This window comes from Bos javanicus, chromosome 16 (genome assembly GCF_032452875.1).
Source record: "Bos javanicus breed banteng chromosome 16, ARS-OSU_banteng_1.0, whole genome shotgun sequence".
Classification (NCBI taxonomy): domain Eukaryota; kingdom Metazoa; phylum Chordata; class Mammalia; order Artiodactyla; family Bovidae; genus Bos; species Bos javanicus.
Window position 1 is genome coordinate 29,834,038 of NC_083883.1, and position 72,089 is coordinate 29,906,126.

Here is a 72,089-nt window from a genome sequence, read left to right on the forward strand (position 1 = left end):
CGTACTTTCTCTGTGTGATCCAGCAGTGTGGCAGGAAATGGGGGAGGCCAAGGTCCTCTGAGTGTCAGCCAGGAGGAACCCACATCCTCCTGGCAGGGTGGCCAGGCGCTATGGAAACAAGGCTACGCCCAGAAGTGCCCAGCCTCCTTGGCACCTGCTTCCCAGAGGGAACCTCAGCCCCTGGGGAGGAGCGAAGTGAACAAACAAATGTAGAGATCAGCCCTTGGCCAGGGAGGGTGAGTGCAGGTCCCCACCCTTCAGGAAGCAACCCAGAGAGAGCAACCTGAAGGCAGCCAAGCCTCTGCAAAGGAAACCACCCACCTCCCAGAGTCGTGAGTTTTAGAGCTAGAAGGGGTCTCTGCAATCATTGGGTCAACCTCTTCTTTTTAACGGGGCGGAGGTGGGGGACATGGGCTTAGGGGGAGCCGGGAAGACAGGCTGTGAGTTGACATGTCAAGACCATCCATCAAGAACAAGGTGCAGTCAGAAGCCTCTCCCAGCCACCTTCCGGGATAGCTCTCTCTCCTCTCAGATTCTGGCTGCAGCTCAGCCTGGACGTCCACAGGTCCTCACCCTACTTGGTCCCACTCTGTGAGCCCACACCCCCCTCGTGGGCCCTCCACACCGTGAGCATCCCCATCTATGTCAGCACCTGGGGAGCCGCAGGCCGGAACAGAGGAAAAGTAGAAAACAGCCGCTGCCTTGTACCGGCCAGGCCCCAGGCTGCAGCGTGAAGACTGTGGGTTCCCGGACCCTTCCCCGAGTCTGCAGTGGGGTCCAGGGCCCCGACATTTTCAATAGGAGCCCTACACGATTTGGATGTAGGTAGCATTGGCCAGACTCTGAGAAGCCACCCCGCAGCATCTTCCACAGCAGGCCACCGACAAAGAGGTGATGAAGAGACAGAAACTCGACTCAAATACACTTGGGAGGAAGTAGGAGTTTATTACTGATTCTAAACCCCAGACAATGCACAAAGCAGAGCAAGGATGTCATTTGGCCTCATGGACGGTGGGAGCTGAGGGAGGCCTGGAATGAGTTCTCTCGATTCTCATGGCTGATGTTTCCATCCAGCTGGAAATAATCACCCACGGGCCACACCTGCCACCACGGGGACTGATTCCCAAATTAAACTCTGTGGGAGGGGTGATTGGGTCAGGTGCTTCTCCCATCAACTGCGATCAGGTGAGTGGGGCCTATGTGGGCCCCGGTAGCCCAGTCTGGTCAGCACCACTCAGGGTGTAACGGAGGGAAATAAGGAAAGAAGGGAAAACTTGGTTCCAGCCTGTGGAGGCTTCCCTCAACTCCTGGCAGGAAACTGGTATGGCAGCTAGCCTCCAGGATGGCCCTGTGATTTTCGTATCCTGGTATTCCTGGGCCTGTGCTGTCCTTCCCATACTGAACAGGGCTGACCTGTGTGACAAACAGGACGTGGCAGAAGTGATGGAGTGTCTCCCAAGGTTATGCCTTAACAGGCTTTGAAGCTTCTTCTTTGATCGCTGGTCCTGGGGAGCCCTCTGCCATACTGTAAGGACATCAGTCGGCCTATGGAGCAGGGCTGGGATCAGGTGAGTGAGGCACTTGCCTCAGGCTAAACCCCCCCCTTTTTTTTTTCTTGGCCACACTGTGCAGCACATGGGATCTTAGTTCCCTGGCCCGGAATTGAACCTGTGCCCTCTGCCATGGAAGTGCAGAGTCTTAATCACTAGACTGCCAAGAAATTTCCAGGCTCAAAATTTAAGGGTGCGAGGGCTTCCCTGGTGGTTTAGTGGTTAAGACTCTGTGCTTCCATGGCAGGGGCACAGGTTCAATTCCTAGTTGGGGAACTAAGATCCCATGTGCTGGTCTGGGAAGATTCCAAATGCCATGGGCCAGCAAGGCCCGTGTACCACAACTACTGAGCCTATGAGCCACAACTCCTGAAGACCACACACCCTGGAGTCCACGAGCTGTGACAAGAGAAGCCACCACATGAGAAGCTCGTGGACTGCAACTAGAAAGTAGCCCTCACTTGTCACAACTACGGAGAGTCTGTTTACAGTGATGAAGACCCAGCAGAGTCACACACACAACTACAGAAAGTCTGTTCACAGTGATGAAGACCCAGCAGAATCACACACATATCCAAAAAATAAAACTTAAGGGGGTGCCAACAAAGTCAGTAAACAAGATAAATATTTTAATGTAATATAAAAAGTGAAAACTCATGGGGGACTTCTCTGGTGGTCCAGCGGTCAGGACTCCATGCTTCCACCCCAGGGGGCTTGGGTTCAATCCCTAGTCGGGAAACAAAGATGTGGCAGCCAAAAAAAAAAAGAAAAAGAAAGAAAATTCCTCAAGCAAAAAATCCATGATGAACAAAGTATCAAATTTCTACATAAAGACAGGCTCAGTACTGTCTGAACCATATTGGAACTCCAAGTAAAAGGGAAAATCAGTAATACTAGTCCAAATAGCAATTCTGGAGCCCGCCAGGAGAGTGGGGAGTCTTAGTCCCAGAGCTGAGGAGCTAGTGACATCCAGTCACGCCCCCAGCAGGTGACTGGATAAGAAGAAGGCATGTGTATCATCTTCCAGCTCCAGGAAGATGGCAGATCTAGCAGGGCCTTCTTCTGTGTTTGGACTAGGGCAACTGAACCAGAGGTCCGTTTGGCCCGGCAGAACCGTAGCTGGCCAATTCCTGGTCTGCAGCCTGGTAATGACAGTGAATAGTACTAGCCGCGTTTGTGGATTGCTGATCGTGCACCAGGCCCCCTGCCAAGCCCTTTTCAGGTGTTAACTTCTCTCCTCAGTGGGGACCCGAGGTATGAACAGTCCTAATTACCATTTTACAAATGAGGGAATGGAAATACAGAGACTTAAGTAGCTCCCCCAAGTTTACACAGACAGTGGTTGGCATCAGGGTTTGACCTCAGGTAGTCTACTCTAGAAGCCACAGTCTTCATTACATTTGGCTGAATCTGAATCTCAGCCCTGGCAAGTATTTGGTCTCTATATTGGGAAAACTACTTCACTTCTTTAGGCTCAGTGTTCACCTCTGTACAATGGGGAGAGCAGGTGAGAGCAGGCTTACGGCACTTAGCACCACGGTTAGGGCGAAACCATGAACATCAGCATTAGCCATTATTATTCTTCCGTCAGGTGGACGTGAACTTCAGATGGTAGCCTCTATTCGTGGACAGGCTCCCCCTAGTCTTTCCCTCCATTTTTTTTTTTTTTTTGGCCACACTGATTTGCTTGTGGGATCTTAGTTGCCCGACCAGGGACTGATTGAACCTGGGCCCTTGGCAATGTAAGCGCTGAATCCTCACCGCTGGACCACCAGGGACGTCCTCTTCCACTTCTTTTACTGGCTTGAGTAACTATCCTACTTCACTCAGCAGGGACCCCTTGCCTCTGGTGGGATTGTATGTACTCCTCACCTACCCCTCATGCAGTGAAGCTCAGAAAATCCAACAAGATCTATGGGAAGCTGGGGAGAGAATGGTGGAGGGGGAGAGAGGGACGGGAGGTGAGTCAGGCAGGGAGAATGGGGCCCTGGGGGCAGGAAGCACCCCTAGCTAGGGGAGCCCCCAGGGCCTCGAGTGAGCCAGCTTGCCCAGGGTGCCCTGGCCCCGCCCTGACCCAGAAGGAGACCTTTCTGAGCAGATACACGTGAGCACAGACTAACCCATCTTCTCCCCGCCCTGCGGCCACCGGGGCAGACTCCAGAGATCTCGCAGCTGCGAGAGCTGCAGGGAGATGGTGCAACCACCCCTACCCTTCCTTCCCTGTCACCCCCCTCCCCAATTCATGCTCATAAAGTGGCTGTGGACACGGGCTGAGGGCCAGAGACTGTGTGGGCACTGGAGTGCTGCTGGCAGTGAGCCGTGCCCGGTGGCGCCTGCTGGTGCCAGTCCCCCAGCCAGGCCACCCAGGATTCCCATTGTAACTTCCGAAGTCTGTCAGGTCTTCCGAAAAGACTTGCTCCCTTCTCTCCTTAGCGTCCTGCCTCCTCCCCTCCTGGGAGGGGATGGCATTCATCCCGTGACAGAGGCCTGGTTCTGGGAGGAACCCTGAGACATCGGGATGAAGGGTGCTCATGGGATTCTGGGTTCCGGTCTGCAGAGGAGGGGCAAGGAAGGGCCGATGTGGTACCCGTGCCTGGGCTGTGGTAGCCGGCCACGTGAGGACAGGGGCAACAGAGGGTTCTGGAGTCCCGAAGCTCACGAGGGAGTAGACGCGTCCCCAGAGGAAAGCCCTGGCAGAATAACCTGGAGTTCTAGGGGAGTGTCCTGGAGGCGAATGGGGAGGTGGAGGCGGCGACGGTGTGAGCGTTGTAATTAGCCTGCCTTCATAATTTGGCTTTTACCTAGAATCCTCTGGGACATGATTAGATCTGCTTTTTGGAAAGCTCTCTGGCTGCTCTGCAGAGAATGGACGAGTGGGTGGGGAGGCGAATGGAGAATGGGGGCTGGCCCTGGGGAGAGCCTGCTGGCCGAGAGTGCTTGGGAGGTGGGAACTCCCTGATGGTCCAGGGGTGAGGGCTGCTCACTGCCGAGGGGCCAGGTTCACTCCCTGGTCAGGGAACTAAGAGCCCATAAGGCACAAGGCCAAAAGGAAACAAAGTTCGCTGACATGGGGGATTGAGGCAGAGGGCAGATCTGGGGAAAGTTTCCAACATCCACGGGAGAATCCAGAAGGTACCTGGAGAGCACTGTGTAACTGGGGCGTCTCTCCTTAGGAGCAGGAGCAGCCGCCCCATTGTAAGGATGTCATCCAACCCTCCTCCCCCAACCCCGATAAGGCAAGCCAGACTTACCTTACCCTCCCCTCCTCCCATGTGACTAAGACCCGCAAACCTACTCAGTTTAAGGGGCGGATACTCTGTGGCTTCCCAGATGGCTCAGCGGAAAACAATCTGCCTGCCAATCCAGATCTGATCCCTGGGTCGGAAAGCTCCCCTGGAGGAGGAAATGGCAACCCACTCCAGTACTCTTGCCTGGGAAATCCCATGGACAGAGGAGCCTGGTCGGTTATAAGTCCATGGGGTTGCAAAGAGTCAGACACGACTGAGTGACTGGGTAACAGGGAACTAAATCCCACATGCAGCAACTAAATATCCTTTGTGTCACGAGAAAGAAGGAAGATCTTGTGTGCCGTGGTTAAGACCCAGTGCAGCCAAACACATATATAAAGCAGGCCATGTCACACTTTAGTTTAACCTGACTGCACAGGCTGTCTTCCCATTCAGGCCTCAGACAAAACAACCCCCTAGAGAAACCTTCTTGATCACCTCTGTCCAAGCCAGATTAGTGGCCCCCTGCTCAATATCCCATCGCGTCCCCCCCGGCCCCAATATCTTCTTTACTTTCTTCATCATGCTTTCATTATCTGACATTCTTTTTTCTTGCTTCCTTGGTCTGTCTGTCCAGCGTCCAGCAGGATGTCGGCTGTCTGACAGCAGGGTCCTTGTTAGGCTTGATGCCCCAGTATCACCAGCATCTGGCAAGGGGAGATGAGGGGCAGGGGTAGGTGCTCAAGGAGGGTCTGTGCTGTTGGGGCGCTGGTCCAAGCTGCTTCCAAGCCCTGGCATTTGAGCATCCTGGGTCAGGGGCAGATTGAGGGAGATGTTGCCACCCTGCTCTCTGCCCGTTTCCTCCGGCAGGGCCCTCCCTCCCCAGGCCCTCCAGCACCTCTCTCCTTTCCTGTGGACCAAGTCTGATTCGAGTCCTGCTTGGTGATGATACCCCTTTTACGGAGCTGTCCATCCCTACTCTACTTAGGCAGTGAAGCCAGGAGCTGGCAGAAGCTAGGGGAGGGGCATGGGCCAGGCAGAGCAGAGCAGAGCAGCAGCACTAACTTTGCCCAGAGTCCTGTGAGATCGGAGAAAGCTGAGAGCAAAGCCATGAGTCCACATCTCCCATGCAGGTTTCCAGGGCCCCTGTGCCCTCATAGCCTCTCCATGGGGTCTGAAGACCAACCAGGAGGCTTCCTTCCTCTGATTCTCTAAACCACTGTTTACTACAGAGGAGCTCCTGTTTCCTGGACGACAGAAGAGGCGGCCCCTAAATCGTGTAGGTGCCTCCTGGTGCAGAAAGGTGCAGCCAGAACCCCGGGAACACTGGCCTTTAGGTGACAAATGGGAAGAAGCGGAGCTTAAGGAGAAGATCAAAGTCCCTAAAGGCTCAGAAGGAACTCGGGAGAGGGTGCTGGAGGCCAGTGCAGCAGAGGATTTCAAGAAGGAAGTTGCAAACAGGATCAGTATGGCAAAGCAGTCCAGGATGGAAATGTGTCAATGGTTAACCACAGAGACTGTTGGTAACCTCTGGCGAGGGCATAAGCCAGCCTAGCACTGTAGCGGCAAGAAGTTGGGGGCTTCCTGAGTAGCTCATGCGTGAGATGGAAAGGAAATGGGGCCAAAGTTAACAGGACTCAGGAGATGTGAGCCTTTTTTAAGATGGAAAGTGAGTGGGACTTCCGTGGTGGCCCAGTGCTCCCAAAGCAGGGGGCCCAGGTTGATCCCTGGTCAGGGAACTAGATCCCACATGCCACAACTAGATCCCACATGCCGCAACTGATGATGCTGAACTGAAGAGCGAAGATCCTGCACTGCAGCCAAATAAATAAAAAACATACATATATACACACAGGATGGAACGTGAACATGCTTACATGGGAAGGGAAGGGCGGCCAGGGAGGAAAGAGAACCTAAACGATGCAGGGAGGATCTGGGGGATGGGGATGGAATGGGACAGGTGGAAGCAAGGCAGAGAGGTGAGGTGATGTAGAGCAGAGATGAAGGACTTTCTCTCCAGAAGCATCTGCCAGCCCAAGTGTAGAAACAGAATCAAGGGTTTTTTCTCCTCCTCTTCCAAACCCTCATTTTATGGAGGTAGCAGTCTTGTCTGTATTTTGGTATCACTGTGGTTCCACGAGAGCGAGTGTTAACAATAAAACCAGCTGGAAGGAAGAAAATTCTCCATAAAAGCCAAAAGCAGCAAAACTAGCCAAGAAAAAACAAAACCAAAAAACTCCTCTGGTGGCTCAGCGGTAGAGTCTGCCTATCAATGCAGGAGACAAAGGAGACTTGGATTTGATCCCTGGGTAAGGAAGACCCCCCCACCCCCCAGAGTAGAGCATGGCATTCCACTCTAGTATTCTTGCTAGAAAAGTCCCCACGGATGGAAGAGCCTGGCAGGCTACAGTCCACAGGGTCCCAAAGAGACACGCCTGAAGCAACTGGAGCACAAGCCAAAAAGAGGCGGGGGTGGTGGTGTCAACAGGTCTACATTTATGGTGAAATAATAGGAAGGCCTCTTGCAAAATGACTGGAGAAAACCAGGGTATCAAAACAGGGCTCCGTGTGAATGAATGGTTAGCTCCAAATCTAATTTTGGCTCTACTGCAAACGATTTATGCTTTTAGGTAGGTAAACAGTTTCCTTTTGTTTTTAACGTATTGTTAAAAGGCAGTGACTAGATAGCTGCAGGCTCCCTGGGCTCGGAGGCTTCCAGCCTGAGAAATTTCCATGAGTCAGCAACCCTGGGAACAGCCTCAGGGGCTCAGTCTGGTGGCTCTGCCCTCAACTGGCAGCAGATCACCAGCAGTGTGGCCACCTCCTCCCTGAGGTTGCTTTGAGTCTGGAGCTTGCCTTAGCCACTCACTTTCCCTTTTAATTTGTCTCCAGAATTTGGGGCCTTTTCTGGCCAGGATAGAGATCTTCGTATTACGGACACCAGAAGGAACTATGTCCCCTCCCAGAATGAAAGAACTGCCCAAGGGGGAAGAGGTTCTGTCATAAAACATCTCCGAGATCAGTTCATCTGGTCCAAGCTTCCCATTTCACAGGTTGAGATACACAAGTCAACCCCCAAAAGCTGTATTTTGTGAACCTCACAGATGGTGTTAGCACGTGTGCGCCCTACACTCGGGACAGGATAGGTGGGTGGGCGGGGCTGTCTTGGAAAGACCGGGAAACTGAGTAAAGAGGGAGGCAGCCTGTTCAGACACTAGCAATTAGTACACGGAGCCAGAATGTATTACAGAGATCTGCGGCACACCCATTTTGGGGCCAGAAGAAACAAAATCTTCCCTTTAATTTTCTGTGATCTCCACGGGTAGCCGGTCTATAGGTGTACTCAGTGCTTTGTTGTATAATACGAAGATTTCCTAAAGATGCTATAAAGGCATATAATCTCTCAGGCAGAAACAGTATTCACAGGATACTAATAAATGAAACATAAAGACAGTGTTTGCCACAGGATTTTTAATTCTTTAAGGGATTTAATTATATTAAAGAGCTAAGTGAATCTGTTTCGAGAAAGATTCCATTCCCCTTTCACAGCCAGTTTCACAGGGAAATGTTTCTGGGGACAGGTAGCTGTCCTCAGAGACAATTAACTGAGGCTTCAGGCTACTGTTGTGGTTGCCTTATTCAAAAAGGCTGAACTCTGAGGAGTCCCTGACAATCACTGTGGGGGACAACACAGGCAGAAACCTCACAGACTGTTGAGAAAAGGACCTTAAAAAAAAAAAAAAAAGGCAGACAGAAGATGCTGGGAAGGTAGGTAGTCAAACAAAGGTCTTTGAGACTACAGATGAGAGGCTTTACGGAATGCACGGCTCAAAGTATAATCACCGACTGGCTGTGACAAATTTTTGTCCTCACGAGACCTTGGACTCTGAAGCTAGTTCTCATTATAATCCGGAAGCCCAGTGGATGGATGTGGGAACATCATTGCTCCCTATTCCCTCTGTACTGTTTAAAAGGTTCAGCAATTTTGCTTATGCTGCAAGTAAGAAAGCAAAAGCCTTCAGAAAATCAATCTGGGGACTTCCCTGGTGGTCTAGTGGTTAACAATCTGCCTTGCAATACAGAGGATGTGGGTTCCATCCCTGGTTGGGGAACTAACATCCCACATGCCTCAGAGCAGCTAAGCCCACACGCCACAACCACGAGCTCGCGCACCCTGGAGCCTGTGTCACAACTAGAGTCCCTGGTGCTGCAACGAAAGCCACGTGACGCCAAGGCAGGCCCTACGGAGCCCAATTAATTATTAAACAGAGCAACACAAAAAACCCGAGGAGGCGCTGCGTTTCCAAGTGACTCCTTCAACTGAGGGAAAAAAAAAAAAAAAATCAACCTGTCCAACCCAAAGAACTGGAAAAAATATTTGCATATCATTTTATCTGTGAAAGAACTGATACCCAGAATATATATTATAAAGAACGTCTACATCACAGCAACAAAAAAATCAAACAACCCATTTAAAAAGTGGGCAAGAGACATGAACAGACGTTTATCCAAAGAAGACATGCGTGGGTAAACCTTGAAGACATTATGCTAACTGAAGTAAACCATAAACAAAAAGAACAAATATTGCATGATTCTACCTATATGAAGTACACAGAGAAGTCAAATTCACAGAGAATGTAAAACAGTGATTACCAGGGGCTGGGGTAGAGAAGAAATGGGAGTTACTGTTTGATGGGGATGGAGTTTCAGTTTGGGATCAAGAAAAATTTCGAGATGGACACTGGTGATGGTTTCACAACCCATGAATATACTCAATGCCGCTGAAATGTACACTTAAGAATGGGTAATATGGAACTTCCCTGGTGCTGCAGTTGATATGAATCAATGCAGGAGACACAGCTCAACCCCTGGTCTGGGGAGACTCGATGTATTTTCTAGGTTTCAGTTCAGTTCAGTCGCTCAGTCCTGTCCAACTCTTTGCGACCCCATGAACTGCAGCACGCCAGGCCTCCCTGTCCATCACCAATTCCCGGAGTTCACTCAGATTCACGTCCATCGAGTCAGTGATGCCATCCAGCCATCTCATCCTCTGTCGTCCCCTTCTCCTCCTGCCCCCAATCCCTCCCAGCATCAGAGTCTTTTCCAATGAGTCAACTCTTCGCATGAGGTGGCCAAAGTACTGGAGTTTCAGCTTTAGCAGCATTCCTTCCCAAGAAATCCCAGGGCTGATCTCCTTCAGAATGGACTGGTTGGTTACCATTCCTTTTTTTTTTGGCCATTAGCAAACACGTGGGATCTTAGTTCCTTGACCTCATGCACTGTCAGTGCGGAGCCTTAACCCACTGGACCACCAAGCAAGTCCCAATTCACCATTCTTAAGATGTAGAAATGCATTAAAATTGAGAAAAATAGTAACTTTCCTTGAGCCCATCTCAGAGCTATTACAAAGCATCTGAATAAACTGAATTCGAGGGGTTAAGAAACCCATCCAGGCAGATAAGGGCTGTACTGAGCATGCCAGTTATGCTGAGCATGGAAGAAAAAGGTGGGTGCCACCGGAGAAAAGAAAGAAAAACTAAAACTTAACAAGATTTTAAAAGCCAAGTGTGGGTGAGTGTATCAATTATGACAGCAGGGAGGACCAGAAAAGAACTCACACTCACGTGCAAACTCTTTTCTAGGCTGGGTCTCCAAAGGTACAGAGCAAGAGAGCCACCCCTGGCGGCACAGGCATGCCATTAAGGACCGACAGCTCTGTGGGGAACAGATATGGAAACCCGCCTCCTTCGAAGGAAACCTTTCCTCCACAGCCCAGGCAAAAAGCTGTTCCAAAGCCACTAGGGAGGACGTGAAGTATACTGCTGTGATGTTTTTACACTGTACATAAAGGGTATAATACAGATGAAAGTAGACTGTGATATACTAAAGACATATGTTATGAACCCTAGCACAAATACTAAATAAACCAAAAAAGCTAAATATGAATGACTGAGTCAACATGAGAATTCCCAAAAAGGCAGTAAAAGAGAGGGAAAATCATCCAAAGAATAGACCCAACAAAGACAAAATAGCAAGATTATAGATGTAAATGTAACTCTACCATCAAGAATTAAATGTAAATTGCCTGAACACTACCATTAAGAGCAAATGATCAGACTGGATTAAAAAAAATCCATCTATACGCTATCAACAAGAAACCCACTTTAAATATAAAGACATAGGTTAAAAGTAAAAACATGGAGTAAGATATATTCTGTACACATTAGAAGAAAGCGTAAGTGGTAGTACCAATACCAGATGAAATAGACTTTAGGACAAGGAATGTAACTTAGGCATGAAGACATGCATAATTAAAAAAGAGGTCAATCAATCTAAATTTATCCAGACATAACAATCATAAATGTGGATACCCAAAAATAGAGCTTCAAAATACATAATCTAAAAATTGATTAAAAAAAAAAAAAAAAGGGATTCAAAATAGACAAACTCAGAATTTAGTTAAAGGCTTCAACACTCCTTTGCTGGTAACTGATAGATCAAGTGTACATAAAATCAGTGAGGATAGAGAAGACCTTAACACCACTATCATGGAGAAGGAAATGTCAACCCACTCCAGTATTCTTGCCTGGGAAATCAATCCCATGGACGGAGGAGCCTGGAGGGCTACAGTCCATGGGGTCGTGAAAGAGTCGGATACGACTTAGCGACTAAACTTTACCACCACTACCAAGCTACTAGACCTGCTTGACATTTACAAAACATTCTACCCGACAACAGTAGAAGACACATTCTATTTAAGTGAACATGGAATATCTACCAAGAGAGATTATTCTGGGATCTAAAACAAGTCTCAATAAAAAGGTTTGAAATATACAAAATATGTTCTTTGGCTACACAGAATTAATTAGAAATCAGCAATAGAAAACATCTGGGAAATTCCCAAGTATCAGGAAATGAAACAAAGCACTTTAAAATAACTTATGTATCAAAGAAGACATCACAAAGGAAATGAGAAAATATTTTAAATAAATGCAAAAAATTCTCTCAATATATCAAATTTATAGAATGTAGATAAAGCAACATTTAGAGGAAAACTCATAGCTTCAAATGATTAGATAAAGATCTCCAACTGAAAAACCTAGGCTTTAAAAAAACAAAACTAAGCTACCTTATGAAATTGAGGGGTTATGTGCGGAAACAAACTAAACCCAAAACAAGCCAAAGGAAAGAAGTAATAGTAAGAGGTAAAATCAATTACATTAAAAAAAAAAATCAATGAAACCAATAGCTGATTCTTTAAAAAGACAGATCCTGAGACATTAAGTGAACACCAGGAAATATTACTAATAAATTTATGCCAAGCAATGACAGTTTGGTAAAATGGGGCAAATTCCTTCGAAGTATCAAACTACTAAAACTCATTGTTGGTTGTTTAGTTGCTGTCGTGTCAGACTCTTTTGAGATCCCATGGACTGTCCTGCCACGCTCCTCTGCCCATGGGATTTAATAGGCAAGAATACTGGAGTGGGTTGTCATTTTCTTCTCTAGAGGATCTTCTTGAACCAGGGATCAAACCCACATCTCCTGCTTGGAAGGAGCCACCAGGGAAGCCTGAAAGCTAAAGCTCACTCCATTAAAAAGAATACATTTGAATCAGTTCTAATGAGGTGGATGAAACTGGAGCCTATTATACAGAGTGAAGTAAGCCAGAAGGAAAAACACCAATACAGTATACTAACGCATATATATGGAATTTAGAAAGATGGTAACAATAACCCTGTGTACGAGACAGCAAAAGAGACACTGATGTATAGAACAGTCTTATGGACTCTGTGGGAGAGGGAGAGGGTGGGAAGATTTGGGAGAATGGCTTTGAAACATGTAAAATATCATGTATGAAACGAGATGCCAGTCCAGGTTCGATGCATGATACTGGATGCTTGGGGCTAGTGCACTGGGACGACCCAGAGGGATGGTATGGGGAGGGAGGAGGGAGGAGGGTTCAGGATGGGGAACACATGTATACCTGTGGTGGATTCATTTTGATATTTGGCAAAACTAATACAATTATGTAAAGTTTAAAAATAAAATAAAATTTTAAAAATATATTAAAAAAAATAAATAAAAGTTTAAGGCTGTAATTAAAATATGACAGTATGGAGAAAGAGCAAATATGAGCCCGGGATTTACTCCTCTTCCAGATAAAGTGTCTCAGACCTGAATTGTAACATTTGAGGATTTGGTGTACAACATCCCCAGAACTAATCTGATTAGTAAAAGGAAAATAAACTCTCAAAAAAAAAAAAAAAAAAAAAAAGAAAGAAAGAGAACCTGAATTAGCTCTCATAATCAAAGAAATTAAGTTCACAGTTATAAAAAAGAAGAAAGAAAATTCAAGGCCAAGATAGCTTCTCTGGAGAATTCCACTAACATTTAAGGAAGAAATAACAACAACCCTCACACACTCTTCCAGAAAACAGACGAGCGTATACTTCCCAACTCATTTTAGGAGACCTGTATTACTCTTGATACCAAAACCAGACAACAGTATCATCAGAAAACAAAGCTACTTTTCAATATTCCTCATAAACATAGAAATAATTTTAGCAAATTGAATCCAGCAATATATTAAAAAGATCATTACCAAGTAGAGTTTTTCCTGAAAATGCAGCAGAGTTGGTTCAATATTCAAAAAGCAATCAATATAATTCACTGTATCAACAGGCCAATAAAGAAAATTCATGTACAGCTCATCTCCATAGATGAAGAAACACATTTGGCAATATTCAACATAAGTTCTCAGCAAACCAACAGAAGAGGACTTTCTCAACTTGATAAAGAAAAACCTATGGCTATCATAATCTTAAATGGTTAAAGACTAAATCTCTTCTCTTTAAGATGGAGTCAAGAAAGATGTCTCACTCTTACCGCTCCTTTTAAAAGGCATGTTCTGCAGGGTGTTGAGTGTTTAGTGTGCACCCCGAGCAGTCAGAGTGGAACTGCCGACCTCCTTCCTTGGGAACTGCACTCAGCATCTCACTTCAAGTTATCATAGCTGAGCATCTCAGCTTTATCTTGATTTATTTTGTACAGCTGTTGGCAAGGTATGTCCTAATGTAACTGCTTTACTTTTATACACTTCAGCTTATGAAATGTCTCGGGAGGAATGCTCTACCTTCAGTGGAGAAACCTGGATGTGGTCAACTAATTTTTTTGGGGGTCAACTGATTTTTGACAAAGATGCCAAAACAATTCAAAAGAGGAAACAATAAGTGGACATTTATGTGCAAAAACAAAACAAAAACTATAACCTCACATTATGTACAAAAACCAACTTGAAATTGATCATAAAGTTAAAATGTAAAACCTAAACTATAAAACTTCCAAAGAAAATATAGCAGGAAAATCTTGAGTTGGGCCAGAAACCATAAATCATGAAAGAAAAAAGTTGATAACTGAACTTCATTATATTAAAATGCCAGCTCATCAAAAGGCACTGTTAAGAAAATGAAAAGACAAGTCAAACACTTGGAGAAAATATGTGCAAAACCCATTCCTGTAAAAGGGCTGCATCCTGAAATATAAGGAACTCTTACAAGTAAACATTAAGAAAAAAGCCAGAAAAGGGGCAAAAAGTGTGAACTAATATTTCATCAAATGATAGCCATGGATGGCAAATAAGCACATGAACAGATGCTCAACATATACTGAACTGCAAATGAAAACCACAATGAGGGACTACCTATTAAATGGCCAAACTGACAAAGTGCTGGTGAGGATATGAAGCTACTAGAAATCTTAGTGTTGGTGGGAACGCAAAATGGTAAAGCTACTTTGAAAAGCAGTCTGGTAGTTTTGTTAAAACTGACAAATTCTAATGGCAAAGACTAGAAAACTAAATATCTTATACTAGTGAAATTATACAACCCATTCACTGAGAGGCCAAAAATAAACTGAAACATCTATGACTTCAACAAGGATTTTCAACAAGGATTCCAAAGCTATTCAATGGAGAAAGAGCAGTCTCTTCAAGAAATGGTGCTGGGACAACCACATACTAAAGAACAAAGCTGGACCCCCCCTTATCTAACTTTATATGTAAAAATTAACTCGAGGGGCTTCCCTGGTGGTCTGTCCAGTAGTTCCACTGCAGGGGACAGAGGTTCAATCCCTGGTCAGGGAACTAAGTCTACTAAGCCTGCAACTAGCCAGCACACTGCAACGAAGATAGCGTGTGTCGCAACCGAGACTCGATACAGCCAAATAACTTTAAAAAACAGGTCTTAAATATAAAACTATCAAATTATTAAAAGCAAGGGCTTCCCTGTTGGCTCAGATGGTAAAAAACCCACCTGCAATGTGGGAGACCTGGGTTTGATTCCTGGGTTGGGAAGATCCGCTGAGGAGGGCATGGTAACCCACTCCAGTATTCCTACCTGGAAAACCCCATGGACAGAGGAGCCTGGTGGGCTACAGTCTATGGGGTCACAAAGAGTCAGACACGACTGAGTGACTAAGCACAGCACATTAGAAGCAAACATACAGATATATTTCATGACCCTGGATTTGGAAGTAGATCCCTGTATTTGATACCAAAAGCACAAGCAACAAAAGAATCAGATAAACCAGACTTCATAAAAAGTGACAAAAGTCTGTGTGTCCAAGGGACATTAACAAGAATGTGAAAAGACAACTTCGAGAACAGGGGAGAATATTTAAAAATCGAATAAGGGTTTAATATCCAGGATTCAGAACAAACTCTTCAAACTCAGACACAAAAGACAACTCAATTTAAAAACGGGCAATGGAGGGACTTCCCTGGTGGTCCAGTGGTTAAGATTTCGCCTTCCAATGCAGGGGCTGTGGGTTCCATCCCCAGTCAGGGAGCTAAGATCGCACATGCCTCATGGCCAAAAACCAAAACCAGAAAGTAGAAGCAATACTGTAACAAATTCAATAAAGACTTTAAAAAAGAAAAAAAAAAAAAGGGCGATGGACCTGAAACAACCTTTCTCCAAAGAAGATACAGAAACGGCTAATAAGTACTTGAAAAAGATAACCAACATCACTGGTCATTAATAGAATACAAATTTCAAAACCACAATGAGATACCACTTCACATCCACTACGATGGCCTTAAAGAAAAAAGAAAAGAGGGGTTGTGGAGAAACAGAACCCTCACGTGTTGTTGACGGAATGTAAAATGGTACTGCCACTGCAGGAAACAAATGTGGCAGTGCCTTAAGAAGCTAAACATAACATTCGCATGTGATGCAGCCATTCTACTCCTACATACCCAAAAGAACCAAAAATAAATATTCAAATAAATACCTGTTCACAAATGTTCGTAACAACACTATTCACAACAGCCAGAAGGTCCATCAGCAAGTGAAGAGATAAACTGTGGTATATCCATACAATGGATTAGCATTCAGCCACAAAAAACATACGAAGTACTGATACATCCCATAAATGTAACTCAGATGAACCTTGAAAACACGCTTTGTGAAAGACACAAAGAATCACATATTGTATGATTCCTTATATATGAAATATCTACCAGGCAAATCCATAGAGACAGAATGGATTAGTGGTTGTCAAGCCAAGGGATGGGAGGAGCAGAGAATAGGCTCATTTTTAACAGCTATGGGTGTTCTTCTGGGCAGATGGAAAACTTTTAGAGGCACTGGTTGCACACTCTAAGCATCACTGAATCACACACTTAAAAATGCATTGGTCTATCCAATGACTTATATATTTATAAAAAAGAGTAAAGCTATTATGTATTTTTTGTTGTTGACAACCAGTGCTTTTAATTACACTTTAAAACAGCATTCTGACCTCTGCCTATGGCTCAGTGGAGACTGAGAACCGTGAAGCAGCCAGGCTATTAGGTATTGACAGAAGATTACGAAAGTAAAATTTTAAGTTGAAAAGCTGTCGAGTATATACAGTAGGGGAGAATTTATAAATATGTACTTATTTACTTGGTTTTACATAACACAAATGAAATCTGTAATATTGCTTGCCGTCAGAGAGCAAGGTGAGTGGCTGGCGACAGGGTAGAAGCTGTTTTTTATATAAGCTTGTACCTATGTATTGCTGTACCCTTTGTATTTTGAACCATGTAAATGCATTAATATTAAAAAAAAACTAAGAGAAAAAGAAAGTTAACATGGAAAAGCAAAGTACAAAGCTAATCAAAACAATTTTGAAGATTAAGGGGAGATGGGACCTTCACTCTCCCAGATATTTAGACTTGTATAAGAGTAGACCAAAAACCAAAGAATAGAGAAAAGTCCCCAAACACACTTACAGTATGAATACATACTATGTTTCATCTCTATGTACAAGACTGATATAAATAAATAAATATAAAAATTCACACAGGGTAACTAGTCTGTGAAAGATAGTGGAATAATCTTAGTTATCCCTATAGAAAAATAAAGTAGTAACTCCTACCTCACCCCAAAAATAAATTTCATGTGTACTTGAGACACAAAACACATTTTAAAGAAGAGCATCTTTATATCCTCTGGGCTGAGGAAAACTTCTTAAAGTGGATATGGAAAACACAAACTGTGAAAGTTTAATAAATTTAAAGTAAAAATTTCTAAATAGTAAAAGACATTATAGAGTAAAAAGACAATCTGAGGTCTGGCATCAGTTATTTGGTTGCAAATGACCAAAAATAAACGGTAGGATCCAGAATATTTAAAGTACTCTTACAAATCAAGAAAAAAGCACAAGATAAGGGATATAAATATGCACTTCATAAATGGCCAGTAACATAAAGAGATGCTTATCCTCACTGGTTATTAAGGACATGCAGTTAAACCACACATAAGGTTTTAGTTTTACCTCCATCCAATTGGTAAAATACCAAAATCTGACAATTGTCACTACAGATGTGGAACAAAGGCACCTTTGTATATTGCTTTTGGGAATGTAAATCGACACAATCATTTGAAGAATGATTCCACACCATCTAGAATAGTTGCAGATCCATACAGCTTAAGACTTAATTCTATTTCTTGATATATACACATGAAACTGTTGCATATGAGTACAGACAGACACATACAAGAACATTTACAGTAGTGGAAACCTGAGAACAACCCTAAAAATCCAAAAGCAGGAGAATGACTCCATGGTGTTATACAGTACCCACATGATTAATTACTCTCAGCATAGAGCTGTATGAAGCTGATCACTAAAAAAAATGCAAATCAGAAAAAACTATTAAATGATATCATTTTATATAAAATCAAAAGCATTCTGCAAAAGCAAACTATTTTGGCAACCAAACTTTTTTGGCAACACACAATTATTATAAAAGTCATATGGAATGATAAACACCAAAATTAGAATAACGATTATCTTTGGGAGCAAGAAAGAGGAATGGTAATCAGGGAAGGTACACAGGGCTCAACTCTTTCATTCATGTTTTATTACTTTGGCAAGATCTGAAGCAAATACGGTAAAAGGGCACATGTCACCAAAGGGGGTTGTGGGTACATGAGTGCTCATATTATGTTCTATACTTTAATGTACACTAGAATTGTATCATAATTGAAAATGAGAAAAAAAGATCGGAAGGAAAATTCCCAAATGATAACTATCATTTCCTAGTTGTAGGTTTAAAGTTTTACTCTTTTCCTCTATGCATACTGTCTAAATCTTCTATAATAAATGGGTATGGCTTTTATAATGGGGGGAAAAAATCAATGAAAGTTATTTTAAAACTCACCTGATAAATTCAAGTCTGCTAACTGTCCACTAGAATCCATTTCCTTTTCCTAATAGCCACAGACAAGAGTGCCCAGCAAGAGACACTGTAGCTAGAGGAGGCCATGTAACTAACGGAAAATGATCCATGAAATAAGGGTTTTCCCCTTCAAATTAGACATGAGTCCCACCCCCCTGCCCTGATTGAATCAGGAATGTGATCCCTGCAAGCATGAGTCAACCATGCACACAAAAACAAGACTCAAGACCCTCACTCAGGATAATGGAGCAGTAACATTGTAAGAATCTGGGGCTCTGGGAATGCTGGAGCCCACTTGCCCTGCAACATTTGCCTTCTCTGGCCTGTTTGAGATCGCAAACTATCTTTCTTGAACTACTTTATTTTTGAGTCTCTGTTGTCCCAGATTAGCCAGTATTCTAATTAATAATGGCAGGAAAGACAACTTAAGGGTTGCACCTTCCATTTCTTCTCTTGAAGTTACCATTTAAGAACAAAGAACTGTCTTAGAAAGGCCATCTAAAAACATTAACAAATCAGTGGCTGAGTCTCCACCAATTAATCTAGAAATTAATGAAGTATTCCAATGTAAATCCCCAATAAGATTTTTTCATGAAATACAACCACCTAAAGATTAAATTCATATGGAAGAAAGGTACAAAAATAGCCAAGAAAAAGTATCAAAAGAACAGAGGAGATTTACCATGTATCAAAATGTATTTTAAAACTATAGTATAGTATTAGCACACAAATGGCCAAATAAATGGAACAGAATTTAGAAACAAACTCATATATATATGGAAATAACCAAAACAAAGGAAAAAACTCAATAAAACTGACAACATAGTTTATAACATCTACAGCCAGACACATACACACACAAAAAACACCAAACAAAATTAACAAACCAGCAATACACTGAGAGAAAACACTTAGATATAATGTACGATCAGTATATAAACTGTATTTTTAAATGCTAATAAATCAATATAAAATTACCCAGCTGAAAATGGGTAAAGGACATAAACAGGCAATTTATAGAAGAGGAAATACATATAAGCAATAAAAATAGATGTTTAATCTTACTAGTTAACTGGGAAATACACAAAATTTCAGCTTTCCCCCATCAGATTAACCAAAATTAAGTCTGATAAAAGAGAAAAAAGCAGTATTCTCATACATTACCAACCTTAGTGTACTAGGGGGGAAAGTAGTCAACCACTTGGAAGCACCATTGGTAGGGTCTATTAAAATTAAAAATGCACAGAATTTATCCAGCCAATTCCACTACTTGGAATCTACTCTTGAAAAAGTCATGCACATTTGCAGAGGACATATAAAAGAGTGTTCACTGGAACATCATTTATAATAAAAAGTTAGAAGTAACTGAAAAACGTTCACTAACAAACAACGGCCAGAGTCACTCCATAGCACACACGGCAGGTTGAGAGAACACGGGAGACCCACACTAACCAACAGGAAACTCTCCAAACACAACCTGAAAAAACAAGCTGCAAAGTGTAGACCTTTTGGAAACATGTTTACATTTCTGTTTTTGCCATTTTGCCATGTTCCCCCTTCAAAAAAGTCATGTTATCTGTCATATTAATGATCTTAGAAAAGGGTAAAAACTGTTGTTAATTGTACAGATGTGTCAGAAAGGTTTAAAAAAATCAGCAACCGTAACCGAATTTGTACTTGCTCTTTTCAGAAACAGACAAGTCACCAGTTCACTGCAGGGTTGAACTGAGCCACCACACACAAGCTTTCATCACAGATGAGTAACTGCTGTTTATACTTTACCTACGTTTGGACTGCCTGAGTCCAAATGCCAATGTCAGTTCTGGAAATGTCATCCACTTAGTTTTCCGGTACAAAATTAAGTACCCTAATCAATTCACATCTTACAAGTGGCATGTCAACTAATAAAAATAGAGTCAGTGCCTCCATCTTTAATTATAGAACAAATCAGGTAACATAATAAGCATCTGAAAAATGTAATACACTCCAAGGTGTTGAAGTAATAATCAACTTGGTCTTAAAAAACTTTCATTAAGAAAGCTGAAGAACCCTAGGCAAATGTATGGAGATGGAAGTCCAATATTGATTCAAAGACATTTTTATGGTCAAGGCTCTGTAGCATGGTTTCCAAGATGTGCTCACGTATCAACAATTCTCTAACTGTTCCATGATCTGCCGGCATGGTAGCAACAAACTACATGGGGAAAAAAAAGCTGATAATCTCATTGAGCCTCTCGGAACTTCCCAAAGGGGAAAAAAATTTAATGTCCAAGTCTCCTGACATTTCAGTGGGGTCATTTTAAGAACAGTTTGTGGCATTTCACATCACACTGACTGTGGCATGCCTCACACTGCTGCTTCCCCAGGTGCTGCACCTCAGGAGACATTTTAAAGTAGCGTATTCCGTCTTCAAGGAATATGCTATACCAACAGTTTGACAGGGGAAATATGGTAAGTCATTTTAAATAAAAGTCAGTTGTCTTCCCTTCCATCAAGAAATCTGAGGATTCCCTAGTGGCTCAGATGGTGAAGATTCTGGAGGCAGTGCAGGAGACCTGGGTTCGATCTCTGGGATAGGATGCAACCTGCTCCAGTGTTCTTGCCTGGAGAAAACCACGGACAGAGAAGCCTCATGGGTTACAGTCCATGGAGTCACAAAGAGTCGGATACGACTAAGCAACTAACACTTTCACAAGCTACAGGACACGTTCAAAAAAAAAAAAAAGTCTGAAAAACTGTTAACCTATTTTAACAAACTACGGTAATCCACAGCAGAAACAAAATAATCAGTCAACAATAGTTTGTTATTGTTTAACTTTTTAAAACAGGCCATTTAAAACATTTCTTTTCCTCCTACCCAAATGATGAAATACAGAACTAATGCTTCAGAGAATAACTATATTAATGAAACATCAACAAGTTACAGATAAACATTTTAATTGATTAAATATATTATTTTCAAGATCTTTTGGAAATCGCACTTGTAATATTCTATTCAACAGCCAAAGGCAATAAAAAAAGTTTAAAACCAAAAATGTTCTGACATGAACATGTGACAGGAATTGCTGCTATGTGAAGTAACATACACTGCTCCCAGGAACAATATTTTTAGAGAATAATTCATCTTAACATGTGCAAGGACAAATCTGTAATCAAAGGCTGGAAGAAATATATATTAGTGCCTGCTTTTTAAAAGTTTATTTTACATTTTAAATACAGTATTTTCTCATTAAAAAAAAAAAATGCCAGGAGGTGCCTAACCCCATGGTTTCTATACCATATACACGACAGCTGATGGACAATGTGGCAAACCTTCTGAGTGTAACAGAATGAACACCTATTAGCTGGGACTACTGAATCGAAATTAAAAAAACACAAATTAAGCACTGCTTAGGAGAAAATAATCCAGTTTCCGAATAACCAAAAGAGAACAGAGTTAGATATGTACAAAACCAGGTATTAAAAAACAGAAAAAAAATGCAGCACACAAAAAACCAAACAGCCCCTTATGCAGTGAACTGTATACACTGCAGCTAATCAATGGAAACAAACCCTCCTACAAGAAGTGATTTATGATCAAAAATTTTAAAAATCTAAGTATCTCAGTAACAACATATAATAACATTGTGTGTATAATGCCATCTTTGTAATTTTCTATCTATACCATCCTTCTGAAAACAAGAATCTCTAGACTAGTCAATCACTTACACAAATTTGAGGCAATTAATCCATATTTGTTTCCAGTAAGGAAAACAAAGATGTACCTCCTTCCATCAATGAAGACATAATACAGATTAAAGCTATATTTAAGCATGGCCATATGCATTTCCAATTCTTTCTATTAAGTAATTCCCAACTGGGATCATGTAGGATATGTGCCTAAGTAATATCAAATCAAAAGAAAATGGATTATCTCTGGCAGTGATTTCCATATTAGTGCAATGTTATTCACCATACACTGAATTATATTTAAATGACCTTATATATTTTAATTCAGTAGGTGTCAATTTGTTTACAAAATCCCTAACTATATGCTTGTGTAGAAAACAGTTTCAATTTGAGATGCTCTATAAAGCTAAATCAAGACAAAAATGAATTACTTTTTTGCTTTGCTACTGGTAGTATAAATACCAGATGAGGAGAAAAGGGCCAAGGGTTTGTGGAGGCTTGCTAAGATGGATGTTTTCAGTGTTTTATGTGTCTTGATACTTCAATTATCAACTAGGTTTGAACATTCTATATTAACATTATTCAGAAAATAATTATCTGTAACATAGCTCTGAACTAAACAGCCATACCCAAAGCAAAACAATCTGGGTCATTCAGAATAAGATCAAATTGAGGCAATTTCTTTTCTATTATAATCTGTGACATTGTAAGTTTCAAAAATGGTGACCTTCGATGAAAGTAAGATGTGCCTCATGTAGACTATCACAGGACTTCAAATCAGAGCGCACTGTAAAGTAACCATGGGCTCAGAACACACAGAGCAGGCAGCAGTGGACTGACCGTCAGCCAGGTGGGGTCAATGTTGAGCTGTTTTATTTTGGAGACTTTAAAAGATTTAACACGCAGCTCGGGTAACATCAGCATCCACTCATGACTCTGCTGGTCAGCACCGAAGGGCTGGATGAGTCTAAGGAGTCCCTTTAACCCCAAAGTACTAATGCTCAAGAGTTTCAAGGAAATCCTGATTCCCAGCAAGAGTCCCAAACCATCAGACCAAAATCAATAGGGTAAACACTGACTGCAATGCTCCACGAAAGTCAAAGAAATTTCCAAATTAAATGCCATCTTCCGCTCAACCCTAGACTCCAGACTCTGTAACATCTTTATCTAGTATAATAGACTCTGTAGTAGACTGATTTTGACCTCCACAAAGAGTAGGAGTTGTCAAACTTGAGGAGGTAGACTCCTCTCCCTGGATATTGGTGGCTGCCGGCATACACCTCCTCATGACAGTCCCGCCGGTACACAGGCACAATCTCATCCAGCAGGGGCTTGTTGGCATTCTTTTTGGCCTTCTCTTCAGAACTGATGTTCTCTGTGAAAGAAAACAGAGACACGTCAGAGTGAAGAGATTCAGGAAAACCACACGTCTGCCGCAGGCATTTTAAACTCCAACCTTTGAGAAATTGCTCATTAGGAATTCTCTCAATCCATTCTTACAACTTATGTGCATGTGAATGTGTATTGATTCCTTCTTGTATCTGAGCAGCTGCTATGTACCAAGCACAGCACTTTCTGGGCCCTGGGAGCCTAGCGGCAAGCATCTGGTGGCGGCAGCAATCAGCAGCCTTCCTCACTCTGTACTTGAACCACTGTTCCCCTTCCACATCCACTCAGTTCCTAACTCCTCCCAACAGGTAGGGCATCAGTCATCTGAGTAAGACCACAGAAAATGCTGCTGTGACCCTCTTCTTCCCAACAATATGGAAGTCCTCTCTTGTTTTAGGAATGGGGAGAAGGGAGCTTGAGGACTATTATTTTCTATTGATCTTAAGTACAAAGAGAGAGGATGTTATTTTGTTTTCTTAAATAAAATCAGAAAGACACAGAAAAGAGGTAGACATTCAGAGACACTCTGAAAATTCAATCACTTTCACTAGGTCTGTGTAACCCAGGGATGATCCCAGTGGCAAAAAATGGGCTTTGATTCTAGGTTTGCCCCAGGTTAATAGTTTTTTGAACTGTAATGGTATGAGGTTAGGAAAAAATACCTGTAGAAACCTGTAGGAATGAGAACTTATGAACCAGTTGAAAAGTCTTAGTTTAATATAGTAATATAAACAGCCTCAAGGAAAACTGTTGTTGTTTTTAGTCTCTTTTGAGACCCCATGGACTGTAGCCTGCCACGCTCCTCTGTCCGTGGGATTTCCCAGGCAGGACTACTGGAGTGGGTTGCCATTTTCTCCTCCAGGGGATCTTCCTGACCCAGGGTTGAACCTGCATCTCCTGCACTGACAGGCAGATTTGTTACTACTGAGCCACCAGGGAAGTCCCTCAAGGAAAACAGATCAAGGGAATATTCAGCATAGATTTTAAAAGACTTTCAGGTTGGCAACATGGCAGAATGAATTATAGGCACATGAGTCAATTATGTGATGATTGTCAATGGCCACTATTAGGAATTTAAACCAGGAAGGTCTAAGAAACTCTCAGCTGAGAGGAGCTTAAGGAGACTTGTTACTACAATGCGGCATCCTGGATGGGATCCTGGAAGATTCAGAAAAACTAAGGAAATCTGAAGAAATATGGACTTTAGTTAATAATATATCAATACTGGTTCATTAGCTAAGATGAATATACCATGGGACAAGGTAAGATGTTAACAATAGGGAAAAACTGGGTTTCTGAACTCTTTGTACTATCTCTTGCCTATACTTCTGTAATCTAAAGCTATTCTAAAATAAAAAGTTTATTCAACAATAGTAGATGACAAATAGGCCCAAATCAGATTTGTTTTATCATAGCAATACTACTTAAAATTAAATGTACTTCATTTGCAAATGAGAGATACAAGTCATTCTAAGTACACACTATTGCCCATAAGGATATCCATGAAATAGATTATTGGGCCCATTAATTCAAAATCCAAATTTTGCTCAAAAATCTACAAAATTAAAGGTTATTAGGATAGATGAAAGATGCATCTTTCTTCAATCTAAGCAAAGACTTGGGACCTAGAAACAATCAAGTGGAGAATTACAGCAGAAGGATGGATTACCCATCATGTTTTCCTCAAACAAACTCCTCTGTCTTTCAAGACCTAATGGAGAAAAACTAAAACAATGAACAAAAGAACTGGACTTTGCTTCCATCTTAAACCAAGCTGAAAGGACCCCACATAAAACAAAATACACAATGTGGACAAGGCCTGGAGGCACAGCAGCCTCCATAGGGAGACACATGGCAAATAAAACCATTCTGAGTTAAATCTTCACTGCTGTTACTTCTTTTTTTGGGGGGGTGGGGGGTGGGGGGTGGAGGTGGCTATGCCGTGTGGCTTGTGGGATTCTCAGTTCCCTGGCCAGGGACTGAACCTGGGCCATAGCAATGAAAGCCCAGATTCCTAACCACTAGGCCACCGAGGAACTCCCCTCACCGTTGTTATATTATCAGTGCAGAGGCTTCAGTGGGTCAGTTTTAGTTGCAAATCTTGTTACAGGTGATCATGACAGGTAATGCCATTTTCCATTTGAGGCTATCATACATTAGTGCAAAGGTCAAAGACGTGTAGCTTCTCACCTTGAGTGAGGCACTGAACCCCAGCCATTTTGATCAGTGCTCTTCCCAACAGCAATAACACAATGATAATCAGCTGAGGGGTCAGACTATGAAGTATCCTGCTTTAAAAGCTCTCAACCTTACAAACCAGGAGAAATAGATTACTTGAACCCACTTAATAGAGAATTCTCTTATTATTCACAAAGCTCTTTAAAAAAACAGCAATTTGCATATACTAAAAACTTCCCTTCCCAAGTATGTGCAAGTCACCTAACTGTAATGAGTCCCCGTGTGCATCAGAAAGACTAGTAAAGGGCTTAGTTCCTGTCCTGATGCTGCTGAGGGGCACCTGAGGCAACAGAAGTGGCACCTGCCCTGCAAACTCAGGTCTCTCTAGTTTTTTTTTTTCCTCCCTACTTTGACATTTTTTTGGTCTGGTTCAGTCAGCAGTATTTACGTGCAGTGCTTTCCCTTGCTGGTGGTACTCAGAATAAAGACTGCTGAAAACTAAATGCTAGAAGAGAAAGCAGCTCCTAAACGACACTGGCCCATGTGTGTGTGTTGCCATACACGACCTGAAGGGGCTCAGAGTATCTTGGTGATATAACCGAATCACCAAGATTCAGCTTGTCTATCAAAAGCGGACTCAACTTTTAGCCTCCCTCCATGTACCTTCAACAACTACCTCTTTAAACTTATCCCAGTGTAGTCTCTGTGATTACCTACACTCTTCAATATGCAGTTCATTTGTAAGTCACCTGAAAGGTTAGTTATGGTCAAGAATTGAAGGTGCTTTCCCACTCTCCCAGCCAGGGCACTCCTTCCACATTACTCAATCAAGTCAACAAATATTTAAGTACTTATTAGGTGGATACAAAAGCCCTGTGTTCTAACTTTTCTGGATAATAACAAAATTAAAAAGACTACCTTCTCAATCAGTAAGCAATGCATTTTACAACCTACTTCCTAGACCAAGATAGTTTTTTTTTGGCTACACAAGACATATGGGATCTTAGTTCCCCAACCAAGTATTCAACCTGTGCCCCTTGCCTTGGAAGCGTGGATCACCAGGGAAGTCCCAACATCAAGACAGCTGAGACTGTCACTGGAAACATTTGATTTTGTCTAGTTAGAGAAAATACATCTTAGACTAACAACCTAAAAAGCTGATATCGGAAATATAAATTCCAGAGTTGGCAGAATTTCTTGCTTGCTCTTTTATAATTTTTCAAAATGACCTTGCACATTTGGCTTTTCAACACACAAGGCGCAAAAGTATAACAGCATTCAGAAAGCAGTAAAATAAACTGTCAAACAGACTTCCCTGGCATTCATAAAAATTCAGGCCTCACTCAGGAGGCTAGCTTCTCTCACAATCTTTTTGGCCTAAGGTCCCACCACTGAAATGTTTGATCCCTGTCCAGGAAGTTAATCAGGAAGCATGAGGTTGGCTGACATCAGAACTGCTACCATTTCTGCCAATGCACAACCCAGCTACTGAATATGGACCAATGGCTCTACCTTCCTCCTCCTCGTCGTCATCGCTGGACTCACTGACATGCACGCTGACAGCAGTGTTCGGAGAGTCTGTCCATTCAAAATATACCCCAAACCCAATGTCATAATTGTCTGTAGCAAATTCCCAAAAGAGATATGATCCTTCTTCATGGGTGGGTACTCGAACAGTGACTACTTCTCCTCGGCCCACTGTGATCACGGAATCCGCATCCTGCCGAATCTTCTCTTTAAAGTCTTTGATCTGGGGTCGTGTCCACATGGATGGAGCTGCGATTACTGGAAGAGATTCTAAAGGCAACAGGAATTACAAAGGATAAAGAGGATGAGCCTTCACGTGTAGGCAGCAATACCTGCATAGGACCACCTGCCCAGCCATGAGCAGGCACCAAGTGCAATCTGGTCTACCTTAGATTGAGGACTTTAAAAGCCTCCCCATGGAAGTCTCCCCCCAAATTCCTATATTTAATAACACCACAGGTATTCAGAGGTCAACATCCCATTTTAAGTAACAAATGCAAACCATATTCTTAAGAAGGATTTTTTTCCAGTACTCTAACTGCATATGGGCATGGAAGAATGACCTTGGAAACCTCCTAGCTGGAAAGAGGGAAACATTCAAACAAAGAGAGATCTGGACTTGAAATAAATTCATTTTTGGATGTGAACAAAGAAGGCAGGCTTTGACTTTAGACTGTCAGAAAAAAAAGTCTTGACTTTGGAGTAAACCAAAGCTCTAAGGGAGGGCTTACTCTAAGGAAACTCAGAATGGAACTGCTAGCAACTGAGGAAAATGGGTAATGTCTTGTTACTGAGAAATATCTATGTGCACTCAATAGGTTTTCCAGAGTTATTCAGAGCCTTTGACAAAAGATTTAACTCTTAATAGGAAAAAAAGGGGAAGAGAGGAATGAATCAAGGTATTTCAAGGTCTTCTCTGCAACTATTCTATTACTTGTTTTAAAAAGACAAGGAAACCAACTTTCTTATGAACCACACTACCACCATCTCTGATCAGTCACTGACATGGTCTCTTCTTCCTTCTTACTTGGGAACTGGTACTCTTGATTTGGACCTTTCAGCTTAAGTGTCCCTTCCCCAGGAAAACCTCTGGTGACCTTAACTAGCTCCCATCTCCATATTATGTGCTTTCACACTGAAATGGACTTTTCTCTCCACACAGTACTTACCACAGCCACAATTTACATTGTATGTGTGTTATTTTGCTTCACCTCTGTAACCCAACACCCAGAAAATCTTGAACCCATTGTTGAATGAATGAGCTGCCTGTGAAAAGGTAAGTAGACCTTTGAAAATCTAAATTATCTTACCGGTAACATGGTTCTTCTGTCTCAAAAAATATATTGTGAATATATGGTAAAGAGCCTACAAGTTTGCCCCCAGTGATCCTCACCGTGGGTATTCATGGCTTTGTAAAGTCACCACCCAAAATTCACCAGGAGCAACAGAATACAGCAGCAGTGCTGACGTATTACTTCCAAAGCTAGGGCATGAGGGACACTGCCACTCTTGCTTTGTTCTCCTTTGCATCATGTTCTCTGGAGGAAGACAGCCACTGTGTTGAGAACACTCCAGCAACCCTTTAGAGAGGCTCCATGGGGCAAGGAATTGAGGTCCTCCTGCATACGGCCAGCATGAACTTGCCAGTCATGTGAGGGAACCATTTTGGAAGCAGTCTCTAGTCCAGTCAAGCCTTCACATGAGGCCTGACCTCATAAGAGGTCAACATAACCTCATAAGAGACCAGAACCACTACCACTCAGTTAGTGTGTGTGTGCTAGTCTCAGTCGTGTCTGACTCTTTGCGACCCCATGGACTGTAGCCTGCCAGGCTCCTCTGTCCATGGGATTCTCCAGGCAGAAATACTGTAGTGGGCTGCCATTTCCTTCTCCAGGGAATCCTCCTGACCCAGGAATCAAACCCAAGTCTCCCATGGTAGACAGATTCTTTACCATTTGAGCTACCAGGGAAGCCCACCGCTCAGCTAAGCAGTTCTTCAATCCCTAATCCACAGAAACTGTGAGAGAGAATAAATGTTTAGTATTTTAAGCTGCTAAACTTGGGCACAATGTGTTACACAGCAACAAACAACCAGTATATAAAATAAGACAACCCAAAGGTCCAAAGGACACCTCATGTGCTCTTCTAAACTATCCCAGGAGTCACCAGAAGCATCAGATTCAGATTAAAAAGAGTGAAAAAGCATTCAACTCTCACAAATATGTAACTGCTCTCGAAAGTTAATTAATCTGACTTTCTGACTTTTGCTTTTCACGAGTCTGAATTATAGTATCTGGATGGAAGTGCACATACAACAACCATACCTTTTGGTCCATTCTCCAGGGCTTCTTCGGCAGCTTCTGGTTCAGTCTCTTTTTCAGTGTTGTCAGTGTGGGTTTTGGCCTGTCCATTAACTGACATCATATCGCTTGGTGTAGTTGCATTCACTTTTGATGATGTAGGAGAGGAAGCCCCAGCTACTGCTACTTCCTGTTGTTTCTGTAATGCTGCCTATAAGTCAAGAAAAAGTGAAGACATGCTGACCAGGAGGCTAAAAATGGGGCATTTACCCTGAGATGCATTCTGGTCCCATCAGAATTTTTGCCTCATCAAGTAGCTCCAAGAAATTACTAATACACTTTATGAGTTTTTATCCTATCTATAATGAATATTAGTATAATAATATTCTGAGGACCACATTCTTGTGATCTAAGGATCACTAGAAAAACTAGGAAAAATTAAAGTAGGTAGAAATAATCATCCCAAATAAAATTATTATGGGTAAAAACTGAACATGGAAACATCTGTTCTTAAAACTGATAGAAAAAAAACTTAATAAAATCCAGATACATAAAATTTTCATCAGAAAAACTAAACCTGGTAGAAATAAATGGTAACAGAAGAAAATTCACAAAGGGAGAAGCTGTAAATGGTGAAACCTGATAATGGCCCCAAATGTAACCAACAAATCAAATTTGGACAAAAAAATTAATAATATATCTTTATACACATAAAAATTATCACAAACTAAAAACTGCTAATCAAGTAAAAAAAATACTGACCTAAAAATTAAATAGGCTTATAAAATGGAGTTTGAGGTCAAAATAATTTCTTAAAAAAAAAATGCATCACTTTACATAATTATGATTAAAGTATGTATTTTCATAAATGTAAAATTTAAAAGTCCTCTGAAAAATGGAAAATAAAAACAGCTTAAATCCAAAGGACAGCTACTTTAGGACATTCCTCTCATATTAAAATGAATAAATACTAGTATTAACATTACGAGAAATGCCTAAGTATTACTTACATAACTTTTGGGGAAACTTTAAATAAAATTAACTATAACAAACATATAGAAAAGTATACAAATCAAAAATGTACAGCTTGATCAATTTTCATTAGAGAAACATACACATAAAACCAACATCCAGATCAAGACATTTTCTGCATCCCAGAACCCTTCCTGGTGCCCTTTTCCAGAAAGTCCTTCAAGGGTAATGACAAAACTAACCTGTAAAATTACACGTTTGGTCTGCTTGTCTTTGAACTTTAATATAAATGAAATTGTATATTATATGCTCTTTTTTTGTGTCTGGCTTCTTTTACTCAAGATTTGTTTGAGAGGTTTATCTATAAAGTCACAAGTATGTAACTGTATTTTGTTTGTTTGCACTGCAATAGAATATACTATTGTGAAAATAGGAAATTTACCCAATCTATATTATGGCATTTAAGTAACTTTAAAATATTAAGTTATATAATAAGTGAGCATATATTTACAACAGTTTAAAGAAAATAGGAAAAAAAAGCCTGTTTAATTTCATGGGTTAGGGATAATGATACATTTTGGCCTATCTGAATACAGATTTCATTTAATGAAATCATTACATTACTAATCATTTACAAATCAGTTGCTTAAGCAACAACACCTCTCTCTGCTGCTAGTGCTGGTTAGCAAAACACTTAAGATTTTAAAATATCTTCTTCCAAAGCCTAGATTTTCAGTAATTTCCACATCAGTTTTCTAAGAGTACCAGCTTTCAGAAAATAGGCATACAACCAAAACAAGTCAGCACACTCAGAACACTTCACTGCATGACAGGAAAGCCAAAAAAAAAAAAAAAAGGCAATTTCTGTTGATGATCAATTGGTCAGCTCAAATGGTTCCTCTTCACTTTAGGCTTTTGTTGAAACTCTCTAGCAGGATGAACACCTGCCTACCCTGTGATCCCACTGAATATGAGTATACATCTATTATATATAATAGATCACAATTTTTTATTTATATAATCTCTCTTCTATACTCCAGGAAGTTTTTAAAAGCACAGAAGGGCATAGGAACAATAAAACACTCATGTAACCACACCCCAAATTAACAAGTGTTCCCATTTTTTGTCATTCTGCTCAGTATTTATATAAAAATTAATACTTTATGGGGCTGAGGTTCCCTTTGTTCCTTCCCCAGTTCCTCTCATTCTCTCTTATCAGAGACAAGCAATCAATCTGATAAACTGAGTCTGATCACTGCAATCTAAATTATGGCTTTCCAATTCTATTTCAAAGATTTTTGGTTTTACCCTATTTGACTGACTTTGTTCTCACTAAATGATAGCAACCTGTAAGCAGGACAGTGTGTATGAACTAGCCTATTAAGAAATTATCTCAATACCCATTAAAGAAGCAGGAAAAGGGAGTGATATGCCAAAGTATAAACAATCTCTGGAGGACAGAAATCCCTCAAAAATACCACTTGTTATCTTGTAACTCTGGTTTGACATCCTTTTCCTCTTCTCATGGATTATACAAAATCTGCAGTGCCTCTTAACTGCTTCACTGACGCTAAAGACTCAGGGGAAAACATATTTTAGGTAAGGATATGAATTTTCAAGAAATTTTAAAGAGCGTGGCAAAATAACAAAGATTACTTCACCTAACAAGAAATGTGGGGCAACTAAAACACAACACTTTTCCTTGTTTTAAATGTTAAGACATTTTATTAAATTTATAGAGAAACATAGTTTGTGTTTTGGTTTTTACTCTGGCCTCGCTGCCAAGGCAGGCGACTTGCGGGAATCTTTGTTTCCTGACTAGAGATGGAACCCAGGCCACTAGCAGTGAAAGCGCCGAGTTCTAACCACTGGATTACCAGGGAATTACCTCACAACACTTTTCTTCACTCAGGTATTTTGACAAGTAGTACCTGTTTTGTAACTGAAAATTAAATAAGAAAACTTCAAGTAAAACTTAAAGGTTAACTTTAAAGAGGCATTTTACGCCTCTGCAAGATGTAAAAAAATTAATGTAAAATCAGCTATCTTCCCTATGTATCAAATACTTACACAGAGTAACTATTTTCTTATTTCATTCCTCTGATAGTCCTGTGAGGTTAACAAGACTACTTAACAGGATTTCATATCCCATTCTTATTGGTTTGGAGAAAAGGCAGAAATATCAGAGCAGTAAGTAACTAGACTGAGATCAAACAAGATAATGGCAAAACTAGGACAGCATCCAAGTGGTGTGTGACCTCCAGCGCTGTGTCCTTCCCCTCAACCACCTATTCCTGTGTGGAAGCAAGACTGCGGGGGCAGGAAGCCAAGGAGGACTGCCGATGTGCTGCAGGCAGGCAGCGCAGCTACTGCACCCAACAAAAAGGGCAAGACGGACCCAACCAAGCTCTGCCTTAGGGACTGCGGGTCCTCCAATTAGAAGCTGGCCAGGACTATGACAACAGTTGGCCTGAAGGCTGTCCTTGAACTAACACTAATCACCCAAGTCTCCATGGTCCTGGGACCACGTTTAGAGCTATGTCAAACTCACTGGGATAACACTAGGTCCATACAAATTCCAAATACACTTGTGACACAATAATAGAGGCCACATCATCTGTTGCTTCGAAATTATATACTTTCTTTCATAATTGCCACTGCAATGTTAAAAATCTGTTAATAAAGGTCACCTAAAAGTTATTTGATATCTGAGGGGCTAACTAATGCAAAAGTCATCAGCAACTGTTAAAAAAAGAACTTTCATTTCAATGAAACTAAAAACCCCTTCTAAGGCTGAATTTGGGTGTTAGCTATCGTACCTGTTGCTGTGCAAGCTGGACTTGATACAACTGCTGCATATACTGCTGATAGTGTTGCTCCTGCAACTGGCGGATGAGAATCTGCTGCTGTTCGTAGTTCCCTGGATACTGTTGGGCTGCATACTGCTGGAACTGCACGGCAGTCTGGGAGTTTAAAGCTGCCATTATCTGCTGCCTAAAAACATTAAAAAATATACACTAGTCTGACTACAGGAGATTGGCTGTTCATGACAAAATAAAATGTCTTTGTTATTTCGTTTTAAAACGAATACCTCTTAAAAATGATTAAGGTAGTAATGTATACCAAGCAGCATGCGTCCAAGGTCCAGAGAAAGATTTAAGAAAATAAACTTGGCTTCTAATTTTTCTCCTAGGTTTTTCAAGGCCAACTTGAGATGGAAAAGGAGAATAATAAGCATCACGGTCACTGCCATCATCGTCATCACCATTTATCGTGCCCTTACAACGTGCCAGGCAGTTTTTTCAGGGTACTTCTATGTACCAACCCACCTAGTTCTCACAACCACCCTGTGAGGTGGGGTTTCACAAAGCAGGAAATGGAAGATTTCAGTGACTTGCCCAAGATAACACTGTGAGTAGACGCCAGAGCCAGGATTCAAGTCTAGGCAGTCTGGCTCCAGCCTATAGTTTTTGCTGTAAGAAAAGTGGATTGTCATTTATTACAGAGATGAGATATTTAACTGCTGGCCATGGTTTTTCTACATAAATATATGTAAAGTAGTAAAAGGCTGAATAATAGCTAAAAGATGTTACAGGTGGCTCTGGTAAATACAAATAAAGCCAGTGGAAATCTGAGCACCCTGGCATTTAATGTAAAGCCAGTCTTAAACAGGAGCACTGAAGACAGTATCTGGGTACACTTGGTCTAGAGATACTGATTTCTGTGAACTAGTACTATTCCTTTTCCCCCATATATAGGAACCACGTGCTTAACTCAGTCACGTGACTAACAGTAATGCCCTCTAAACCATCTGTTAACAGGTAATAAGAAAGCTAAATCTCACAAAGTCCTAAACAGAACATGATACTGGGTCCAACCAGGGCACCCCTCTCCCCCAAAACAGAGCAGCATTCATAGCCTCTCTCCAAGGTAGACACAGACCCTGAGTCAGTCTGAAGCTTTTCTAAGAAGTCTTCACAAACAATGGGGAGAAAACAAAGGACCTGCATGTTGTCTGGTTTAATCTACATGTTATGCCACCTCTAGAACCGTGGGCCTTCTCTTTGTTTTATGGGCATTAATCCCTTCCTCCTCACTCCCACAGCTCCCTCTTGAACGAATCCCTTCTGAGACAGTGGCTCTCACAGCTCTTACTGAATAAGAAATGGGTTCAGCTCCCAGGTCCTGTTCTAGGGGACTAGGAATAGACATCTGACATAGGCTGAACCAAGAGATTCTCTGGCCTGGGAATTTTTAACTGGGTTTCTTGTACTCTAGCCAGTCTCTGTCAGATGCATGAAAAGAAAGACCACGTAAATCCAGGCTGAGACAGCCCTGCATTTGGCAAAGCACAGTGACAATTCGTAGAGAAGAGGAAGAATGCATCAGAGACACAGCCGAGAGAATCAAGGACAGGAGATCATTATGGACCCAGAGACAGAGAGCAAGCTCCTCAGCTCCTCTTCTAGCGTCTGGGTTCTGGGAGCAAATCCCACGTCTTTCTTCTTTTTGCAACCAATGATGCTTAAGACGAGGCCCTCACCTTGGTAACACATCACTGGTACAAATGGCAATAGCTAATGCTGATCTACCTCCCAGTCGAACAAAACAGGGAAATATTCCAAGGCACACAAGGTGAACCGTCAAGTGCAGAGGTGTGGTGGCCCATCTCTCATTCTTAGACAATACCCGACAAGCGTACTTTTGCTGCTCCAGCCGAAGTCTCTCTTCTTCTAGCCGCCTCCTCTCCTCTTCCTCCCGTCTAAGCCTTTCTTCTTCTTCTCTCCTACGTTTCTCTTCCTCCTTTTGCAGACGTTCCCGTTCTTCCTCTTCACGCCGCCTTCGCTCCTCCTCCTCCTTCCTAAGAGGTAAAGGACAGAGAGAATGAACCCTAAACAAAGAATCCTATTTAAAAATAATTTAAGACTCTTTCCCAGTGAAGACTGACCCAGGTTTCTTGGAGAAACGTGATAATTTTATCACAATTTGAAATGAACATTTCCAAGAGGAGAAATTTATCATATGGAATCAATCTCTAACTATACAGATCACAACAAGAACAATGACTGCTACACGGTAAGAGAAAAAGGAGTCTATCAGTGAGGTACCACTTAAACCATTACAATACCTCGAAGGCTCCCGTCTAAGATATACTCACAGCATCACAAGCTTTTCCTTCATACTACCTGCTGTCGTTGTAAATAAATTTATGTGATAAATGTAGCAATGTATCTGCCTTACTCATTGAAGTACATGCTACATAAGGGCAGGGACTGCCTGTCTCACACAACTGTAGTCTCAGGGTTTATATGTTCATGTATAATTTCTGAAATTTAAAAAAAAAATTAAAGTTTTTAATTTAAAAAAAGAAAAGAACGGTTGGACACCTGAGTGCAGCTAGATTTTTACCCAGCTCTCACCCACCCCTGCAACCCCTTTCTCAAGAGAGACAAGATGCACTAGGAACGAAAGCCACACAGGTCACAGAGGAGGAGGAAGACAGGGAGGCTGAAGACACGACGAAAGAGCAGACTTCCGAGGTCCTCAGAGAAGACACCATTTCATGGTCCTGCCGTGAGAGTGTCTGGGTTGCCCCACTTACCTCCCCAAACTCCTGTAAGTGATTAACACACCTGAGTCACAACCAACCAAGACTCAAAATACAGTAGCAACACGACCTAATTTCAACATGTGACAGTACACAGGGCAAGATGTCCCAAAAGCCAAAGCGTAAGCTTCAGCATAGAGGAGGTCTTGTCTTAAATGCTTTAAAAGAATTAGACATGGACCTCATCTCATGACAAGAGTATATTTTTAAAAGGAAAAACACAGTTTTATACGTTCAGTAGTAACTTAAATATTCAATTTATCATTATAAAAGAACGTAAAAAGCAATGTATACTCCTTTCAAAGACACAGCTACACCTCACTGATCCAAAATCACTACACAATGGATTGCAGCACATAGATCAAGTCTCCAGTAAAGGAATCTCCTTCCATTCTAATAAGAAAACTTTTTCTTTGGATAACAACTATAGTCCTTTGGATAAATATTTTCTGGAAATATATGAGGATATGTTCTATCCTTTTAAAGACAAACAAACTATACCCAATGCTCTGTCTATTGAAAACTCAGGAGTTGTAACTCCAAACATAAATACAGTACATGTTATAATGCAGGGATAGTTTACTTTCACATTAAATGACCCCTGATGCCATATTTTTATAATTCTTACAATTATTTTTCGTGGTTTCTGTCTTTTCCTTCACTGTCAGGCTATTTTCCCTTCTGTTATTTCCACGATAAGGTGGGAAATCAGGGAACCGACTGTTTCTAAAGTAAGTAAAACATATTTTGAGGGAATATTAGCTTTATAGAATTTTTCTTTAAAGGTAATTTAGTTTATCTAACTAACCATTCTGTCACTACAGATGCTGACTGCTAGCATTTTTTGCTTTTTGCTGTTGTTATCCATAGAATTACAATGAACATCCTCGAAAATGAAGTGAAACTGTTAGTTGCTCAGTCGTGTCCAACTCTCTGCAACCCCGTGGACTGTAGTCCACCAGGCTCCTCTGACCATGGGATTTTCCAGGCAAGACTACCGGAGGGGACTGCCATTTCCTTCTTCAAGGGAATCTTCCCAACCCAGGGATTGAACCCAAGTCTCCTGAACTGCAGGCAGAGTCTTCACCGTCTGAGCCACCAGGGAAGCCCTTGAAGGTAAGTCTCTGTAAACATAGTCTGGTATTTCTGTAGAATGGGTTTAAGTGGGATTGCTAGGTAGCATTTGAACTTTTAATAAATTCTACAAATTGTCCCCTAAAAAGTTTGTAATTATTTGCAATTATTTATAAATATTTATATTCACTACAAACAACAGTATATAAATATGTTCATTTCAGGATGTTCTCACAGTGACTGCTATAAAATGATATCTCATTTTTTTCTTTTAATCACGAATTTTTGGAACAACGTACTCACCATTTTATTCTATGACTTTCTGGCATTTTTCAGGAAACTTCATAATTTTACCTTTTCAAAATTTTGTCTTTTTCAGCAAAGAACTGTTTCAGATGCCTTTATAGCATTATTTTCATTATCTAGAAATTTGAGATTGTTCTTGAAAATAAAGTTTAACTATAATTCTGCTGAATTCACAATCATGACAGAAAATCCTATAAGCATAAACAGTGCATTCAATAGCACCCCCTGCAACCTCTGGAAGTAATTAATGAGCTACCTGGAAGCCACAGCCAATATGTAATGCCTACATAAGGCATACCATGTAGCATAGCTGATAACCATGATATAGAGTATGAATATTCTAGAAAAACAAGAGAGGCAGCAGCAAAGGGTGTGAGAGACCAGAGGGTAAGGAGGAGGGGTGGCTGAGCTTACTGTGTTTGCTCAGAAACTTAGTGCAGTAACACAAAAGGAATGCTGCCATGATGAATGTATAAAGGTATAGTCAGACGGAAGCAGTAAACCCTCAAAACTCATAATAAAAGCACCTGCTCACATCAGAAAGTTTTGAGCAACTGCCATAAAAAGCGGGGATCCAATGGATGTTAAGATAGCTGACTGAGAACAGACACTCCATAAAGCAAGCGCATCAGGATACTATGCAGCAGATAGGCTGCACAAGGATCTAGTATTCTGTGCTCTCAAACTTCACCTTTTTTTTTCTTGCTCTTCCTTCTCTATTTTGTGGGATGCAACATATGTGGAAAAGAGATGGCAACACCTATTCAGGAGCTTGACGAACTCTACCATGGCATCCTCTTTAGACATGTTTCCCAGGGCTGCCCATTCTCTCCTGTAAAGAACAACAAGAAAGTTACTTGCTACTCTTAAAAGAGTAAAATATTTGATTTCATTTAAACCTAAATATAAACAAGTCTCAATTATAACTAAAATGAAGAATGACTCGACTATACAGATTCAAAACTTCAACACGTATGGACTGGTTTACTAAACTAAATAGCCTACGTACAAACCAAACTTACACCATAATTTAACTGCATTGCTGATAATTTCCATAACCAGTAAAAGGGTATCAAAGTTCTACTTTTCTTATAGTTAGCCTTAATTGAATAAAATGCTTAATATATTCTTTCCTGTCACAACTCTGTACGTGTCCCAACAAGGGAATCAACTACTATACTGTAAATTGCTGTTGTAATATTATTTTGGAAGAATCAAATGAAGCTGTTTTATGTTCATAATCAGATGAGTAAACATCTTTCACAATATTTAGCCCCAAACATCTCCAAACCAAAAACAGATAAACATCTGACGACTCCAGAAGCTGCAAGCAAAAACGTTTGCTTAGCTCTTATTCTAAAGCTAATGAGCCAGCTATTTACATCTGAACCAATTCACTCTGTATCCTTCTCTCCACTCCAATATTCTTGCCTGGAGAATTCCACCGACAGAGGAGCCTGGGGGGCTATAGGATCATAAAGAGTCGCAACTTAGCACGCACTCACTCATTAAATTCATTACACAATAAAATACTGTTACCTCCTGTCATTCCCCAACACATCAAAGAATCCAACCTCAGGACAAGTGTCTGGATTATATGGGCCCATAAGAACCTGCTTATGCAGTGCCACAAGTTTCAGTTTTTCTTCATAAGTTGGATGAAATGCTTTGCCATCTTTTTCTGTAACAAAAATAAACACAAAAACAATTAGCACTGGCAAAATATAACATTTTCAGCACTGTATGTTGAAATTCTGGTATAAGGTATATCACAAATTACCTGTGAGATTTACATTGCCTATAAAAACCACTGTAGGAAGATTTTTATTTCAAGTACTAAATTTTAATAATCAAAGCCAAGATAAAAAAACTTCATGCTGAGTTAATTTTTTAAAATAAAGTTAAATACTAATATTTATGTTAAAATTACTACAAAGAGTAAATCAATTAAAAAAAAACTACTAAAGAGAAACCAATGTCAAGCAACAGTAAGGCACACACACACACTAGTGCACCACTTAACATCTTTTTCAAATATTAAAAATGTTCAGCAATCGTTTAAAATAAGTTCAAAAATTTCTATATCAAGCATTTTAAATAAGAGATATATGCATAGGAGATTACATATTATTTGAAAGGCTATATTCAAAATGTATCCATCCCACTGAAACAGTACGATGCAGTGGAAAGGACTTTGGAATCAGACATCTCAGACAATGGCACCCCACTCCAGTACTCTTGCCTGGAAAATCCCATGGACGGAGGAGCCTGGTGGGCTGCAGTCCATGGGATCGCAAAGAGTCGGACACTACTGAGCGACTTTACTTTCACCTTTCACTTTCATGCATTGGGGAAGGAAATGGCAACCCACTCCAGTGTTCTTGCCTGGAGAATCCCAGGGATGGGGGAAGCCTGGTGGGCTGCCATCTATGGGGTCACACAGAGTCGGACACGACTTAAGCGACTTAGCAGCAGCAGCTATAGGACTTCCTAGCTATAGGACCATTTAAACTCTTAGTCTGTTTATCAATAAAGAGTCTTTTCTACTTCAGAGGTAACAGGACAGTATTAATGGTAATAACTGTTGGATCTTTCCTCTGCTCTGGCAGGTTGCCAATGGGCAATTACAGTGAAGCCAGTATGACCCACAGAGACTTAACTACCACTGGGAACACTTAAAAGCATATGAAACTGGGTGCTGACAAAATAGGAAATCCTACTTCTTTGATGAATGGAGTGTTAGTTACTGGTTGGTTCTAATGATAAGAGACTACCACATTTTAAAACAAAAAAGGAGATTAAAAGTAGTGTCTATTGGCTACAAATTTTATCCATGTACAGAGCAGTCACCAAAAGAAAATTACTCATGATAAGAGAAGAATATGGTTTAACGAATAGTTCATATCCTGTCCAAGGAATCGTAACAGGAGGAAAAAAAAAAAATACAAGCATCACAAGACACTCAATTTCACTAGTCAAGGAAATGGAAACCAAAACCATTAGATACTCAGGATGCTGTCTACCACCAGATAGGTCAAAAAAGTTAGGTCATCAAGAGTTGGTAAGAAGAGGACAAACAGGTATCCATTCTCAATACACTAATGTTGAAAGTATAAATTGTTAGTTATCTTAAAGGGAAATGAGGCAATATATTCCAAAATTGTAAATATAGATGCCCTATGGTCCAGTAATTCCAATTCTCATCATCTACTCTTGATAAGCATTCCCAAATACACAGAAGGAGGTGGACACAGAAGTATTTTCATTGCAGCACTCTTTTCTTATTACTGTAAACAACTTAAAAGTTCATCAATAAGGAAACAGCTAAATAATGTGGCACAGTCTATGGAATAAATGAAGTAAGTAAAGGAAATAGCTTTACTTATGTTAAAATTACTACAAAGAGTAAACCAATTTAAAAAAAATTACTAAAGAGAAACCAATGTCAAGCAACAGTAAGGCACACACAAACTAGTGCACCACTTAACATCTTTTTCAAATATTAAAAATGTTCAGCAATCGTTTTTTAAAATAAGTTCAAAAATTTTTATATCGAGCATTTTTAGTAAGAGATATATGCATAGGAGATTACATATAATTTGAAAGGCTGGCAACCCACTCCAGTATTCTTGCCTAGAGAAATCCAGGATAGAGGAGCCTGGTGGGCTAGAGTCTGTGGGGCCGCAGAGTCAGACACAACTTAGTGATTGAGCACAAAGGAAATACAGTTAAATGAAAAAAGCAAGCTGCAGAAAATTATATACAATCATACAGCACAAAATATATTATCTTCAGTTCTAAGTACTCCCCCAACCTACACTTTAACATCTCTAAAATCACATTAGTTTTTACATCTATTGTATTTTATAGTTGTAACTGGCAGTTTTTCTTTCTTTACAGTACATAATAGTAAGTCTTAGAATTGATGAAATACAGCATGTAGCACACTCACATATATATTCTATGGGTACATTTACATGCATGTAAATGCAAAGAAAAAGATCTAGATAGAGTCACACTAAAAAGATGAGAATGAGAAAGTGGGAGAGGGCTAAGATGAGGAGTAGTGATCAGAGACCTCAAAACTAGAAATATTTTAATCTTTCAAAGGAAAATACTCAGAAGAACAAACCAAACTGTTAAAGAGAGTGGGGACTGAAAAGAATTATGTCTATGTTCAGTTCAGTTCAGTCGCTCAGTCGTGTCCGACTCTTTGCGACCCCATGAATGGCAGCACGCCAGGCTTCCCTGTCCATCACCAACACCCGGAGTTCACCCATACTCACGTCCATCGAGTCAGTGATGCCATCCAGCCATCTCATCCTCTGTCGTCCCCTTCTCCTCCTTCCCCCAATCCCTACCAGCATCAGAGTCTTTTCCAATGAGTCAACTCTTCGCATGAAGTGGCCAAAGTACTAGAGTTTCAGCTTTAGCATCATTCCTTCCAAAGAACACCCAGGACTGATCTCCTTTAGAATGGACTGGTTGTACTTCTATATAATTATACATACATATACTTCAATCTGAATTTTTTTCTATAAGAACTCATCAATACTTGAAAAAAGACAAAACTGTGGCACTGACCTTATCTATATTTAATAAAAATTGTAACAACTCAGAAACCTGTGGACCTGCCATCTGTCTTTGTTACTGAGCAAACAGTATCACTAAACAATTAGCACCAGAAGTAGGAACTTCCTCTAAAGCTTTTAGAACAGGATTATGCAAAGGTCTATATATACCAACTAAAAGGCAGTTCCCATTTTAAAATCTAACTCTTAGAAGTCTGTTTCAATTATGAACACTGTAAGACCTTTTGTATATTCATTCATTCAACTTAGTAAATATTTATTGAGCCCTTGCATACAAATCATAGGAAATAGATGGGAAATAGATGGGGAAACAGTGGAAACAGTGTCAGACTTTATTTTGGGGGGCTCCAAAATCACCGCAGATGGTGACTTCAGCCATGAAATTAAAAGACACTTACTCCTTGGAAGGAAAGTTATGACCAACCTAGATAGCATATTCAAAAGCAGAGACATTACTTTGCCAACAAAGGTCCGTCTAGTCAAGGCTATGGTTTTTCCAGTAGTCATGTATGGATGTGAGAGTTGGGCTGTGAAGAAAGCTGAGCGCCGAAGAATTGATGCTTTTGAGGTGTGGTGTTGGAGAAGACTCTTGAGAGTCCCTTGGACTGCAAGGAGATCCAACCAGTCCATTCTGAAGGAGATCAGCCCTGGGATTTCTTTGGAAGGAATGATGCTAAAGCTGAAACTCCAATACTTTGGCCACCTCATGTGAAGAGTTGACTCATTGGAAAAGACCCTGATGCTGGGAGGGATTGGGGGCAGGAGGAGAAAGGGATGACAGAGGATGACATGTATGGATGGAATCACCGACTTGATGGACGTGAATCTGAGTGAACTCCGGGCGTTGGTGATGGACAGGGTGGCCTGGCTTGCTGCGATTAACGGGGTCGCAAAGAGTTGGACACGACTGAGCGACTGAACTGAACTGACTGAGACACCAGGATTCATCAGCCTCCTGGAGTTTACAAACCACTGAGCTCAATTAAAAATGTGTAACTTGGCAATCCAGTATATAATTGTGTCTAGGTGTATTATTTCAGGTATAAATACACTGCAAACAAATTATTAAAAATTATACTGAGATAAACAATTATTTTAGTGTTTAGGAAAAAATGTCAGAAAGGTAATAACATGACTTGTTTCAACTGTTTAGGTTGGACCAATTTATTGGTTTAATTTCAACGTAATATATAATAAAAATTGAGCAAAACAGATGAGTTTAGAAAACCAAAATACATCTTTACATTATCTCTCATGTAAAAACCAACAAGTCTAATAAATTCTTTTCTAAATACTGCCTTGAAAAATTATCTTAAAAACGGTGTTACACCTGTTAACTGCTGCGTTATTTAAAATCTAATTATTCAACAATAACACAATACTTAAATTACAGTAATCTGCTGAATAGATTATACAGCTATTTAAAATGACAATATAAGGGCTATATATCATTTCAGAGAATACTTATGATGTATTAATGAAAACTAGCAGCATAAAAACAGATACTAATTTTATGTTTACAACTATGTAAAAATGGGTGATTACACATATACATCTTTCTTTTTAACAAAATTAGCCTGCCAGAACTCTGTATTCTAAGATAACAGTGTTAAAAAAATGTGAAATAGTGGCAACTTTTTACCAAAAAGTCTTTTTCAATTTTCAAGATGCTTATAAGCTTCTTCTAGCATCTACCTTAATTTTGTACATATTAGTCACCAAAAGTTTTCTTATGCTAATTATGCCTCAGAGAAACATAGCCCAGACAACTTTTTTCTCACATTCCCCAAAAGTGATGATTTGAAAAACAGCTCCAACCTTGATCTTAGCTTATGAGATGAAAGATAAACCAAACAGGTGCCAACTTAACTGTTCATGTTATCTTGAGCCTTATAAAAGAAAAATATGCTGCTGGTGAGTCGAGATAAAAAAAGAAGATATAGTGAGCCTGAGCAACAGTAAGGGTAGACAGCATACCCTCAAGGGTAGACTCTCTGCTTTGTTCCATCAGGATCCCTGAGATTTTGTTTTTCCTTTAAAAAAAAAAAACAAACACCTAAATTCTATTAAAGTGGTTGCTTTGACCCCTTCAATAAAGATAAAGATAAAAATCAATAAAGATAACATCAAATGGAAACTTTATTCACTGGAAGACCACTTTTCTGATCAGTCATGTAATATAGCAATTTTCAAATACACACACGAATCATTTGCTTCAGGGAGATGATCTGAAGCTAACAGATAAGACTAGTGGGTATGAAAAAAAGTATTTTAGGGCTTTCCTGGTGGCTTAGTGGTAAAGAATCTGCCCGCCGATGCAGGAGACATGGGTCCAATTCCTGATCTGGGAAGATCCCAAATGCTGCAAAGCAACTGAGTGAGTGTGCCCCAACTATTAAAGCCCATGCTCTAGAGCCCAGGAGCCACAACTACTGAAGCCCACGTGCCCTAGGCCCCCTGCTCTGCAACAACAGAAGCCACTGCAATGAGAAACAGCAACTAGAGAGTAGCTCTTGCTCTCCATAAATAGAGAAAAGCAACGCAGACCCAGCACAGCCAAAAATAAAATCAAAATTAAAAGTACATATTTTTTAAAAAGATGACTACTATAAAGTTACTTTAATGGAGAGAGGGTCCATTTCTTACCATAAATCTGCTCCTTTACTTCAAGTATTCGGCAGTGCAAACTAACAGAGGGTGAGTCAACAAGGAAACTGTACCCATTTTTCAGCAGGTGTTAGTCTAACCGTGACCCTAAAAGATGACTCATCAACAGAGGGAGGGGGGGTTTCAGGATATTTAGATGTCATTTTAATATCTGCCCTTTATATGCCAGACAGGAGTAAGAATATACTGCCAATCCATAAAGGATTTTTCAAAAAAGGAATATGTTTTTAAGTGTAAGTTCTGGTCAAGCACTCAAATTTGCTCACCACCATGAAAGCCAGTGCTAAGCACAAGCTTTGTTAATAGACACTCACCACAGCAAAACCATGCCCAAGAAATCTCTCTAAAGAAGAAACTGACTGTAAAGGTCAATCTTTGTGAGAATAAAACAGTACATCCATTCTTATGAATTTTACTGGCATTTCCACAGAATCTTTATACATTTGCTAATTTTTCTTTTTTCCCCCTCTTATTTGATTCTCTGAAATGACAAACAAAATTGATAAACCTTTAGCTAGACTCATCAAGAAAAAAAGGGAGAGAACTCAAATCAATAACATTAGAAATGAAAAAGGAGAAGTTACAACTGACTCCACAGAAATACCAAGGATCCTAAGAGACTACTATAAGCAACTATATGAGCGATAAGGGATTAGTCTCCAAAATTTACAAAGTTGCTTCAGTCGTGTCCAACTCTTAGAGACCCTATGGACTGTATCCTGCCAGGCTCCTCTGCCCATGGGATGCTCCAGGCAAAAGTACTGGAGTGGGCTGCCATGCCCTTCTCCAGGGGATCTTCCTTACCCAGGGCTCAAACCTGTGTTTCCTATTGCTCCTGCATTGCAGGCAGATTCTTTTTTTTTTTCTTTTTTTAATGCTAAGCCACCAGGGAAGCCCAGCCATGGGGGAAACATACCAAAAGTTAACACTTATTCCTAAGAGATCGGATTACAGATTTTTTTTTCTTCTCTCACTTTTATTTTCTGATTTCCAATATGCATATGTACTTTTATATCAAATACACATATGCTTTCTTCCTTTTATAGCAAACATTTTTAAAAAGTGAAGGGAACTTAATCTTTCAGCCTTTAGGATGAGAGTAACAGAGCATTTATTTTCTCCTGAGAACTACACAAAACCCAGGAGGATAAACCAAGGATCCCAACCACCTTTAGTATAGGACAACCCACATCATGTTGACATTCTAAACCTCAAAGAGTACAGAAAGTGAACCCCCCCAGATCAGTATCATTAGGCAGACTATTATAGTGTTACAAAAAAATTACTTCTCTTTCACTCTTCAGATGGCTCGAGTTCGCACACTAGGAGGGTTTATTTAGTTTTTCTACATTAGATGAAAATAATTTTCTCTTGAATTACTTTTTAACTATATTTTATTATTACTTTTATTTTAAATTTGTCTGTGCCCTCAGGCTTGTGAGATCTTAGTTCCCTGACCAGTGAAAACGCCACATCCTAACAATTGGACCGCCAGGGAATTCTCTTTCCTAAATTATTTTTGGTTCCAAAGGCATTAAACATAGCAGAAAAGAAGTTACTACCGTAACTGCATAGACAGAAAAAGTCTTGCTGAAACTCAAAAATCTTTATAGTCAGGGCCACAGTCCTAAAGGAAAGCTCTTCAGTCCTGCCATTAAGGAAGCGAGCCATTTCCCTTGGTCCCTGCATTTATAGAGTCAATCCAATCAATTTGGAAAACCGCCTTCTACGGCAACCAAAAAGACAAATATAAATTATGCTGGAAAGAAGCTGCAGAGCTATTTTTCAGATGCAAGCGTGTGAAAACACACCAATGAAAAGCAGAAAATGACTACTTCTACTACCTGGAGAAGTTGAGTACAAAGCTGGCCATTTTCAATCAAATGGACTAAAAGGGATCACGTGTTAGCATCTGTCCAGTGATAATTATATTAAAAAAAGTTTATTTTCAATAAGATTGAAGACCAAAAGTCAGGTTAAAAATCTATTTTACCTAAAGGATACAGACTAAAGCAGGGATTGGCAGACTAGACCAACTCTGCCCACAGTTGTTTAAATTCATTTATCTTTAACTTTTTCCCACTGGTTTGGGTAACATCCGCTTTAACTAGTAGTAAGTCATACTCAGCCATCGTTCTCCCCGCCCCCCCGCACAACTGTTTTTTTAAGACCTGTGAGCTAAAAATTTTTTTAATCTTTTAAAAACAAGCAGAAACAGACAAACAAAAAACAAAGAATATGAAGACAGACCACATACGGTCCTTAAGGTCTAAAATATTTATATCTAACCCTTTACTGAAAATCCGTTATGACTATACAGTAGAAGTAAGAAACAGATTTAAGGGACTAGATCTGATAGACAAGACTGCCTGATAAACTACGGATGGAGGTTTGTGGCATTGTACAAGAGACAGGAATCAAGACCATCCCCAAGAAAAAGAGATGCAAAAAAGCAAAATGCCTGTCTGAGGAGGCCTTACAAATAGCTGTGAAAAGAAAGGAAGGGAAAAACAAAGGAGAAAAGGAAAGATATACCCATTTGAATGCAGAGTTCCAAAGAACAGCAAGGAGAGATAAGAAAGCCTTCCTCGGCGATCAAAGCAAAGAAATAGAGGAAAACAATAGAATGGGAAAGACTAGAGATGGCCTCAAGAAAATTAGAGATTCCAATGGAACATTTCATGCAAGATCAGATCAGATTAGATCAGTCGCTCAGTCACGTCTGACTCTTTGCGACCCCAAGAATCGCAGCATGCCAGGCCTCCCTGTCCATCACCAACTCCCGGACTTCACTCAGACTCACATCCATCGAGTCAGTGATGCCATCCAGCCATCTCATCCTCTGTTGTCCCCTTCTCCTCCTGTCCCCAATCCCTCCCAGCATCAGAGTCTTTTCCAATGAGTCAACTCTTCGCATGAGGTGGCCAAAGTACTGGAGTTTCAGCTTTAGCATCATTCCTTCCAAAGAAATCCCAGGGCTGATCTCCTTCAGAATGGACTGGTTGGATCTCCTTGCAGTCCAAGGGACTCTCAAGAGTCTTCTCCAACACCACACCTCAAAAGCATCAATTCTTCGGCGCTCAGCCTTCTTCACAGTCCAACTCTCACATCCATACATGACCACAGGAAAAACCATAGCCTTGACTAGACGAACCTTTGTTGGCAAAGTAATGTCTCTGCTTTTGAATATGCTATCTAGGTTGGTCTTAACTTTCCTTCCAAGGAGTAAGCGTCTTTTAATTTCATGGCTGCAGTCACCATCTGCAGTGATTTTGGAGCCCAGAAAAAGTCTGACCTGCATACAAATTTCTCAAGAGGCAGATCAGGCGGTCTGGTATTCCCATCTCTTTCAGAATTTTCCAGTTTATTGTGATCCACACAGTCAAAGGCTAATGGGCTCAATAAAGGACAGAAATGGTAGGGACCTAACAGAAGCAGAAGATATTAAGAAGAGGTGGCAAGAATACACAGAAAAACTGTACAAAAAAGATCTTCACGACCCAGATAATCACGATGGTGTGATCACTGACCTAGAGCCAGACATCCTGGAATGTGAAGTCAAGTGGGCCTTAGAAAGCATCACTACAAACAAAGCTAGTGGAGGTGATGGAATTCCAGTTGAGCTCTTCCAAATCCTGAAAGATGATGCTGTGAAAGTGCTGTACTCAGTATGCCAGCAAATTTGGAAAACTCAGCAGTGGCTACAGGACTGGAAAAGGTCAGGTTTCATTCCAATCCCAAAGAAAGGCAATGCCAAAGAATGCTCAAACTACCGCACAATTGCACTCATCTCACACGCTAGTAAAGTAATGCTTAAAGTTCTCCAAGCCAGGCTTCAGCAATATGTGAACTGTGAACTTTCAGATGTTCAAGCTGGTTTTAGAAAAGGCAGAGGAACCAGAGACCAAATTGCCAACATCCGCTGGATCATTGAAAAAGCAAGAGAGTTCCAGAAAAACATCTGTTTCTGCTTTATTGACTGTGCCAAAGCCTTTGACTGTGTGGATCACAATAAACTGTGGAAAATTATGAAAGATGTGGGAATACCAGACCACCTGACCTGCCTGTTTGGAAACCTGTATGCAGGTCAGGAAGCAACAGTTAGAACTGGACATGGAACAACAGACTGGTTCCAAATAGGAAAAGGAGTACGTCAAGGCTGTATATTGTCACCCTGCTTATTTAACTTCTATGCATCATGAGAAACACTGGGCTGGAGGAAGCACAAGCTGGAATCAAGATTGCCAGGAGAAATATCAATAACCTCAGATATGCAGATGACACCACCCTTATGGCAGAAAGTGAAGAAGAACTAAAGAGCCTCTTGATGAAAGTGAAAGAGGAGAGCGAAAAAGTTGGCTTAAAGCTCAACATTCAGAAAACTAAGATCATGGCATGTGGTCCCATCACTTCATGGCAGATAGATGGGGAAACAGTGGAAAAGTGGCTAACTTCATTTTTCTGGGCTCCAAAATCACTGCAGATGGTGACTGCAGCAATGAAATTAAAAGATGCTCACTCCTTGGAAGGAAAGTTAAGACCAACCTAGATAGCATATTCAAAAGCAGAGACATTACTTTGCCAACAAAGGTCCGTCTAGTCAAGGCTATGGTTTTTCCAGTGGTCATGTATGGATGTGAGTTGGACTATAAAGAAAGCTGAGCGCTGAAGAATTCATGCTTTTGAGGTGTGGTGTTGGAGAAGACTCTTGAAGAGTGCCTTGGACTGCAAGGAGATCCAACCAGTCCATTCTAAAGGAGATCAGTCCTGGGTGTTCACTGGAAGGGCTGATGTTGAAGCTGCAACTCCAGTACTTTGGCCACCTGATGTGAAGAGCTGACTCATTGGAAAAGACCCTGATGCTGGGAAAGATTAAGGGCAGGAGGAGAAGGGGATGACAGAGAATGAGATGGTTGGATGGCATCATTGACTCGATGGACATGGGTTTGGGTGGACTCCAGGAGTTGGTGGTGGGACAGGGAGGCCTGGCGTGCTGTGGTTCATGGGGTTGCAAAGAGTCAGACACGACTGAGCCACTAAACTGAACTGGACTGACTTACTGAAAATGTTTGCTGACCCTGGACTAAGGGAAGAAATGCAAAAGCCAAACTAACTTCAATATTTTAAATACTGAATAAAAAAATTCAAATAAAGGATAGATAACATATAGTTAAACTTCCACGCCAGTATTCTTGCCTAGGAAATCCCATAGACAAAAGTCTAAGCCTGGTGGGTGACAGTCCATGGAGTTGCAAAGAGTCGGACACAACTTAACAACTGAGCACAAACTTCTGTTAAACCTGGTGAACTGAATATACACAATTACATCTGATCCTCAACGATACCCCACTAAAAGGAATAAGGAAGCTAATTTAGAGAACACTGAAAAGGCTCAGGAATTGAAGATACCAGGTTCATTAAAAGTTGGAGTCTAGATAAAAATAGGGATTTGGGCTTAAAAACTATCTAAAGAGCACGTACCCTTACCTACCCAACCCCAAGCAGACAGATGGCTACCTTTCCCCTACTTTAGCAGAGGCAGTATATACCGAGAACACAAATCACATATACTCAGGTGGGAGGACATTAGCCTAAGACTAAGCTGCAGGACTGAAAAGAGAAATGAAATGAACGTTACCCTAGTAAATGGTAAACGACTTCCACCCATGCTCCCTTCTCCTGTCTACTGCCAAAATATTGGCAGCTAGATTCATACACGCCAGGCAGGGGAAAGGAATATTTTCATTAAAAAAACTGGCCTAAAACACCGGCACATACTGGTTTGAAAGGTAATGATATTTACAGATCCTCAATGAAACTTCTGCCTCATCACCTACAATAAAAGCTGTACTCAAGGTTAGAGTTGGCTCTCCAATGCCTTACCCTTTAAAGAATGAATGCCCAAGGATCACCCAACATTTGAGAAAGCTCCCAACATGGTTGGGGGCGAGGGGGAGTGTAAAAAGAAATTTTCCAAAAGGAAAAAAAAAAAAAGTCTACAAGAAAAGGAATTCCAGAAGAAATTTCAACATCACAGAGAGGTGAAAGAAATTTTCAGGATGACAGTAAGTAGAGACTCAACAAAGGAGAAAGCCAAGACTGGATCAAAAATTTAAGACATCTAGGAGAGATGTTTTTTTTAAAAAAGAGTTTACCTGAGAACAAAGAAAACAAATGATAATTACTTCTAACCATACAAAAGACAAAGAGTTTGCATAAGAACCAAAATATAATCAAAGTGCGTGATCTGTCTCGGCTATAAATAACACAAATAGAAACAACTGAGTGATTTAATCACAAATGTGGTATCATAAAATTGGGAGTTTGGGAAGGAGGAAGAGAGAGGCACATATATATAAGTTGCTTTAAAAAAAAAAAAAAGCAGCAGCAGGAAAGTGAAGACAAATACCAGGAGAAACAGTTAAAATAATGGAAAGTGGCTGCCTTGGGGGAGAGGGTCTTGGCGATGGGAAAAGAAACAGGGGGATGGATATTTTTCATTATAAATTTTATATTACAACTTGGCCTAATTGCCTTGGTTTCCACTTTGATAAAAAGGTAAAACGAATAAACATATTTGCTCCATTTCAGTAATTAGTTCGTAAGAGATTACAACATGTGGTAGGCATAATACTCCCCTCAAAAGACATCCACATCCCAATCCCCACAATCTATAGTATATTCCTGTGAATATATTAGGTTACATGAAAAGGGGGAATTAAAGTTGTAGCTGACCTTACCCCAGACTACCCATATGGGCACAAAGTAGTCACAGGAGTCCTTAAAAATGGAAGAAGAGAAAGAACAGACAGATGGAGGTATGAAGGTGTTACGCTGCTAGCTCTAAAGATGGAAGAAGGGGGTCACATGTGAAAGCATGCAGGTGACTCCTGAAGGTGGAAAAAGCAAGGCAACAGATTCTCCCCTACAGTCTCCAGAAGGAACACAGCCCAGGTGACACTTTGATCCTAAGCCAGTGAGACCCATTCTGAACTACTAACCCTCCAAGACTATAAAATAGTATGTGTTGTTTCGAGCCACTAAATTTGAGGTAACACATTTTCCCAAGTTAATAAAGATAGAAACGGCTTCTAGATCTGTTGTTGTTCAGCTGCTAAGTTGTTTCTGACTCTTTGTGACCCCATGGACTGCCGCATGCCAGGCTCCTCTGTCCTCCACTATCTACTGGAATTTGCTCACATTCATTTTAATTTCGTCAGTGATGCTATCTAACCATCTCATACTCTGCCACCCTCCTCTCCTCCTGCCCAAAATCTTTTCCAGCATCAGGGTCTTTTCCAATGAGTCTGCTCTTCACATCAGGTGGCCAAAGTGTTGGAGCTTCAGTTCTTCCAATGAATATTCAGGGTTGATTTCCTTTAGGATTGACTGGTTTGACAGCAATTCAAGGGACTCTCAAGAGTCTTCTACAGCACAATTAAAAAGTATCAATTCTTCGGCTCTCAGCCTTCTTTTACAGTCCTACTCTCACACCCACATGACTACTGGAGAAATCACAGCTTTAACTATATGGACCTTTGTCAGCAAAGTGATGTCTTGGCTTTTTAATACGCTGTCTAGGTTTCTCATAGTTTTTCTTACAAGGAGCAAACATCTTCTAATTTCATGGCTGCAGTCACCGTCCACAGTGGTTTCAGAGCCCAAGAAAATAAAATAAAAATGTGCTTTCACCTTCCCCCCTTCTATTTGTCATGAAGTGATGGGATCAGATGCCATGATCTCAGTTTTTTGAATGTTGAGTTTCAAGCCAGCTTTTTCACCCTCATCAAAAGAACCCCATGACAGTATGAAAAGGCTTCTAGATTACATTCCTATTAAATTTTAAGTATTTAACTTTACAGTTCTAATAAGACAGCATAAATAATTTTGGTAATAGTGTTATAATCACAGCGACCACGCCCAAAGCACTAAATGATTACCCTTCCACCTGAAATTAATTATACAAAAGGTTATTAGTCTCACACATCAATTGCTAGAGTAAGTTTACTGATAAATATTTTTATTTTCTCTCTGGAGGGAAAGATAGAGAAATATAACAAATTATTTCAACGTTCCTTCTAGTCTTTATCTTATGAAATGAAAGCTAATAAAATCTATGGGTTGGAAAGGATATTAAAGATAGATGGCTGAACTGCACAAAGTTCAAATCCTCTCTACATAACCACTTGGTCTACAATAATTTGTTACTGGACACATCATACAACTTATGTGAGGAAGGGAGAAATGAAAGTACAGAGTTTCTGTATTCTATGAGTGTTATCAGCTTAGACAGTATAACTATAAAATATTTTATATATCCCTCACAGTAAGAGCAAAGAAAAAAATCTGAGGCAGATACATAAAAGATTATGATAAAGAAATCAAAAGCATAACCACCTAGTAATTGTTAACATATGCTTGAACACTTCCTGGTGATGGGAATTCATTGTCTCAAACAGTCTATTCCATGTTTGGATGGATAGCTGTAATTTTTAGCTCTTTATTCTGATTAGATTCTTCTCAATTTTATCCACAGCGTCTATTTCTAGTCCTCGACATTAACATCTAACAGGTCAGACCTCAAAAACAAACAAATGCCACAAAATACTGCACATTATACTTGCCCTGAGTTCTCTATTCTTTAGGCAAAATATTTTCAGCTTATTCACTCATACTTAACTCCTAAAGACTTGTGTTTAAATCTCAGTTCTGTTATTTACTAAGTACAAAATACAGATAACCTTTCTGAGCCTCAGTTTTGCTATCAAAAAATGGAGAAAATAACTTCTCTTTCTTGTGAGGGGTGGAAATAATGTGTTCCAAAGTCTTGACACAGTGCCTTGCATACAGCAGACACTCACTAAGCAGCAGCTATTATAATGATGGCAGGGATTCAAATTCCCACAATATACAAGTTGCTTTCTTCTGAATTAGCTCCATTTTGTCTTTAACTCTGTGAACGATCCCTCAAACTGAAAACAGGATCCAGCGATTGTCTGAACTGCGTGGATGAGAGCAGGACCATCTCTCTCTTCTCTCATTTCAGATACTGTACTTCCACCAAAGCAGCCGAAGCTCAAATCTGTTTTCTTTTGTGGCCCTATCACTGTTGCGTGGCAGAGAACACACATCGAATAAAATCCATCTTTTAGAAATATTAAAATTAAAACCACATTTTTCCCATGTTCAATTAAGGAAAAAAGTGATATATTTTTTATATATTTGATATATTCTTGTACTACTTATAATAAAGTATAATAAATGCAGTATTTCTGAGTTAATGAATATGCAACCCTGTAAACTGCCTAGCCTGCATGAAGTGCTTAATAAAAGTTGATCACACTCCGTAATAAATTCTTGGTAATCTCTCCTCTTCAACATAGGCAGTCACAGGATACCAACTGCTAGGTACTCTGCTAAAAGTTTATAAATAATCTGAGTAAAGGAAGGCAGAATTTAAATAACTGAGTGACAGAACGAGGAAGTAGTACCCCAGGTAGTATTCACTCCAGAGCTCAACTTCTAAATACTTAAGCAGAGAAGCTCTCATTTTAGCTAACTGACAAAAGTAAACATCTTCTGGGGGTTGGTTACCACAGTGTACTCATTTGCAAAAATTCATCAAGCATCACTTATGATTTGTATACTTTTCCGCAGGGGTAGTAAACAAAGGGGAGGCCTCAGGTAAATATTAAAATCACAATAAAACACCCATAAACACATATATATATCCTTGAATACCCTGTATTCAAAGGAAAATTTTAGTTCAGTTCAAATCTAACATGAAATAGCAAATAAGAAGAGATGTTTAAAAGGCATTATATTCCTGGTGGTTATAATTTTCTTTCTTTGTCTCAGGTCTCTGCATCGTTCTATGCTATACACTTATACCTAAAGACAATAAAGAAGAGGAAAATAAACTCAAAATTTAACAGACATTCAGTAGTAACAATTAAACCTGAAATTATCTGAGGCTAGTCCACTTAAGTCCAGGAAGCACACACTAATTATATGTGTCACCGAAGAATAAATTACAGCTTTACAGTATTTTAAAACATTAATGGAGCCATTTATAAAAGTTCTTGGAAGTGCATATATTTAAAGACAGAAGAAAATGGAACCATTCAGTATGTCCATATAATTGCTTCTCTGTTATCAGCAATATAACACCATGTAATAGATAGCAATGTTAGTGGAAATGCATTAACAATTCCATAGAAAAACTGAGTCTAAAACTTTAGTTCCCTCCAAATTTGACTACAGCTTCCTTTTACATATCATACTCTCAAAAACTTATCACCCCACACACACATTACCGCCCCCCGCACACACACACCCCTAGATCTGTCTACTGAAATAATGACCAATCTAGTAGCAAGGAGCGCCCACTGCCAGCATCCTGATTATGGCTCTTCAAATGCCACTTTCCACTAAAGGAACCAAGTCTCTTTGGAGAAATGGCTGACTGCAATGGAGGCAGGAAATGCATATGATGAATCTGGACTATTTCATTATACCAGAGGGCAAAGAAGCTATGAAGACTATTAGTCATGTCAAAGGAACTTAGGAGCCAATCTGAAGAGACCTACCACTTGCTAAAGATGGTACAATTTGAGCATCTATCATAAGAGCTCTCAAAATAGTACCTGGTATTTAGCAAACATCTGCTCAATAACTGGCGGCAATTATTAGTCTAGAATTTTAAATGAATGCAACCACCTACCAGCTAATGGAGTGAGGTAATAAAGTTATTAGAGAAGGAAAACCTCAATTCTAAGAACTCTAAAAACCAAAACACAACTTCCCAGGTAACTATATCCAAGAAGTATAAAGGCTCCAGTAAAGGCAACCAATTTAGTCTGTAACCCAAACAGGTTAGAAAATCAGCTTAATCTTGCTATTTACAATGCCATTCAAGTCCTTATATGGATATGATACCAACTTAGCTTCCCACTTCTCTCCATCAAACTACCTAATCCCTACTTGCCATTTCCCAGACACACAGAACTTTCCCTTCTCTGGAAGGGCCTCTGCTCTCTGGATCCTCCACACTGTGCTGCAGTGCCATTGAGGCTTTAACTCCTTGGACTATAAGTTTCATAACAGCAAAAGGGAATATACTATTCATTTACAGTGGTAGCCTAATATAAAACTGTACCCATAATAAGGATTCAACAACTCAGCTTAGGTGATAAAATGCTAACTTACATTTGCCAATATTTTCATCTATTATTTCATTTTTACCATCAAAAACTAAGAGCATAGGCAGTTGACACAATGGGTTCAGTCACTGGCCTATGATCACTGTGATAGAGATAGAATAAGAAACAGGGTTCCTGATTCTTAATTCAAGTCATTTTCAATCAAAAAAGATGCCCATGCTTTCAAGATTCGTATTTATCCCACAGCAAAAGATAAAATGTAATGTTATTTCTAATTCATGTGAGATACAAAACCACAAAATAGTGATTTATTAAAGTCCCCGCAAGACTGATAAAAATGTCAAGTATTATGCAGGAAAAAGGGTTTTTCACACATTAATTCAAAGGCAGCAACACTTCACTCACCCCACTTTCCATAACCCTTCTGACTGCTTTTAGATCCTTCCTCCCTCCCCTCAACCTAAATCAGTAACCTCATATACTAATAGCTTCTTCACTGCTAACTATGTAATGATCCATGCAAAAATGTACCTTTTAATTGCCAGACCGTTATTTCTCTTTTTAAGTACTTGGATACCACTTTGAGAGCTTTGGAACTTCCTGAACCATACTTATCAATGTAGCTTTTTCCCTCTATGGTGACCTGTAACTAAGTTCCCAAATTACTGGTTCCCCTAAGAGTCTTAAATTTGACAAACATGTTAAAATAATGGGAGGTTTAGAGCACTAAATCGTGAATGTGAGATGTCAAATTTCATTTAATCCAGTCATATATATCTATGTACTTCCCTGGTGGCTCAGATGGTAAAGCGTCCATCTACAATGAGGGAGACCCAGGTTCAAGCACTGGGTTGGGAAGATCCCTGGAGAAGGAAATGGCAATCCACTCTAGTACTATTGCCTGGAAAATCCCATGGACAGAAACAAACTGAGTCTCAAAGAAAAAAGTTAATTGGCTAGGAGTAGGTTAATAGAATCGAGAGGGACTTCCCTGGCAGTCCAGTGGTTAGGACTTGGTACTTTCACTGCTGTGGCCTAGGTTCAATTCTTGGTTGGGGAACTGGGGTCACGCAGGCTGCCTAGTGTATTTAAAAAAAAAAAAAAAGTCCTCTGGAGAAGGGAAAAGCTACCCACTCTAGTATTCTGGCCTGAAGAATTCCATGGACTGTATAGTCCATGGGGTCGCAAAGAGTCTGACATGACTGAACAACTTAAAAAAAAATTAAAAAAAGAGTCCAAACTTGACTCCCAAGTAATGCTAAATTTATTGCACATTAACAGTGTTTTAATTTTTCAAAGAAGACACTACTACTATCTTCAAATAATACAGACTCAGAAGATAAAATTATTCATTGTTAGTCATGTGGCAAAAGTTAGGACCAGAAGTTCATTCTTCTCTATTCTTACACATTGTTCTGCTAAGATACACTTTAATCTTATCATACACTGGAAACATAAGTTCCAAGAATAAAAATTTAAAGTAAAATATAGTCATATAAATTTTACAAAAACCACCAGGTTTTTATGTAAGTGGTAGTATATCATCACCTCAGGAAACTCTAAATTCAAGCCAGTGATCTAAGGGTCAAGTGTTCCAAAACTCATTGCTGCTGCTGCTGCTAAGTCACTTCAGTCGTGTCGGACTCTGTGCGACCCCATGGACCACAGCCCACCAGGCTCCTCCGTCCATGCGATTTCCCAGACAAGAGTACTGGAGTGGGGTGCCATTGCTGCCTCCGCCGAAACACATTAGCCATTACCAGTTCCCCAAACTAGCAGAGGGCTGAACTAATAGTGCAACGACCATGAATATTTCAAGGGTAAACTTTTGAATAGAAAATGCAGTGAGTATAGATACCAGAGGGGAACTAGGGGGTGGGATGAATTAGGAGAATGGGACTGACATATACACACTACTATGTATCTATATATAAAATAACTAATGAGAACCTACTGGAGAGCACAGGGAACTCTACTCAATGCTCTGTGGTGACATTTCTCTGACATTTCCCACATTTCTTTCTCTGTGGGAAGAAAATCCTAAAAACAGGGGGTATATACATATGAACAGCTGATTCACTCTGCTGTGCAGGAGAAACTAATACAACATTGTAAAACAATCTTTTACCCTAATAAAAAATTTTTTTTAAATGCAATGAATGGAGAATGACTAAATTTTCTGTAAAATTTATACAAGAAAGGCTATCATCAGTCTGCACAATTATTTTCAGAGAAAACAAGTAACTTTTGAATGTATCACTAGTTTCAACGACTCAACTTCAGCTAGTAAAATATGTACTCCAAAAGGTACTCCCTCTGGGGAAAGGTCATAAATATGCTGTTTTGGAATGTATATAGAACCTAGCAACCACTTTTAAAGTTTCATTTGCCGATGTTTCTCCCTGTTTGTCTGCCCCACGAGATCTAAATATCTCATCAGTCTTTCCTACTGACAAGGTCATGTGACTCACCATTTGACTAAGTGAATCACCCAATTAAAAAAAACAAAACAAATCCAAGACCACAATTTTGGTCTAAGACAAGATTTACTACAACTAATTGTGAGAAATACAGAGGCTACTTTTAGGCCTTTATGTGAGAATCCACTCTTGGACACTGGAAAAATTTTAACCATCTAGAAGTCGCTAGAACACAGCAGCTATCCCTTCTCTAATTTAGAGTTTGACAAGCTAGAAAGGATTAGCTTAATACTTCTTTCTCTCTGCCATATCAATACTGCCAGGTGATTAAACCCTATTCGAGTTTTGGATCCCCAGAATGAATGGAAAGCGTTAAGAATAGAACCCATGAAAAAATTTCTTCCACTATAGGAGGGCAAAAACCGGTGGTTCTTACGTGCCAGTCACAAGAAACAAGAAAAAGAATGCGACTGTTAAAAAACAAAAAATCCCAGATTGGGAACCTCTGGGAAAGAGAACTCATTCTTCCATCCAGGATCCTGGAAAACCGAGAAACTAAATCTAGGTAACCTCCGGGAGGCAGGACCCGGAAAGCTAAACCAAGGTTCCAGGCCCCTAGGGGTGTGACCCAGTGACCAAGCGGATAGTGACAAACTTCGAGTACCCCCAAGGACAGAGCCCAGCTCCAGTCGCCGCGGTCCCGCACGGGTAGGTCAGGGCTACTCGGGTCCAGTCTCCCCAAGGCCCGGCAGAGGCGGCGGGGGTGGGGCCTGTCAGGCTCACCTTTGAAGAAGCGCAGCGCCAGGCCGTATAGCTCCTCCAGACCGAAGCCCCACCGCTGCTCCAGCCGCCGCGCCTCCTCCGCCGCGCCCCCAGCCACCGCCTCCCCAGGCTCCGGCTGCTCCCCTGCGGCGCCCGGGCCCCTGCCGGACCCTGGAGGCGAGGGCGGCGGCAGCGGCGGCGGCAGCAGCGGGGCGCCCTCCGCGCCGGGTCGTTCCTCCGGGTCCGGGCTTAGCGTGAGGCCGTCGACGGAGACCTCGAGTCGCTCTGCGCTTAGCACCGCCGCCATCTCCGCCTGCTGCGCCTCCTCGGCGGGGACAGGCGGCGGCCACGTATCGACTTCCTGCTGACCTATGACCTCCGCTCACCAACACCGGAACTTCCGCCGCTGAGTAGGCGCTAGAGTTCCCGGAGAGGGGCTGCGGCCTGGTGCCCCGCCCCCACCTCGGGGGTCTTCTGTGGGCTGCGCCCCTTCACCACCCGCCCCGCCCACCACCCCGGCAGCCTTCGAACGCCCCACCCAACCCTCACCCGGTTCCCTTCCGGCCCTCGTTCCTCCCGGAGAGTTGGTGCTACGCCCAGCGGCCCCGGCCCTGCCGTTCTTTCCCGCAGCTCGCGGTGTCCGGCAGGGGCGGGGTCGGACGGGACCCGCGTGCAGTCTGTGCGGAGAGGGTGACTCCTGGCGGGCGCCCTACCCTTCGGGTCACACCCTCCCCATTTGTAGACCCTCCCCACTTGTAGAGAGTTGTGTGGTTGGAGTAATTGTTGTAACTCTTAAGGAGATGCCGAGAAAATGCCTTTTTTTTTTTTTTTTCCTGTGAAAGAAACTGAGGCTGCAGAGAAATCCCGCGGTTTCTGAGACTCGTAGAAGAGCACATCCTGGTTTTGCTGGAACTGAAGCTCATACAATTTGTGGGGTCCCTATTTAGTTAAAAAGCAAAAAGTTAGAAGCAGAGAGTTAGGGAAGTGAATATATAGAATGAGAAAGAATTCACAAATGACATTTGAAAGGCTAGCAAAACTCACAAACGTCACACAGGTAAACCATAAAATATTTGGTAACTGCCTGACGCACTTCTACAGGGTGTCAAAAAATCCAGAAACGTAATTTTTTTTTAAGATTAATAATGCTCTTGACAACTATGTATATTTATTTATCTGTGTCTCTAGACTTTCGGGGCACCATTTACAATCATTTCCCCCCCTGTTTTTGTATACTTTTGATCACTTTGCTATAACAGTTATTTTTTAATGTTTAAAGAAAATAGAAAAATCAGTATTGTCTTTTTAACATGGTGATCACAATTGGTTTTTTATTACTGTTTATAAGTTTTAGCTTCGCAACTTACTACTTTTTGAGGAGTATTGTCAAATTTGGGAAAACATGTGTGAAGCTTCTCTCATATATGAGTTATAATATTTCAGGATGTTTGGCTGTTTCAATGACAATTTATCGCTTAGTTTTTCTTGGATCTCTAGTACTCTAAAGGGAAAGATTTATCTATGTTAAGGCAGGGTCTCATTAATCAAGATGAATAAAACATGTGACTTCACGTACAGACTTACTGTAGCACAACTGCAGTGGATCAGGGCCATATGTCTGCCTATTGTCTGGAAAACTTTAGTCAAAGACTAAGTTTAACCTGAGAAGTGAGAAATGCTGAAACGAAAACAGTATAAGGAGACTAAATAATAATGTAGTCATCAAGCACACTGGAGGACCTTTAGTTCTTTCTCAAGGGCTATAGATAATATTCTGAGCCATATCCTGTGAGCTGTCTTACAGATACTAAAAAACCAGGAGGAGAAGCTAACCATGTGATGACCAGACTGTACCTAGGGCTTGAGCTGCCACAATTCCGAGAACTGACCCCAAAGAAATGGAAACAAGTGCACCCCAGCCCTGAAGATTAACTGTACCTAAAACAACCAAGATGATGCTAGTCAGACCACTGATGACCAATTTGAAGATGACTGTGCTGTTTCTGCATGTAGCCCCCCGCCCCACCCTACTCTGTCTATAATGCTCTCACCCCCTGCTTGTCAGGGGTGGAGTCAGTCTTTGGACAGATGTCTGCCACCCTCCTGCCACCCGCCCAGTCGCCAGCATCTGAAATAAAGCAAACTTTCTTTTCTACCAACCTGGCCTGTTTACTGGCTTTTGAGTGGCAAGCAGCTGGACTCCCCACGCATACCTTTCAGTAAAACAACTGCAAGTTTGTTTTCTACAGATACAAGAATTCCAATATATTCCATTTTTATGCTTCACACAAAAACAAAAATAAGTACGGTGCACTTACAATTGAATATAAGACATTACTTAGATTCCTGATGAATGAGAACCTTCATTTTAGGTTAGGCATTGAGAAAATTGATCCCTCCACTTAAGAGTTGTTTACTTTGGAGAGTGGGGAGGATTTTTTAATGGGCTCGTTGCTCCTTTTCTTTCAAACCTTGTTTCTCTGTCGCCCGTGTATTTCCTGTGCCCGGCATCACAGAGCTCTTGCCTCTAGCCCCGTACCTCTGTGACATGGTGCTGGCTGAGTTGGCATAATGGGCAGTAGGTGAATTCCAGAAAGCCAGTCCTACACCCACAATGAATAATAATTTAACAGTAGATGGAAATGACTGCAAACCGTCAATGCATGCCACTAAACCCAAATGAAATATATCCCTAAGTCAATTATTGTTTCCTTAGCCAGGTCTCAAAAAAGCCAGTAGCTATTCCTGCGCCATTTACTGCAGAAGAGAAATGATGGAAGTTTGAATACAATGTGACGATGGTCTTAAATAATTTAGAAACTTTTACAGAAACATTTGACCTAGTGAATATATTGCCAGGGTCTCTCCAAGGGCTTTGGAAGTGACCCGAGCAAGTGAGGCATCCTGAAGCTTAAGCTTCATTAATCTATGGTAAACCCACGTCTCAAAATGAATTCTGCTATTCCAAGCCCAGTGAGTTTTTCCACTTAGCTGGGATCTTCAGATTTAGCTTTAATTATTTAAAAAATATGCATGTTAGAATACAAGGCGCTGCCTCCAAGAAGTCATATATACATTACCTTTTTGTAGTCTATCTTTAGTATTCAGTAACTTTTGAGGGTGATAATGAGATGGTTAAATATAACTCTACTTCCTAGAATTACAGATTCTGCTTCCCAAGTTTACTATAATAAGCATTTCTTTTGTGATCAGAAAATAATTTTTTCCAAAGCACTGTAAATATTAAAGCCTATAGAACACACCTAGAAAGGTGGACAGGTAAAATATGATACACTAGTAATTATTGACTTTTAAAAATTGGTTTGGACTTTAACATATTGAAAATTCTTGAAAATCTGCTCATCCTCTAGAGCAAACAGGTAAACCTCTTTCTAATGTAACCATCAAAGAATGCCCAGTAGGCAGTTGCTCTTAGTGACTAAAACAGAGTAGGGAATATAATTTTCCGTTAACAACTCATGGTGGGAAATGAGTTCCAGACATTCACTATAAGAGGTCAAATTTAACGTGTATGAGAATCACTCACGGGTCGTGTTAAACTGCAGATTCTGACTTAGGAGGGAGGCCCAAGAGTCTGCATTTCTCATAAGCTTTCTGGGCTGATGCTGCTGTCTACAGACTGCATTTCAAGTGTTTAGGAAACTTTTTCTCATCGCTTTATTGAGGTATAATTAACATCAAATAAACTGCAAATATTCCAAGTTCACAATTTGATGAGTTTGAACATACAAATACCTGTCAGACCCATTACCACAATGAAGATGACAAACATGTGCATCACCCTTTCTTTAGTGCCTCCCTCCCCCAAGACATCTCAGTCAATAGTTGCTCGAATGTGCTTGTCACAGTAGAATCTGATTTCTATAAACAGTTCAGGGAAACTACCTCTATTTCCACACTCCTGTCTTTTATATGTGAGGAGACACAGAGTTAGCAAAAAGGTATATTTTCTGAAACCTTTCGAATATCTTCCCTAAGTCTGTTTCTATACAAAAGAGTGCTTTTTAACCAAACAACTTTGTTGTGTGGATTTCAGTTAAGCACCATCACATTCAGGTGAAGTGTTACCATTTGAAATCTACCAAAAATTTCAAATGCTTTTGAGATGTCTTCCCTAAAATCAACTTTTCCCTTTGTTCTCTCCACATATTTTCATCTTCTCTGTAGACTAATTAGATCACCAGACAGAGACTAGGTTGAATTGTATGTTTCCTGCTTCATCTGGTGAATTCATTATTGGTCCTTGGTAAAATTTTCCAGTTAGTCTTATTTAGTAATGATAATTATAGACTTCCCTGGTGGCCCTATGGATAAGAATCCACCTGCCAATCCAGGGGACATGGGTTCGATCCCTGGTCTGGGAAGATTCCACAGCAAATAAGCCTGTGTACCACAACTTCTGAGCCTGTGCTCTAGCAACTAAGAGCTGCCACTACTGAAGGCCGCATGCTTCAGAGCTGCACGCTTGCAACTACTGAGCCCAAGTGCTGCACCTACTGAAGCCCATCTGCCTAGAGCCTGGGCTCTGTAACAAGAGAAGCCACTGCAATGAGAATCCGGTCTCCCATAGGTCAGAGACAGGCTTGCACACTATAGTGAAGAATAGCCCCTGCTCGCCACAACTAGAGAAAGCCCACAAGCAGCAACAAAGACCCAGTGCAAAAAAATAAAAATAATAACAAATTGTTAATGATCAATACTATTCCTTTGTGCTGCTGCTTAGTCGCTCAGTTGTGTCCAGCTCTTTGCAACCTCATGGACTATAGCCCACCAGACTCCACTGTCCATGGGATTCTCCAGGCAAGAATACCGGAGTGGGTTGCTATTTCCTTTTCCAAGGGATCTTCCAAGGATCGAACCTGCGTCTCCCACATTGCAGGCAGATTCTTTACCACCTGAGCCACCAGTGATAATTATTTTGTACTCCTTGATTGGAAGCACCTGGAGACCAACGGCTATGGGACATAGCCCCTAACACAGGACGGGAAACATGGTAGTCACTCCAGATGTTTTACTGAGTGAATGAATGAAGGTATAATTACATCTATTACATGCAGTAAAGCTCAGCCTACATTTAAGGAGTGCCCCATATGCTATTGTAGGAAATACACAGATGAGAGGTTCTGGTGTCTGTAACAAAAGGATCGCGGTCCAGTAGTTAAGAACATGAAAGAAGCACTTATATTATGATCAGTACCAGTACTGGAATGAACTCAGCAATCCGGTGACTTTTTATAAAATGGGGATGATAATACTATCCACCTCTTAGGCTGTTGGGAAGACTGTATGCATGAATATGTGTAAAGCACTTAGAAAAGGACCTGTCAGGCATATAGTGAGCATGAAGTAAATTTGGCCACTATTATGTACAATGTTTTATTAAAACGTAGAAGAGAGGAGTTCCCTGGTGTTCCACTGGTTAGGACTCTGTGTTTTCACTACCATGGTCACAGGTTCAGTCCCTGATGGGGGAACTAAGATTCTACAGGCCATGCAGACAAAAAATGTCCAAGAAATATTGCACACCGGAGGCCCATCAAATGAAGCCTGCCCACTAGTGTCTTCTACCTGGCTCGCAAGAGTTGGTCCCTGCAGTGCTTTAAATCTGAATCAGTTGCTAGCATTTTAAAACTTGGAATTTTTTTAGACAGAATTTTTACTTTATTTACTTTTTGGCCTCGGTACACAGCTTATGGGATCTTAGTTCCCCAACCAGGGATCAAACCTGGGCCCACGACAGTGAAGGAGCTGAGTCCTAACCATTGGCCTGTCAGAGAGTTCCCCCTAAAAATCTGGAATTTTAAGTTAAAAATTCAGATATCTGAGTTACCTTAAAACATTAAGAAAGTTGGTGGCACTGGCCTGGCACTGGTGCTAGACAACCATGAGCTAGAACTTTGTAGAGGCTGCCTTCTTAAGAAGGGACACAAGCTCTCAAGTTTGCAACAACCCCCCTCCCCCAGCCCACTGGGACAGACACCGTTCTTGGTGTTTAGTGTGGGCCTGTAGCTTGGGCTACTGCTCATTTTATATTGACTCAGTTTATATTGCTACTTGCCTGGCTGTTGTAGGCATTTGTGTTTGGAACTTCCTAATGCAGAAGGAAAAGAATGGTATATTGCCAGGAGGGTTTAGAGATGGCCTCAGAGAGGAGATAAGTATGATCACTGTGCATGCTTACATTAGAGGAAAGTAGAAACGACATTCCAGGCAGAGGGGATACCATTTGCTAACTTCCTGAGGGTTAAGAGAGCTGGCAGGTTTGGTTAGCCTTAGAGAAGTGGAGAAAAGCCTGAAGAGATAGGAGGGGTCAGATGTGCAGAGCCTAGAAGGGTAGGCCAGAGGCAGTCTTGAAGCTGGTGGGGAGTCACTGAAGGATTTTATGCAAGGGAGTTTCACAAATAACTTAGGCAGTGGTGGAAGGAGAACCTGGAGAGGAGGCAGGCGGTAGGGAGCTCAGAAAGAAGCTGCTGTTAGCCCAGGTGAAAACCAGGCGATCCTGAAGAGGAGCAGCTTAAGGAGATGACAAGGAAGAGACAGATTCCAGAGATGTACAACAGAGCCAGCCAGAGTCAGTAAGGGCAAGGGACTGAATCCTTTTTTATTTAGGTGGTGTGAACTTAGGGCCATTTTCTGGACCTCTGTCTCTTTATCTATAAAAAGTAGAAATTGTTTCTGCCCTGGCCTTTCAAAATCCATCAAGATGTGAAAAGGCCTAAATTATACTGTGAAAGTGCTTTAGAAACTGTAAAATTCCTGAACAGATAAGATATGATTAGCATGGCTGCTGTTACCATTCCTCCCAGGCCTCCACATCCAAAACACTTTAGGGCCACTTTCCATTATGAAATGATGTATATTTCTTCAGGTTCAAAAGTAAAAGTGAGAGGCAAGAATATACAATGGATTAAAGACAATCTCTTTAACAAGTGGTGCTGGGAAATCTGGTCAACCACTTGTAAAAGAATGAAACTGGACCACTTTCTAACACCATACACAAAAATAAACTCAAAATGGATTAAAGATCTAAACGTAAGACCAGAAACTATAAAACTCCTAGAGGAGAACATAGGCAAAACACTCTCCGACATACATCACAGCAGGATCCTCTATGACCCACCTCCCAGAATATTGGAAATAAAAGCAAAAATAAACAAATGGGACCTAATTAACCTTAAAAGCTTCTGCACATCAAAGGAAACTATTAGCAAGGTGAAAAGACAGCCTTCAGAATGGGAGAAAATAATAGCAAATGAAGCAACCGACAAACAACTAATCTCAAAAATATACAAGCAACTCCTACAGCTCAACTCCAGAAAAATAAACGACCCAATCAAAAAATGGGCCAAAGAACTAAATAGACATTTCTCCAAAGAAGACATACAGATGGCTAACAAACACATGAAAAGATGCTCAACATCACTCATTATCAGAGAAATGCAAATCAAAACCACTATGAGGTACCATTTCACACCAGTCAGAATGGCTGCGATCCAAAAGTCTACAAATAATAAATGCTGGAGAGGGTGTGGAGAAAAGGGAACCCTCTTACACTGTTGGTGGGAATGCAAACTAGTACAGCCACTATGGAGAACAGTGTGGAGATTCCTTAAAAAACTGGAAATAGAACTGCCTTATGACCCAGCAATCCCACTGCTGGGCATACACACTGAGGAAACCAGAAGGAAAGAGACACGTGTACTCCAATGTTCATCGCAGCACTGTTTATAATAGCCAAGACATGGAAGCAACCTAGATGTCCATCAGCAGATGAATGGATAAGAAAGCTGTGGTACATATACACAATGGAGTATTACTCAGCCATTAAAAAGAATACATTTGAATCAGTTCTAATGAGGTGGATGAAACTGGAGCCTATTATACAGAGTGAAGTAAGCCAGAAGGAAAAACATAAATACAGTATACTAACGCATATATATGGAATTTAGAAAGATGGTAACAATAACCCGGTGTACGAGACAGCAAAAGAGACACTGATGTATAGAACAGTCTTATGGACTCTGTGGGAGAGGGAGAGGGTGGGAAGATGTGGGAGAATGGCAATGAAACATGTAAAATATCATGTAGGAAACGAGTTGCCAGTCCAGGTTCGATGCATGATGCTGGATGCTTGGGGCTGGTGCACTGGGACGGCCCAGAGGGATGGTATGGGGAGGAAGGAGGGAGGAGGGTTCGGGATGGGGAACACATGTATACCTGTGGCGGATTCATTTTGATATTTGGCAAAACTAATACAATTATGTAAAGTTTAAAAATAAAATAAAATTGGAATAAAAAAAAAAAAAAAAAAAAAAAGAATATAATCAATCTGAAAAAAAAAAAAAAGTAAAAGTGAGTCTAATAAAAGAAGTCAAAGACAGGGATGACTGGTGTACAGCACAAATCTTTCAATTGTGGAAGTGTGTATATATTTATGTACCAGACACCTAATATTCATGAACAGCTGCAAAGATATTCAATGGACATCAGATTAATAAAAGAGTATTTTTTGCTCCATTGTGTTAAAAAAAAAGTCAAAAAAATAGATATTTGTATCTAAAAATATAACTCTTCCAAAATCCCATTATTGAGAGCTAACCAGTATTAGCAATGTGGGGTACATTATTTCATTGTCTTGCAAATAATAATATTCATATAATAATGGTGATGATTATAAAGTAATATTCTCCACTTACAGTAAGAAGAGGTGAAACGTTCAGGAAGAGAGATGCCCTGATTGCAAGGGATCTATTCAAAAAATGCGAGACTGATGTGTAAGCTTTAGGGCCCCTCAGCCCCACCTGCTGGCGGGAGGAGGTAGCGCTGCTTGAGCGGGGCTCACTGGTGTTCTGGGATTGCCAGACTTGCCTCCTCAGCCGCGGCCCTGTAACTATCTCCTGGGTTGGGGGAGAGAGATGCGGGCAGCCATGCGGAGCAGCTGGGCTTCCCTTGTAGCTCAGACGGCAAAGAATCTGCCTGCAATGCAGGAGATGCGGGTCAATTCCTGTGTCAGGAAGATCCCCTGGAGAAGGGAATGGCCACCCACTCCAGTATTCTTGCCTAGAGAATTCCATGGACAGACCAGAGTCAGACTCGACTGAGCAACTCACACACAGGGGAGCAGCTGCTGGGGCTCCGCCTGTGAGCTGCAGAGCCAGGATGAAGCCTGGGGCCCTGGGCAGGTTTGCCTAGATGATGACACTTCAAAATGATGAATGTAAAACCTAAAATTTGATCAGCCATGCTAGAGGAAAAGACTAAATTATCTTTCTATGCTCTCAGTAAAAAATTAAATTATGAAACTGTTATCAAATGGAGGACAAGGAGTATGCAGGCAAAAAAATGAAGGATGTGTCAGGGAATCAAATAACAGTATTAGTAGTAATAATAGTAATAGCTGTTGGTAATAATAGTAATAGCTGTTGTTGACCATTGTTGTAGCTGTGTCCTTTGAATTTTGTCATTGCTAGTCAGCTTTTTTATTCGTGATTCACTGTGATTTCATTTCTCAGTTTGATTAAGCATTCATTTTTGTACCTAACCATTTATCTTTTTTCTCTAAGAGTTCCCTGTCCCCCCAAAGTTGAATAAGGTTCAGGCCAGGATGTGCCTGCCCTTGCTTGGTTGTGCTGGAGGGCTGCTCTCCAAAGAGCATAGAACTGAAGCTGGAGACACAACTTCCCGGATGGTTTGGTCACTTGTCCTGTATCTTGGATCCAACCTGTGCTTCCTTCCAGCTTCACAACACACTCGGTGCAGCGAAAACTTACTTTACCTGCACATGGGCTTCAGCTCCCTGGTGGCCAAGCCGAAGACTGACCTGAGATTTCCTGAGGGACACCGGCTGTGACTCGGGACTGCTGTCTTCCCTTTCCTTTCACAGTGCCTGGGAGCCTTAGCTTGCTCTCCAGAGAAGTGGGAATCCATCAGAAAATTGGCGAGTGCAAACAAACAGGGAGAATGGAAACTGGGTCCTCACGTGCTGATAGGATAACTGGGGCAGGAGGATATGGTTGCTGAGTGCGGTTTGGGAAGACTTCCTGGAGAAGGGATGATTTTGAGCCTTGATTGAAATCAACAAGCAACAAGAGCAAGAAGTACAGCTAAATAGATGTGGGAGAGGGGGGCTGAGTCTGGGAAAAAGATATGTCAAGGAAGAAGTGATGGTTCTCCTTATGTATTCCAGTGACTCGGATGTGGAGGAGGGGTACTTCTCCCACATAGAGGGACCGGTCCTTTTTCTCATTTGTGCTCACAGGCCTGGCCCAGTCCCTGGCAGCAAGAAACATCCAATCCATGTTTGCTGAATGACTGAAAGAACATACCACAATAAAAAACATTATAAATAAATTTTTTTTAAAAAGAAAGGGCATACTTACAGATTTCATGGCAATGCAAGGAAGTTACAGGAGACCAATTTCAGCTCAATAGGAGGAAGGACTTTCTAAAAATTAGAACTGACAGCTGAAGAACACCAATAATAGCTACTGAACATGTTGTATGTGCTGTGAACTAGGCTAAACTTTTTATGTACATTTCCCATTGAAGCCTTACAGTAGCTGTTTGAAATAGGCATCACTGTCCTCATTTTAAAATGAAGAGACAAAGTTGCAGAGGTTAAGTCACATGCATAGGGTCACAAACCCTTGTTCACAGCAAGTGGAGGAGCCTTGATTTGCACCAAAGCTGTCTGACACCAAAGCCACAGCCAACCCCACCCTGGAGGTTTGCCAGTTCCTCCGGCCCTGTCTGCCAGTATCTCCTGCATCTTGCTGGCCCATGGGCTCTTGCATTTCATATGCAGAATATGCACAGCCTTTTCCCTGAAGAGGCTCTGTCTGGTGAGATCTACCAACAGGTACAGGAAAAGGTGCTCAACATCACTAATTATCAGGGTTTTGCAAATCAAAACCATGACAAGATACCACCTCACACCTGTAAGAATGACTATCATCAAAAAGTCAAGAAATAACAAATGTTGGGGATTCCCTGGTGGTCTAGTGGTTAGGATTCAGCACTTCACTATCCTGGCCTGGGTTCAGTCTCTGGTCAGGGAACTGAGATCCTGCCACCCGTGCCTCATAGCCAAAATAAAAATAAATAAAAAGGAACACAGGTTGGTGAGGATGTGGAGAAAAGAAAAACCTTGTGCACTGTTGGTGGACATGTACATTGGTGCAAACACCAAAGAAAACGGCATGGAGGGTCCTCAAAAACTTAAAAATAGAACTGCCATATGATCCAGCAATTCTACTGCTAGGTATGTGTTTAAAGAAAATGAAAACACTAATTCAGAAAGATGTATGCACCCCAATGCTCATAGCAGCATTAGTTACACTAGCCAAGATATGGAAGCAATTTAAGTGTCCATCACCAGATGAATGGATAAAGAAGATACACACACGCGCATGCACACACACACACGAATACTATTCAAACATAAAGAATAAAAAAATTTGCAACAAAACGGATGGATCTAGAGGATATTAGGCTTAGTGAAATGCCATACAGAGAAAGACAAATACTGTATGTTGTCACTTACATGTGGAATCTAAAAAGTAAAACAGATGAGTGAAAATAACAAAACAGACTCACATAAACGGAGAATAAGCTAGTGGTTTATTACCGGTAGAGAGGGGAGAGGAAAGCAAGGAAGGGCAAGATAGGGGTAGGGTGTTAAGAGATACAAACTACTGTGTATGAAATAGATAAGCTACAAGGATATACTGTACAGCATAGGGAATATAGTGATTTTAAATAAAGTCTGCTGCTGCTGCTGCTAAGTCGCTTCAGTCATGTCCGACTCTGTGCGACCCCATAGATGGCAGCCCACCAGGCTCCTCTGTCCATGGGATTCTCCAGGCAAGAACACTGGAGTGGGTTGCCATTTCCTCCTCCAATGCATGAAAGTGAAAAGTCAAAGTGAAGTCGCTCAGTCGTGTGAGACTCTGTGCGACCCCTTCGACTGCAGCCTACCAGGCTCCTCCGTCCATGGGATTTTCCAGGCAAGAGTACTGGAGTGGGGTGCCATTGCCTTCTCCGTTAGTAGAGTTCTAGTAACTATTAAAAAAAATTTTCCAATGTGGAAAGCTCTCAAAAATATATTACTGTGTTAAGAGCCACGTTTATAGCATGGTTCTTTTAGGTTAGAATATTTATGTGGCTAAAGAAATTGATGTATATGGGATATATGAGGGAGGTTTTTAACCTTTCATTTTCTACCTTTCTGTACTGTTTGAATGTTCTAATCTTATATGGGCTTTACTTTAAAATACCCCTGAGGATTATCTGGGAAGGAAGATATGGCTTATTTTTAAAACCTATCTGTTGTGTATTCTTGTGTTAAAATACATGGCTCTTCTACTCTTACAGATAATCTATTCTTGTATATGAAAAATTAACATTTTTACACACATATATGTTTGAGTGAATCACTTTGCTGTACAGCAGAAACTAACACAACATTGTAAGTCAACTATACTTCAATAAAATAAATTTCATAAAAGTTAACATTTATTCAAAGACTATTTTAGGAATTTTTGAGGTGATAGCCGTCATTGCTGGCACGACTACCACCCCTCCTCGTGCCTGGCACATAGTAGATGCTGAGTAAACTATTCATTGGATGAATACTTTTGATGAATAGGTTGGAGGCATATCTTTCTGACTTTTGTTTACCTTCAGAGAACACTTCCTGGGTTAAATTCCTGCACTTATGGAGCTCAACCCCTCAAGCTCTCCCATAGTCTCTGAAGAGCAGGTTATCTTTTTTATTTTATTCATTTTTTTTGGCAGGGAGTGCATTTCTCTCAGTGAATGGGATCTTAGTTTCCCAACCAGGAATCGAACCCATGCTCTCTGCATTGGAAGTGTGGAGTCTTAACCACTGGGCCACTGGGGAAGTCCCAGAGCAAGTTATCTTAAATGTAACCTTTG

At 41.0% G+C, this 72,089-nt stretch overlaps 1 protein-coding gene across 1 annotated transcript; it reads right to left on the bottom strand.

Moving 5' to 3' along the window:
- Positions 1-21,426: 21,426 nt before the first annotated feature.
- ACBD3 (acyl-CoA binding domain containing 3) lies at positions 21,427-59,526 on the bottom strand. Its single transcript, XM_061382400.1, has 8 exons — positions 59,154-59,526; positions 39,069-39,210; positions 38,221-38,361; positions 35,244-35,402; positions 33,361-33,535; positions 29,594-29,780; positions 27,255-27,539; positions 21,427-23,550 (listed from the first exon to the last, which is right to left on the bottom strand). The coding sequence occupies exons 1-8, from the start codon at positions 59,437-59,439 to the stop codon at positions 23,339-23,341; spliced, it is 1,587 nt and encodes a 528-aa protein (XP_061238384.1). The 5' UTR covers positions 59,440-59,526; the 3' UTR covers positions 21,427-23,338.
- Positions 59,527-72,089: the final 12,563 nt, after the last annotated feature.

Bases quoted from the DNA above. Each gene is read 5' to 3' on its own strand.
- ACBD3 (XM_061382400.1), bottom strand. From the start codon at position 59,439: ATGGCGGCGGTGCTAAGCGCAGAGCGACTCGAGGTCTCCGTCGACGGC. The intron at 35,403-38,220 runs GTGAAGTTTGAG...TTTACCTCTTAG, and splicing joins GAAGAGCAAGAAAAAAAAAG to GAAGGAGGAGGAGGAGCGAA. The intron at 29,781-33,360 runs GTACGATAGCTA...CTTGACTTATAG, and splicing joins TCCAGCTTGCACAGCAACAG to GCAGCATTACAGAAACAACA.